We start from the raw sequence: 60,948 nt of genomic DNA on the forward strand, positions 1-60,948 counted from the left end.
TCCTGTGATAAATCAGAATGGAAAAGAATATGAAAAAGAACATATATATGCATAACTGAGTCACTTTACTGTACAGCAGATATTAACACAACATTGTAAAACAACTATACTTCAATTTAAAAAAAAACTAAAAAGAACCCCTGTAACTATACATCTCAATCCTAGTTATGTGTATACACATACCGGCAAATAAATGAGAAATACGCTAAATATTAACAATTGTTGTTTGGGGGCAGTAGAACTCTGGGTGACTTACCACGTGAGCTGGGGAGCCCCGGTCTTCTTTTCTGCTCAGAGTGAAACATGCCGAGAGAGGGTGGTTCACACAAGTTACCCACAGAGCGCACCTGTGACTCTCACGGCTGAATCCAAGTTTTCCGTTTCACCTTTCTGCCCACTTGGCTGGAGCCAGAGGGAAGGGAAGAGGAGGAACACAAGGCATGGTCTGTGCTCAACAGCTGATCCACATCCGCTGATCATGCCTCCTGCCAGCGCACAAACGTCCTCACAGTAAACTTCTGGCAACTGATGATATGTCTTTTCCAAATAAGCTCATTGTTCATGGAAGAGACAGGATTAAACTTGGGAACATTCTCATCTGTATAGCTCAGTATCATCTTTAACCCAAACTGAGAGCTTCTGTGTTGGAATACGCAATGGAACACAGGATACCGTCTCTGCTCTCATGGAATTCACAATTTCGCTGCACCGATGAGATATGTACATATGAAGAAACTACAGTATAGGAAGATTATAGATACTACTTTTGTTTTTTAATAGATCTTTATTGGACTATAATTGCTTCACAATACTGTGTTAGATTCTGTTGCACAACAAAGAGAATCAGCCATATGCATACACATGTCCCTATATCCCCTCCCTCTTGAGCCTCCCTCCCATCCTCCCTATCCCACCCCTCTAGGTCATTGCAAAGCACCAAGCAGATTTCCCTGTGCCATGCTGCCGCCTCCCACCAGCCAACTATTTTACGTTCGGTAGTGTATATATGTCGATTCTACTCTCGCTTTGCCCCAGCTTCGCCCTCCCACCCCATGTCCTCAAGTCCATTTTCTATGTCTACCTCTTTATTCCTGCCTTGCAGCTAGGTTCATCAGTACCATTTTTTTTTTTTTTTTTTAGATTCCATATATATGTGTTAGCATACGGTATTTCTTTTTCTCTTTCTGACTTACTTCACTCTGTATGACAGACTCTAAGTCCATCCACCTCACTACAAATAACTCAGTTTCGTTTCTTTTTATGGCTGAGTAATATTCCATTGTATATATGTGCCACATCTTCTTTATCCATTCATCTGTGGATGGACATTTAGGTTGGCTCCATGTCCTGGCTATTGTAAATAGTGCTGCAATGAGCATTGTGGTACATGTATCTTTTTGAATTATGGTTTTCTCAGGGTATATGCCCAGTAGTGGGATTGCTGGGTCATATGGTAGTCCTATCTTTAGTTTTTTAAGGAACCTCCAAACTGTTTTTCATAGTGGTTGTATCAATTTACATTCCCACCAACAGTGCAAGAGGGTTCCCTTTTCACCACACCCTTTCCAGCATTTATGGTTTCTAGATTTTTTGATAATGACCATTCTGACCGGCATGAGGTGTTACCTCATTGTAGTTTTGATTTTCATTTCTCTAATAATTAGTGATGTTGAGCATCTTTTCATGTGCCTCTTGGCCATCTGTATGTCTTCCTGTGTGAAATGTCTATTTAGGTCTTCTGCCCATTTTTTAACTGGATTGTTTGTTTTTTGATATTGAGATCCATAAGCTCTTTGTATATTTTGGAGATTAATCCTTTTCTGTTGTTTCATTTGCAAATATTTTCTCCCATTCTGAGGGTTGTCTTTTTGTCTTGTTTATGGTTTCCTTTGCTGGGCAAAGGCTTTTAAGTTTAATTAAGTCCCATTTGTTTATTTTTGTTTTTATTTCCATTACTCTAGGAGGTGGGTCAAGACAGATCTTGCTGTGGTTTATGTCAAAGAGTGTTTTTCCTATGTTTTCCTCTAAAAGTTTTATAGTGTCTGGTCTTACATTTAAGTCTTTAATCCATTTGGAGTTTATTTTTGTGTACGGTGTTAGGTAGTGTTCTAGTTTCATTCTTTTACATGTAGCTGTCCAGTTTTCCCAGCACCACTTATTGAAGAGGCTGTCTTTTCTCCATTGTATGTTCTTGCCTCCCTTGTCGTTAATTAGGTGCCCATATGTGCATGGGTTTATCTGAGCATTCTATCTTGTACCATTGATCTATATTTCTGTCTTTGTGCCAGTACCATAACTGTCTTTATTACTGTAGCTTTGTGGTATAGTTTGAAGTCAGGGAGCCTGATTCCTCCAACTCCGTTTTTCTTTCTCAAGATTGCTTTGGCTATTCAGGGTCTTTTGGGTTTCCAAACGAATTGTAAACTTTTTTGTTCTAATTCTGTGAAGAATGCCATTAGTAGTTTGATAGGGATTGCACTGAATGTGTAGATCGCTTTGGGTAGTGCAGACATTTTCACAATATTGATTCTTCCAATCCAAGAACATGGTATATTTCTCCATCTGTTTATGTCATCTCTGATTTCTTTCATCAGTGTTTTATAGTTTTCCGAGTACAAGTCTTTCTCCTCCTTAGGCAGGTTTATTCCTAGGTATTTTATTCTTTTTTGTTGCAATGGTAAATGGGAGTTTCCTTAATTTATCTGTCTGATTTTTCATTGTTGGTGTATAGGAATGCTAGAGATTGCATTAATTTTGTATCCTGCAACCTTACCAAATTCATTGATTAGTTCTAGTCTTTTGGTGGCATCTTTAGGATTTTCTATGTATAGTATCATGTCATTGGCAAACAGTGATAGTTTTACTTCTTTTCCAATTTGTAGTCCTTTTATTTCTTATTCTTCTCTGATTGCTGTGGCTAGGACTTCCAAACTATGTTGAATAAGAGTAGCGAGAGTGGACCTCCTTGTATTGTTTCTGATCTTAGTGGAAATGCTTTCAGTTTTTCACCATTGAGTATGATGCTTGCTGTGGGTTTGTCATATATGGCCTTTATTATGTTGAGGTAACTCCCTTCTATGCCCATTTTCTGGAGAGTTTTTATCATAAATGGGTGTTGGATTTTGTCAAAAGCTTTTTCTGCATCTATTGAGATGATCATACAGTTTTTATTTCTTAATTTGTTAATGTGGTGTATCACATTGATTTGTGCATATTGAAGAATCCTTGCATCCCTGGGATAAATCCCACTTGATCATGGTGTATGATCCTTTTAATGTGCTGATGGATTCTGTTTGCTAGTATTTTGTGCAGGATTTTTGCATTTATATTCATCAGTCATATTGGTCTATAATTTTCTTTTTTTGTGATATCTTTTTCTGGTTTTGGTATCAGGGTGATGGTGGCTTCATAGAATGAATTTGGGAGTGTTTCTCCCTCTGCAATTTTTTGGAAGAGTTTGAGAAGGATTGGTGTTAGCTCTTCTCTAAATGTTTGATAGAATTCGCCTGTGAAGCCATCCGGTCCTGGACTTTTGTTGGTTGGAAGATTTTAAATTATGGTTTCAATTTCATTACTTGTGATAGGTCTGTTTATATTTTCTAATTCTTCCTGGTTCAGTCTTGGAAAGTTGTATCTTTCCAAGAATTTGTCCATTTCTTCGTGGTTGTCCATTTTATTGGCATATAGCTGTTTGTAGTAGTCTCTTATAATCCTTTGTATTTCTGCACTGTCAGTTGTGATTTCTCCTTTTTCATTTCTAATTTTATTGATTTGCATCCTCTCCTTTTTTTTCTTGATGAGTCTGGCTAAGTAAGGTTTTATCAATTTTGTTTATCTTCTCAAAGAACCAGCTTTTTGTTTTATTTATCTTTGCTATTGTTTTATTCATTTCTATTTCATTTACTTCTGCTCTGATCTTTATGATTTCTTTCATTCTACTGACTTTGGGTTTTCTTTGTTCTTCTTTGTCTAGTTGTTTTTTTTTTTTTTTTTGCGGTATGCAGGCCTCTCACCGCTGTGGCCTCTCCCGTTGCGGAGCACAGGCTCCGGACGCGCAGGCCCAGCGGCCATGGCTCACGGGCCCGGCCGCTCCGCGGCACGTGGGATCTTCCCGGACCGGGGCACGAACCCACGTCCCCTGCATCGGCAGGCGGGCTCTCAACCACTGCGCCACCAGGGAAGCCCCCATGTCTAGTTGTTTTAAGTGTAGGGTTAGATTGTTTGAGATTCTTCTTGTTTCTTGAGGTGAGATTGAATTACTAAAAACTTCCCTCTGGGCTTCCCTGGTGGCACAGTGGTTGAGAGCCCGCCTGCCAATGCAGGGGACATGGGTTCGTGCCCCAGTCCGGGAAGATCCCACATGCCACGGAGCAGCTGGGCCCGTGAGTCATGGCCGCTGAGCCTGCGCGTCCGGAGCCTGTGCTCCACGGCGGGAGAGGCCACAACGGTGAGAGGCCCGCGTACCGAAAAAAAAAAAAAAAAAAAAAAAAACCTTCCCTCTTAGAACTGCTTTTGCTGCATCCCACAGGTTTTGGGTCGTCGTGTTTTCATTGTCATTTGTTTCTATGTATTTTTTAATTTCTTCTTTCATTTCTTTAGTGATCTCTTGGTTATTTAGTAGCACACTGTTTAGCCTCCATGTATTTGTGTTTTTTACAGTTTTTTTCCTGTAATTGATTTCCAATCTCATAGCGTTGTGGTCAGAAAAGATGCTTGATACGATTTCAATATTCTTAAATTTTCTGAGGCTTGATTTGTGACCCAAGATGTGATGTATCCTGGAGAATGTTCCATGTGCACTTGAGAAGAAAGTGTATTCTGCCACTTTTGGGTGGAATGTTCTATAAATATCAATTAGATCTATCGTGTCATTTAAAGCTTGTGTTTCCTTATTTATTTTCTGTTTGGATGATCTGTCCATTGGTGTAAGTGGGGTATTAAAGTCCCTTACTATTATTGTGTTACTGTCGATTTCTCCTTTCATTGTTGTTAGCATTTGCCTATATATTGAGGTGCTCCTATGTTGGGTGCATAAACATTTATAATTATTATATATTCTTCTTGGATTGATCCTTTGATCTTTATGTAGTGTCCCTCTTATCTCTTGTAACAGTCTTTATTTCTTTTTTTTTTTTCTTTTTTTTTTTTGTGGTACATGGGCCTCTCACTGTTGTGGCCTCTCCTGTTGCGGAGCACAGGCTCCAGACGCACAGGCTCAGCGGCCATGGCTTATGGGCCCAGCTGCTCCATGGCATGTGGGATCTTCCCGGACCAGGGCACGAACCCATGTCCCCTGCATTGGCAGGCAGATTCTCAACCACTGAGCCACCAGGGAAGCACAACCGTATTTATTTTAAAGTCTATTTTATCTGTATGAGTATTGCTACTCCAGCTTTCTGTTGATTTCCATTTGCATGGAATATCTTTTTCCATCCCTTCACTTTCAGTCTGTATGTGTCCCTAGATCTGAAGTGGGTCTCTTGTAGACAGCATATATATGGGTTTTGTTTTCGTATCCATCCAGCCAATCTGTGTCTTTTGATTGGGGCATTTAATCCATTTACATTCAAGGTTATTATCGATATGTATGTTCCTATTACCATTTTCTTAATTGTTTTGGGTTTGTTTTTGTGTTTCCCACCTAGAGAAATTTCTTCTCTTGTGTTTCACACCTAGAGAAATTTCTTTAGTATTTGTTGTAAAGCTGGTTCGGGTGCTGAATTCTCTTAGCTTTTGCTTGTGTCAAAAGCTTTTGACTTCTCCATCGAATCCGAATGAGATCCTTGCTGGGTAGAGTAATCTTGGTTGTAGTTTTTTCTCTTTCATCACTTTAAATATATCCTGCCACTCCCTTCAGGCCTGCAGAGTTTCCACTGAAAAATCAGCTGATAACCTTATGGAGATTCCTTTGTATGTTATTTTTTATTTTTCTCTTGCTGCTTTTAATATATTTTCTTTGAATTTAATTTTTGTTAGTTTGACTAATATGTGTCTTGTTGTGTTTTTCCTAGGGTTTATCCTGTATGGGACTCTCTGTGCTTCCTAGACTTGGGTGACTATTTCCTTTCCCATGTTAGGGAAGTTTTCAACTATAATCTCTTCAAATATTTTCTCAGACCCTTTCTTTTTCCCTTCTTCTTCTGGGACCCCTATAATTCTAATGTTGCATTTAGTGTTGTCCCAGAGGTCTCTGAGATTGTCTTCAATTCTTTTCATTCTTTTTTCTTTATTCTGCTCCTCGGTAGTTATTTCCAACATTTTGTCTTCCAGCTCACTTATTTGTTCTTCTGCCTCAGTTATTCTGTTATTGATTCCTTCTAGTGTATTCTTCATTTCAGTTATTGGGTTGTTCATCTCTGTGTGTTTGTTCTTTAGTTCTTCTAGATCTTTGTTAAATGTTTCTTGTATTTTCTCAATCTATGCCTCCATTCTATTTCTGAGATTCTGGATCATCTTTACTATCATTACTCTGAATTCTTTTTCAGGTAGATTGCCTATTTCGCCTTCATTTATTTGGTCTTGTAGGTTTTTACCTTGCTCCTTCATCTGTGATATATTTTTTTGCTGTCTCATTTTTGTTTGTTTGTTTTATGAGTGGGATTGTGTTCCTGTCTTACTGGTTGTTTGGCCTGAGGCTTCCAACACTGGGGTTTGTAGGCTATTGGGTAGAGCTGGGTCTTGGTGCTGAGATGAGGAACTCCGTGAGAACTCTGAGGAATATTCCCTGGGGTCTGAGGTTCTCCATTAGTCCAGTGGTTTGGACTTGGAGCTCCCACCACAGGAGCTCTGGCCCAACCCCGGACTCATGAACCAAGATCCCACAAGCTGCCTGAGGTGGCAAAAAAAAAAGTAAAAAATAAAATTAGATGATGAAACTAACAGATATGTTAGGAAGAATATAAAAACAAAAATATAGATGAATCAACAACTGTAAGGTACATCAGTACCACAATAGTAAAAAAGAGGAAGGGGAAAAAAAAAAAGGTTGGGGAAAGGCCTTGGCTGTGGAGGGCGGGGCCTAAGCAGGGGCAACGTTTGGGAGGTGGGCGGGGCCAATGGTCAGGACCCACAGGGCTGGAAAAGGCCCTGGGGGTTGTTTGGTGTGGGGCTTAGGCTCAAGACGCAGAAGGGACCCAGGCATGCTCCCCCACCCCTGGTCTCAGAGGGCAGGGGACCTCACCTGGGAGCCCAGCAGGCTTCCTGTCCTCTTGTGGGCAGGGCAACTGCCCTCCGCCTCTCTCCTGCTCCTCCTGGATGGCTCCTCCCACCTGCCTCTCCTGATCTCCCCAGCCTCCCTCCTATGTCCCCAGGACCTATGCGGCCTGGATGGGGCTTTGGAGGCGGGGTACTGGCCTGGGAGCTCAGCAGGCTTCCCAGCCCGAGTGGGCCAGGCTACTGCACTCCACTCCTCTTCCACTTTTCCCACCTGCCTCTCCTGATCTCCCCGGCCTCAGGGGCGCCGACCCTGTCCAGCCTCTACTTCTCCTTCCCCCTCAGTCCCCCTATGTCCTACCGGTTCACTCTGGGGTTCCTCCCGTGTCCTTGGGCATCAGAGTCCCCCACCAGTGGCTGGCACATGCCCTAGTTGTGGGGAGACTAACTGCGTGTCTTCCCATACCGCCATCTTGACTCCCATAGATACTACTTTTTACATAAAAGTAAACAATCTTCTATTGCTGGTTATCTTCCAAAATAAACTGCAAGCTTCTTGGGGGCTAGGATTGCCCTGCATTTCTTCACACACCCCACAGTCTCCACAATGCCTTGAATACAGTAACACTCTATATTTGGTAGATGTTTGGACTGGAAATTATATGTTGCCCCTAAATCTTTAGGCCTGTTGCCTACTTAGCCAGCAGGTGCCTCTATTCTAAGGAAGGGGAGGTGCTTCCTCTCTGAAGATAATACAGTCACACTGATCTCACTCTAACCTGGCTACTAGAGGACTAAGGGAGAAAAATAGATTTTCACTATTCTTTGGAAAACAAGAACTCAGACTCAGGAGAGACGTGATTGAAGGTAACAGGGTAGTGCATTCCAAAAGGCTCCTCTAACCTAAAATTTCTGGATTTCTTTTCCTTACAAAGGGATATTTTTTTTTAATGTGCCTTGAAATTCCTCAATAAAAAAGGCTACTGAACATTACTTAGGAAATAAGGAATCAAAAACATTGGGTGACTATGTAGAAAATAAACTGACTTAAATTCATAGAAGGGTACTGTTAGGTTGTGTATCAAACTGTTGATGGTAATTACTTCTGGGTGGAGAGCAGGTCAAGGACGTACATTTTTACTGTTTGAAGCCTGTACAACCAGAATGTATTCACGTATAACTTTTACCAGTTAAGAAGGATGAGTAGGAGAAGGGGAGGAGGCCATCGTCTCTGTAAGGAAAGTTGGGAAATGTATTATTTAACTGTGTGCATAGTCACGATTCAACAAAACAGGAGTTTTGTCACCCAAAACTTTTCTGCTCACAGTGTATCCCTATTGTTTAGCAAAGTGGCTGGCACGTGGCATATGCTCAAAAATTCTTTGTTGACTTCTTGATTAGCAGAGTACCTTTGGTACAAGGCAACAATACTTATTAAGCACCATTATTAAGTCTCCTGTTAGGTACCAGAGACACAAAAATAAAAACTGCACTCTAGGACCAGCAGCACAGATGAAAAACATGTGAGAAAGATGATGCTAGCATTCTCGTTTTAATTACATACTATTCTTTCTGCTTACATAGGGCTAAGCTTGTGCATCTGCTTCTCAGCTCCCTTCTGCCTGGACACATCGCACACTTTATTCACTTCGACTAAGGAATACAGGTATCATGTTGTATTTAATGTGGGGAAATTACCAAGATGCTAAATCTTGGGGAAGCCACATCTTACTTTTTGTCAAAATACATACTATCCCAGGGATTGCAACTCTAGGTACTCTGGCTTAGACAAACCTCAATTCAACACTATACCCCACCTCCCTCAATATATACACTCATTGGACAAAAATATTTATAGAGTACTCATAATAACGCCTGGGACACAGTAATGGTGATGAGAGAAGTGTGGGCCTTTAATCTATCCAGGGAGATAGGGAAGTAAACAGAGAAATACAACTTAATGCAGAGGTTACTTGATAAGAGCTCTAGCCAGGGTATTATGTTCCAAAACTACCAAAGAAATAAAAACCACACAGTGAACTTTGTGTTAGAGACATTCTTACCCAAGTTTAACACTCAAATGATGGGCTTGTTCTTTTTAACATGGGCATTACTGCATAAATCATACCTGAGGGAAAGATGCAGGGACTCACAGACTTGAAAGAGTTAAATTCTTAGTAAATATGTCAACCAAGTAGGAAAAAAGATTCCAGTTGTTGTTTTTTTTTTTTTTTCATTGCCTGCACACTGAATCTACCTTCCATTTTTGGAAAAAAAGAGAAATAGTACTGGTAAGCTTTTGAACTTACTTGCTAAGTTGCTTATTAAACTAACAATCAAAACCACCAAGTGGGGCTTCCCTGGTGGCGCAATGGCTGAGAGTCCGCCTGCCGATGCAGGGGTCGCGGGTTCGTGCCCCGGTCCGGGAAGATCCCACGTGCCGCGGAGCGGCTGGGCCCGTGAGCCATGGCCGCTGAGCCTGCGCGTCTGGAACCTGTGCTCCACAACGAGAGAGGCCACAACAGTGAGAGGTCTGCGTACTGCAAAAAAACCACAAACAAACAAACAAAAAATCCCACCAAGTGGCTATAATGTATCTACTTCAAACCCTGGGTCCTCTGGCATAGTATATTCCTCAAGTCCTCCTTTGAGAGTAACAGGCTCACTTCTTCTAGGAAGACAGCGTGGTGTTGTGGGAAAGAATGGGACTTGGCGTCAGAAGACCTGTGTTTGAGTCCTACTCTGTCACTCTTTGTGTGCCCGTGAACAAGTCATTTCACCATCTGAACCCATCTCCCCACCTGTAAAATGGAGAGCTATCATCTGCCCAATTCATCTCAGCGGTATGAAGTGAGTACCAAGTAAGACAGTAGATGCCAGATTATTTTCTAAACTATAAAGCGACGTATAAAGATTATTATTCATATCTGTATGCCAGCGCTTATCAAGTGCCCAGTATGAATGTACTAAAAAATATCTGTGAAATAAATTAGTATCTTAAACGCTCCTGGGGCACAGATCAATGAGAGCTCTAGCTGGCTGCAACTCAGAAGCCTCAATACTTAGAAAATTTATTTCAAATTATGTGGTAAGATTTACCTGTTTACATTTCTTTTAAAAGATTTTTTTTCTGTGGGCCATTTCTAAAGTCTTTATTGAGTTTGTTACAACACTGCTTCCGTTTTTTTATGTTTTGGTTTTTTTGGCCCCGAGGCACATGGGATCCTAGTTCCCCAACCAGGGATCGAACCCGCATCCCCTGCATTGGAAGGCAAAGTCTCAACCACTGGACCGCCAGGGGAGTCCCTACCTGTTGACATTAAAAAAAATACTTGTCTAGTAAAGATTTAAATTGATTTTTAAATTCATGGGTTATCAAAATGCCTTTTACGTCTTTTCTTTCCTGCTCTGCCTTTTAATCATTTTTCTGCCTATTGGCAATTCTATCAGATGGTGAACAGAAACGAGGGAGTCACGCAACTGCAGATCAGTCAATTTTGCACGTTTTTATTAGTGTCAGTAAAGACCAGTAAAGAGGTGGATGCTACTGGACAAAGGCTGTGTCCATTGTTTCTCTGTCTTCAATTTCTATAAAGATTGAGAGCTGCCAGCTTTAATATCTGGCCAAGAGAAGGTTATAAATTGTGGATGACAAATTAAAAGTTTAGGCATATGCTTGGGGAAAGGAAAAAGTAAAAGAATATAATTTCAGCAAAATACTACCTACTCCATTCTTCGCTTTTATAGATAAAATGGGCGCTTCAAGGGAGTGCTCCACCAAGGTCAAGCCACAGGTCCTATGCAGATTGCTCATCGAGTCTAAGGATGCTTCTCTTTTTGGTTTAACTGGGAACAAATTTCACTAAGCATCTCTGACAGCAGTGATTTATCATGATGATAAAGGAGGCTGACTGCAATGCCCTCTGGTGGCCTAAAGGTTTCGCCATATCTGCAGCTGCATAAAACAAAAACAAAAAAACAGCCATTTTCTATCAAATAGCTTACTTATAAATTAAAAAGTCAACAAAGATAAATTGTAAAAGTCTTCTTTGCTTTTCATAACGATCATAATCATAAAGCATTTTTACAGAGGCACTTGCCCAATGTGACCCCATGTTCATGGTGATTCAGAAAATGATTAATAGCAAGTGCCTGCCCTCTAGAATTTGTCATCTAACAAAGGCACAGGAGCAAGGATACAGACTTGGAACCAAGGCTCAAAGGGGAGAACCTTTGTAGAAGGATGAAATAAGATAATTTATGTAAAGCATCTAGTATGGCAACTGGCGCATGGTAGGTACTCAATAAATTATTATGTTTTAGTATGTGATATTCAATGATCCCAGCCATCTGCTGGAATAAATCTAATTTTCAGCAAATCTAAACTCCTATTATGATTACTTTTGATATACCTCATTTAACTTTGAATTTCACAGGACTGTTATGAGAATTAAATGAAAAAGCATGTAAAGCTCAGCCCCTGGCAAACGACAACTCTTCTTCCCTTTCATACTCAGAATGGAATTCTCCTGCAGCTTGCCAAAGTAGAGGTGAGGAGAGAAAGAAAGTGTTTCCAAAGTGACAAGGAACATAAAGGAATAGATAGGATGAAGTTTTAATTTTATAACATAATTCACAGGAGGCATACCTTTTGACCTGGTAACTGGATATTCCTGGAAATTTTTCTTAAAGAAGTGATCAGAAAATATAAAAGGAATCATATATTAGGGATTTTATCACATTCTTTGTAATAGCAAAAAATTGGAAACCACCTAGAAGTCCATCAATAGGAGTCTAAATAATGATACATTCATACAATGCAATTCTATGTAACAAATTATGACATATTTACTGACAGCAAATTATATTTGAGATGAAAAAGTTACAAAATTAGGCATAGTTTGATCTCATTTAAAAAACCCTATCTATAAATATATCTGTGAATGTATCTATTTAAATAAGTCTGAAGATAGATATAGTTAAATATTAGCAGTGATTTCTAGGCAGTAAGAATATAGGAAGATATATAAACATATATATACAGGAATATATCTTTACTCTCTTCATTCTTCTTTTCTGAAAATTTTTTAATGATTGTGTATTATTGTTGTTAAAAAAACCCAAAAAAGCTAAAAGAAAAACTTTAAACCAAAATGAAAACAGAGATACCTCCAAGCAGTACAAGACAGTGAAAGATTATTGGATAGAATATCAGGAGGTCTGAATTCATGTTTTTGACTCCCAATCCTTTGCTATGTGACCTGAGTCAGATCTGTGTCTCCATTTCCCCATCTATACAGTATAAAAGTAATTAAAGTAATTCTTACAATAGAGAGAATAAAGTGAGAATGAGTGCATTAGGAAAAGAATCTGTAAATGCCACACCTATAAACCAGTTGTAAATTAAAAGAGAAATAGAAAGGACTTTCTCAATTTTTAAATTCCCCTTCCCTTAAGTCTTCACTGCTTTTATAATTTTTAATACACAAACAAATGTGTATTAAAATTCCCCTTCCCTTAAGTCTTCACTGCTTTTATAATTTTTAATACATGAACAAATGCACGATAAAGTACTTAGGGTTTTATCCTCAACTAGGCTCAGAACTATTTTCTAAGTAAACATGTCCATATTGATCCAGATAAAGTGCAACTCCAGACCTTGACAGTCACAGCAATTCACGATACCCTAAACTACTCTTGCTGGCCCTTCTTCATAGAGGTAGAACAAAATGATTCGTGTTATGTCTAATTTTCAAAGTATGTTTAAAATTAGATTTTAAATTCATGGAGTACAGGGGAATGTATCTTCTTTGTTTAGATCCAAATCTAACCATAGATAAAACTGTTAAGAAGGATAAGGGTCCTGATCGCCTCTTCTTCCTTGTTGCAGGTTCTCAGTAGCCACCACCATTCCAACATGTGTTCAACTCAAGAGATCTAGGTTGGGAAGCTTCTGTATCCAATTCAAACCAATGTACAAATAATAAAGCATCACCCTCATTCTACTTTGCAAAACTACTTATTTCCTCCATCAGGAAGGTCCTCTAACTTCCCTGGTGGTCCAGTGGCTAAGATTCTGTGCTCCCAACGTAGGGAGCCCATATTTGATCCCTGGTCAGGGAACTACATCTCACATGCCGCAACTGAGAGTTCGTATGCCACAACTAGAGACCCCGTGCAGCCAAATAAATAAGTAAATATTTTTAAAAATAAATAAACAGTGGCCTAATTATCTTTAAAAAAAGGTCCTCTACCCATTACTTGGCGTGCTCTTTTTTAAATAAATTTATTTATTTATGGCTGTGTTGGGTCTTCGTTGCTGTGCGTGGGCTTTCTCTAGTTGTGGTGAGTGGGGGCTACTTTTCGTTGCTGTGCACGGGCTTCTCATTGCAGTGGCTTCTCTTGTTGCCAAGCATGGGCTCTAGGCACGTGGGCTTCAGTAATTGTGACACACAGGCTCAGTAGTCATGGCGCACGGGCTTAGTTGCTCCGTGGCATGTGGGATTTTCCCAGACCAGGGCTCAAACCTGTGTCCCCTGCTTTGGCAGGTGGATTCTTAACCACTGCACCACCAGGAAAGTCCTACTTGGTGTGTTCTTAATTCAAATGTTGCCTTCTGATTACACAGACCAAGACAGAGGTGGGCCCAGCCTCTCCATGCTCCCAAAGCAACTCCTGAACATATACATTACTTTTTTTTTTTTTTGGCAATGCCACTTGTCTTGTGGGATTTTAGTTCCCCAACCAGGGATTGAACCCAGGCCCTCGGCAATGAAAGTGCAGAGTCCTAACCACTGGACTACCAGGGAGTTCCCTACATTACATTTCTTATGAGCTCATTAGTGGTAGAATTCCAAGTTGTTTTTTGTCTGACCCCCATGCAAAACAATGAGCTACATAAGGGCAGAGACTAAGTATTATTCATCTGGGTAATCCCAGCAAACTGCCATAGTGCTTGGATATGGGAGGTAATCAAAAACGATTTCTTGAATAAATGAATAGAGTGTTATTCCTAGAATAGGAATTTGCAATTTAATAAGGTCCTACATACCACACCCACATAGGGGAATCACCTACATGGCTGCCAATCTACTCTGTCAATATGTTCTACAGAAACTAAAGCAAAACAAGAATGAAGTGCACATGGAAGAATTAGATAAGCAATACCACTACAGTTAGATAATTTTGGTGACTACGATTAAAGCAAAGAAATAATGGATCTTTAAAGCTTAAAAAAGCCAAATGACTAGCAAAATAAAGTATACTTCAAAAAAGTGTGAACTAATTAATCTAAGGAAAAGAAATATGAAAAACTGATAATCAACGACCGAGAAAATGCCACAGGACAAGAATTCTAAAATACGTAAACTCATAATTAACAGATGCACTTGACTGGAAAAAGATCAGCACTATCTTTAGCCAAAAACACTCGTGCGACAACCGAGTGCCTACCCTGAGTGACACTCCACTTGAAAGTCTCGTTTCCTGTGCTGGAAGAAGTTGGTATCTAGGGGAAGACAGAGATACTGCGATTCAAAACTCAATGGAGTAGGTCAATGATAGACATATGTACAAAATAGTAAAGGAGTACAAAAGTCTTTGGAGGTGGGTGAGTAGGAGGAAGTGAAGTTCCAGGAAGGCTTCCAGGAAGAGCTAATGCCTGATCCAGGCAGTTCACCAAGAATAGTAGGAAGAGATTCCTGCAACTATAAACACAGGCACTGAAGCAAGAAACAGCATGGATTTATGGAGCCACCCTTGGATACAAAGGCCACAGGCTTTCCTTGAGACTTGTAGCATCATCCTGGGGTTCAGATAGTTCATTACAGAATTACATATCTTCAATCATATGCCCCTCTAGGTTGTAAAAGGGAACCATGCCCAGGATTAGCTTACTTTTAAGCATATCTGAGGGATGTAGTGTGGCTATGCAGAAAGTCCTGGAGTCAGCCTAAATCTTAAATCCTGACCCTCAATCACTGAGTGACCATAGATAAGTTACTCTTGAAGCCTTAACTAGTTTATCTGTTAATGGGAATGAACCTCAGATATTTAGAGTTATTACAAAGATATCAAGATGTATGTAAGTTAATTGTGCCTGGCACTTACCAGGCACTAATGCATGGAAGTTCCATTACCCATTTTCACGGGTAGTTCCAAACCGAGTTTTCCTTCCCTTTCTCCAGATTGGACCTCATCTGCTGGGTTCCACAGTTCACTGCCCAGTCTATGAACATTTTTTGAGCATGTCTCCCCGAGTGCTGTGCTAGGCACTGGTGCTTTGTCCCTCCCTCCCCTGAACCTTCTATCCATCTCCTAATCTCTCCTTCACTCTGTCTTTACATAGTAATTTTCTTTCTTTTCTTCTCTCACCTAGCCCATGGATGAGTTATTTTCTTGTCTCTTATGTCCCAGTGAACATAGTTTTCAGGGGCTACCCGTATGCCCCATAAACATCAGCACTAACCCAAGGCCCTTTCATTTCTATAGTGGTAAAAACCCTGTGGGGGTCACATTAATTACATTCACTGCATATATAAATATCCTACAAGTGAATCTTCACATGTATTTGGTATTCTGGTGACAGTCAACACTGCCAGGTAAGTCATTTACCTGCCCAGAGGGAGGGCTCTCCAGAGATGTGTGGCATTTGGACCCATGAAGTCACAATTCTTTAGCTTTTCCCGAGAGCCAAGATGAGACGCTAGCTCAGCCAGTGAGTTTCTGCTGCTGAACCTCGTATTTTACCGATGAACTGATAAATGCTTGGGGGCCTTAATCTGAATACTGGATAAAACATTAACTTTTTAGATTTGGCTTCACTTTTGAGGAGGTACACAAAAGCCTCCCAGAAAAGAAATGTTCACAATTAAAACAAATGGAAACAGGAAACACTGCCCCAAAGTAAAACCTAGAAGGTTTTCTTGGTTCAAATAGCATTTATCTGATGGATGTTTTAGTGATAGATGTTTACTAGACTTACTGTGGTGATCATTTTGCAATATATATGTACATCAAATCACTATGTTGTACATCTGAAACAAATAAAATGTTATATGTTAATTACATCTGAATAGAAAACCCCGGCATTTATTAAGCACATTTATACATCATGTACTCTGCCAGATGCGTATATATATATATATGTATATCTACATCCTCATCTATATATATATATATATATATATATATATGCCAGATGCATATATATGTATACCTACATCATATATATATGTATATCTACATCCTATTCTAAAGATTAAAGAAAAATTTTAAAAAATATATAAAACAGCCTTGCGCGGTAATCATTTCTATTAGACAAAGAAACACATAAAGACTAAGAAAGGTGAGGAAATGACTTGTCTGTGGCCACAATGCTTTTAAGTGATAGAATGAAAATCTGAACCCAGATCTGGCTCAAAATCCAGTGTGCTTTCCGCTGAACCACAGTTGCATCTATTCAAACAGTCATATCCCTCATCAATAATAATCTTATAATAATAGTCATCACTAACATTTATCTAGCTTTTCTCATGTGGCAAGCCTTGTGCTAAGAAATTTTTGTATATGATCTCATTTAATCCTCACAATCACCCTATGAGGTAGGTTTATCAAGATCTCCACTTCAGGGTTGAGAAAACTGAGTTTTATACCAGTTCAGCAATTGCTTTGTTCCCACAGCTTGTAAAGAGCAGGATCAGAGTTGAACCTAGATCTGTCTAATTCCAGAACCTATTCTTATAATCATTACACTAGACTGCAGGAAACTCAACTTTAGTCCTGACTCCAACCAGGCAAGTCATTTGATAGTTCTGTCTCAATTTCCTTGTTAATTAAACGGGGATACCGTTACTCGTCCTCACCTATTTCACAGAGATATTGGGGTTATAAAATGAGAACGTGTACAAGCTTTAAGGGAAATTGCTATATAAATCTAGGGTTGTCACAAGTTTCACTCAGGTCTTCCCTCTCCCACGATCATAAAGGGAATTAGCTGGCATCATTAGCTCTCAAACATCCTCTGAAGTGGGTAGTGAGTATTATTATCTCCACTTATCAAAAAGCTGAAGCACAAGGAGATGTCGTAACTTGCTAGTCAGTGACAGAACTGGGAATAAAACCCAAGATTCTAACTCCCACTGCTTTCGTTCTTATGGTAAATCCTATTTCTGCATTTCAAACTTAATTGTAAAATAGACAAGGGTGGAAATATTAGTGTCCACTTAAAAACACAGATTAAATTTTCTACTGAGGTGACACTAACATAATCCCTAAGGCTCTTAATCCTCACATTCTAGAGAAACCTCAAAAAGAATCAAAAAGAAAAAAATTTTCCATTCCCTTAGTATAGACTTCGGCTCCTTAGTTTTCTCAAGTAACTTATTAATAATCACAGGTTACAAAACCGGGTGAGTCATTACCTAGTTTCAACTATGCAGTGAGTCTGTAAGCTTCCAAAGGGAATCTAAACCACATTATGAAATTGTTCCTTTATAAAATCAGAAAAGAAAGAAGCATCAAATACATTCTCACATCATAAACATCTAATATAACTATATAATCTGACTTGGAAATTATTTTAACATACCAACAATACACAATACCCTGAGCTCAAAATTCAAGTTCCAAAGTGAACATCAAAATTAAAATAGTAACAAAAGTACACATGGCACCTTTATGTTCCTTCTTCTCCCATGCTCCCCGCCCAAGCCTCGCCACAGACACATCACATACCTGAATATAAAATAAAAAGTAGTAATGGGGCCAATTCTCTGTCTTCAGTTCTCTAGCTTAAATAGGGGAGTGCTCAGTCTAACTCCCAGGTTATCAGTTCCTCTTTAGTTCTTGTTTTCTAGAACAGCACAGTGATCTTTCAATTATTACTAGTTTAATAATCACATATTTTGAAATTACCACAGGGACCAGAGGAGAAATAAGAGAAAGAAATTTCCACTCTCAAAATTGAATTTAAATACTGGAGTCCACAGACACTTGATTATTACTCTCTCTGACTCGGACTGAATTAGACTTATAAATGAAAAACCTGTCATTGTGTTATAGGGACAAAAACTAAGTCAAAAACTAAGTCAAACTAAGTAGAGCTAAGCTGTTGTTCTACTCATGTCGAGGGAGTTTGCTTCTTGAGTGCCTTGAGATGTCTAAATTCATTGCTGGCCACATAATAAAAGTCCTACGAACCTGCACATGTGCTACGAGGTGAAAGTAAATGATGACATAGGACTCCGAGTTTTTTCAGAGGTTGCTCTAATACATTAGTCTATCTTTGCTTTGAGAACAATCTTTGTCTTGGTTTCCATAATTGAAACTAACTGTATCTTCTGCGGGGTCAAGAGCCCTAAGGTCTCTTGAACTTTGATGTGAGTACAAATCACCTAGGTATCTTGTTAAAATGCAGAATATGATTCAGAAGATCTGGGACTGCATGTCCAATAAGCACCCACATGATGGTGATGCTATTGCTTGAGGCACCACTCTTTGAGTAGCAGGACTCTAAGGAATGTTTCCAAATAGAAATAACCTCAATCAAGTTTATTCTCAAAATATACAGTCTCTACCAAGAGTTTATAAAAGAAGATAATATTCCAGAGCCTAAACAAGGTATCTACTCCCTCCCCCTTTTCTGTGATTTTTACCAGCTGCTTGTAAACTCAGTGTTAATACTGTAAAGGGCAACTTTTAAGAATGACTTCTGTGCCGACAATTTATTGGGGCCTATATGGATGAACGTAAAACCTCAAGTTTGGTAATGAAAAGGTTGATTCAAAAGAAATATTTTAAAATTATGTCAAATACTAAATAAGTGACATTTACAAATAGTTTATAAGAGAATCATTTGGAATTAATAATTTTCATTTCCCCCACAAAATAAATAGCTCACACACTAAAGAAGATATCTTTCCTTAAGCAGGAGGAAAAAAAATGCCAAGAAAAATAAAGTCATGCTTATGGCATAGTCATAACATTTTTAGTGAAGAAAATACCAAGATGAAGACATACAAAAGTATATGAGGAGAATTAACATGGTAGCAAATTTGCCCTAGGACCTGGGGGAGGGTTCAAGGGAAAGGGACCATCTGGCAAATCTAAAAAATACTTTACCTGGAAAAGATTATACATGAGAGCAAGAGTCCATCCCCCTCAAAAAAGTCAATAAACCCCCATAAACTTTCATTTTTAGGTTTTCAATGATGTTTTCTTTTCATATGGCCATTGGCCCAAACTCCCCCACAAAATTCAACCAACCATCATAAAAACTAAGTTGGTAACAGGTCAAGCTGGCTATACTCCATGTGTAAACTTAGATGCATTTCAAGCCAGAGGGTAAAATTCTCAGTGGAAGGAGCAAGAAAAAGGGGAACCGCTTCTCTTCACAGAGAAGGATCCCCTGTCTTGAGCATCTCTGAGCGCCTGGCGGTGGAAGATGCCTCAGCGCTTCCGTGCGCTCTTCAGCCCCATGACCGTGAAGGTAGCAGCCGTCAGTTTCTCATAAACGAGGAACATGAGAGCAGCAGTGAGGACTGTCTGCAGCAGTTTGGCTTCAAGGCCTTTGTAGAGTCCCATTATTCCAAAACGCCTAAAAGGAAAGAGGTGAGAAAAAACAGAAGGTTTTCAAAGAAACAATACTATTTTGCAAAGGTTTATTCTTAGGATAAAAAGAAGCAATGGAAGTTTTAGATATAACGGACTTCTGTTGTTTAAGTACTTTTATTTATTTATTTATTTTTGCGGTACGCGGGCCTCTCACTGTTGTGGCCTCTCCCGTTGCGGAGCACAGGCTCCGGACGCGCAGGCTCAGCGGCCATGGCTCACGGGCCCAGCCGCTCCGCGGCACGTGGGATCTTCCCAGACCGGGGCACGAACCCACGTCCCCTGCATTGGCAGGCGGACTCTCAACCACTGCACCACCACGGAAGCTCTCATCTGTATTCTTTAATAAACTGGTAAACGTACGTGTTTCCCTTTCCCTGAGTTCTGTGAGCTGCTCTAGCAAACAATCATACCCAAGGGGGGAGGAGGTCATGGCAACCTCCAATTCGTAGCCAAGTCAGACAGAAGTTTTGTGTAACCTGGGGACCGACCACCTGTGACTGTCATCTGAAGTGAGGGTCAGCATCCTAGGACTGAGCCCTTCCTTAACCTGTGGGATCTAATGCTAGATCCCGGGTACGCAGCAGCAGAACGGAGTTAAATCACGGGACGCCTGGCTCCTATCACACAGAACTGCCTAGTGCGGGGAACCCCCCACGCAACGTCTGGTGACCGGAAGTGCCAGAAGTGAAGTGCTCTGTGTCAGTAGTAAAGGAAAGATACACAGTAGTGTCGATTTTCTTTACATCCACTCACATCAGAGTCACCAGGGTCTGTTTAGAAATGAAGATTGCCAGGCCCCCGCTCCAGAGGGGAGGCATGAATCTGTACTTTAGTAAGCACTTCAGGTGTTCTTAATCAATCAAAAGTTTGGAGAGGCCTGGCATGGTATACTGCACTGTCCGATATATGGTAGCTACTAGCCACACGTGATCATTGAAATTTAAATAAAATTTAAAATTCAGTTTCTCAATTGTACTGGCAGTATTTCAAGTGCTTAACAGCCACACGTGGTTGGTGGCAACCCTACTGAACAGAACAGGTATTTCCATCATTGTAGAACGTTCTAGTGGATGAACATACATTCAATGGTTCCTGAGCGCTTACTGAGCGTATGAGTTTGAACATCTGGCTCTGCCTGCATCTGTCTGGTGTTGGGCAAGTCACTTTCTCTAAACCTGCTTCCTGATCTGTAAAAATGGGAATATAGTCACCCTTCTACACGCACAGGCTGAGTGAGAACCAAACGAGATGAAAGATGTAAAAACATGCTGAATTTCAAAACTATATAACTCTAAAGATTTCCTGTTGACACTACCTTCTTAACTACATCTTTCTTAACTCTCAGAATGCTGGTAGAAATGGAGATGGGTATCATCTTTTTGGGTCAACATGGCAATCAATACCTATCAAAATTTTGTATGTTCAAACTTCTTAAGTAATTCCACTTCAAGGAATTTTCTCTACAATTATAATAACTGAGGTATATAAAGCTAAATTTATGGACTATTCATTTGTCAATGTTTGTACAGGCAAAAAACTGGAAACAAACTAAATATTTATCATAAGTGTATTGGTCAAAAAATTATGGCATATTATGTAACAAAAAACGCAGTCATTTAAAAAAACTAGATAAATGTACAGATATTGATGTGAAGGATTGTTTGTAACATTTTTACAAAAAGACAAGGTACAAAACAGTATTACCATATGATTCCATTTATATAAAAATGAATACCCAAAATATATGTTTTATACAGTATTCTGGAAATACATGCACTTTTTGTTAACAGTGACTAACTCTTGGTAAAGAGAGAGGAGAGAAAACACAGTAGGTGTGCACGTATTTGTAGCTTTATTGAAGTTTAAATGACTTCAAGTTGATGAGTTTTGACTGACGGCTACACCCATGAAACAATCACCACATTCAAGGTAGTGAACATATCCATGACCTGAAAACGTGGCCTCATATCCCTTTGCAGTCACTCTCCCTCCACCTACTCTGGCCCTAGGCAGCCACTAATATGTTTTCTGTCACTGTAGATTATTTGCATTTGCTAAGTTTTATGTAAGTGGAATCATACAGTATGAAATCTTTTTCATACTGACCTCTTCTACTCAGAAAAATTATTTTGAGATCCATCCACGTTTTTGCATGTATCAGTAATTATTTCTTTTTCCTTTCTGAATAGTATTCCACTGTCTAGGTATACCACAACTTGTATCTACTCATCTGATGATGGACATCTGGGGTGTTTCCAGTTTTTGACTCTCACAAAGAAAGCCGTTATTAACATTTATGCACAGGTCTTCGTGTAGATGCATTTCATTTGTCTTGGGTAAAGACCCTGAAGAGGAATGGCTGGGTCTATGGTAGGTGTACGTTTAGCTTTATCAGAAAATATGCCAAATTGCGTTCCAAAGTGGTTGTGCCATTCTAATTTCCCACCAGCATAGGAAAGTTCTGGTCACTTCACATTCTTGCCAACACTTGGTATGCTCAGCATTTATTTTTTACTTTGTACCAATTCTTTATCTTTGATTTTATTTTTTATCCCAAGTATATTCTATCTTTATAATAAATTTATTTAAAAATATCTTACATCTAGAAACAGTAATAAAGTTACAGCAGCTTTTGCTTCAAAGGTGCTGACCTATTTGACTTCCCTAGGGATCAGTTTCTTTAAATGAAATGGGGAAATGACGACAGTCTCTGCCTCATAGGGCCGTTGTTAGGAGTAAGTGAGATTAGCCAGGCAGGGCGTCTGGCTTAGCGTCTGCCACACAGCAAACACTCAACAGTGTCAGCTGCTCTCATCGTCATCACCGTTGTCATCATTATGATGATAAAACTGTTGAAACTCCTCCTACTCTTCCCTCCTTTTCCGGCTGTGACTGCTGCTCCCTAACAGCTGCTTATTTCTACCTATGAGAGGTCACAGGATATGTCATCGATGGAGGACTACTCAGCAGAGTGGTCTCTATATTAGATTACAGGAGGGCTCTCTCTTTATAAAAATTATATGTTTCAGGTATACCGCATTATAATTTGACATCTGTATACACTACACAGTGATCACCACCACAAGTCCAGTAACCATCCGTTACTGTACAGCTGACTCCTTTCACCCATTTTGCCCGCCCTTGAACCCTCTTCCTCTCTGGTAACCACTAGTCTGTTCTGTGCATCTGTGAGCTTGTTTGTTTGTTTTTAGATTCCACATATGAGTGAAATCACATGTTTGTCTTTCTCTGCCTGACTTACTTCATAATACCTTCAAGGTCCATCCATGTTGTTGCAAATGGCAGGATTTCATAGGAGGATTCCCTTTCTAAAGGAGTACTGAATCTTTGTAACTAACAAAGAATAAGGACCTAAACTTTTCCATAATTTCCCAAAATGCTGTCATATCTCACTTAGCCCCTAAAGTCAGAAATGTCTGAGCACAGCAGGCAAGGGAGAGGTTTCTAGGCTGCCACTGCCAAGGCAGAAGTGCAAGGTAAGCAAATCCAACCACTTCTTGGCAGAGACGGCTGTTAAAAGAGAGGACAGAGGGCTTCCCTGGTGGCGCAGTGGTTAAGAATCCGCCTGCCAAGGCAGGGGACACGGGTGCGAGCCCTGGTCCGGGAAGATCCCACATGGCGCGAAGCAAGTAAGCCCGTGCTCCACAACTACTCAGCCTGCACTCTGGAGCCTGTGAGCCACAACTACTGAGCCCGCGTGCCACAACCACTGAACTCTGCGTGCCTAGAGTCCGTGTTCCACAACAAGAGAAGCCACCACAATGAGAAGCCCGTGCACCATAACCAAGAGTAGCCCCTGCTCACCGCAACTAGAGAAAGCCCGCGCGCAGCAAAGAAGACCCAACACAGACTAAAATAAAATAATTTTTTTTTTTTTAAATAAAAGAGAGGACAGGATGTGAACCATCTACAAAGCTCACCTTACTCGTTGGTGGAGGAGATAGAGAATGTTCCGAAGACTCCCCAGCATTCTGTTTTCTGGGTTCAGTCTGTGATGTCCAAACTGGGGAAGAAGAAAAAAAGATAAATAATTACTGCTTGCTACCGCTTTCTTTATCTCAATTTCCGCTTGCAGAGGAAATTATGTTGGAGTAACATGTTACAGCATATGGTAATAAAAATATCCATTAGTATTTCGATTTTTTTTTTTTTTTTTTTTGCGGTACGCGGGCCTCTCACTGCTGGGGCCTCTCCCGTTGCCGAGCACAGGCTCCGGACACGCAGGCTCAGTGGCCATGGCTCACGGGCCCAGCCGCTCCGCGGCACGTGGGATCCTCCCGGACCGGGGCACAAACCCGTGTCCCCTGCATCGGCAGGCAGACTCCCAACCACTGCGCCACCAGGGAAGCCCAGTATTTAGATTTAATTAATCCTCTTATTTCACTGACATATATAAAATATTTCAATGAAATAAGTGAAAATAAGAAATATTTTTTCAATGAAGCAAGCATGAGAATTTTCATTTTACAGAGAATCATGGGGAAAATTCTACCTCAAAAGAAAAAGCCGGGCTTCCCTGGTGGCTCAGTGGTTGAGAGTCCGCCTGCTCATGCAGGGGACGCGGGTTCATGCCCCGGTCCGGGAAGATCCCACCTGCCGCGGAGCGGCTGGGCCCGTGAGCCATGGCCGCTGAGCCTGCGCGTCCGGAGCCTGTGCTCCGCAACGGGAGAGGCCACAACAGTGAGAGGCCCGCCTAGCACCAAAAAAAAAAAAAAAAAAAAAAAAAAAAAAAAAAAAAAAATTTCAGTGAATAAATAACTGAATGAATGAAAAGCTACAAATTTGAAAGTGCTTCAGAAAAGCTAAATCATTCATTCCTCCTAAATGAATCTCTGATTTTGTAAAGGATAATCCACCCTGGGCACCAAGCAAATCAACTTGAATGTGAAGGAAGCAAACTTATATTTTCCTGAGGTCTTTAAAGAACTTCTGGGACTTCCCTGGAGGCGCAGTGGTTAAGAATCTGCCTGCTAATGCAGGGGAAACAGGTACGAGCCCTAGTTGGGGAAGATCCCACATGCCGTGGAGCAACTAAGCCCGTGCGCCACAACTACTGAGCCTGCGCTCTAGAGCCCGCGAGACACAACTACTGAAGCCCACACGCCTAGTGCCCGTGCTCTGCCACGAGAAGCCACTGCAATGAGAAGCCCGCGCACCGCAACAACGAGTAGCCCCTGCTCACTGCAGCTAGACAAAGCCTGCAAGCAGCAACGAAGACCCAACGCAGCCATAAATAAATAAATAAAAAATAAGAATAAAGAACGTCTTCCATATTTGGGTTTTCTGAGACAGCATGTTACCAAAGAAACCACAAATGTAAACTTCGTTCCAAACCAAATAGGAAACCAACTGACAGCCAGCCTGGTTAGCAAAATATCAAATAATGGAAAAAATGGATGAGGAATGCTCCGGACTACTTTATTGCTTTATTAACATTGCTTCAAACAGGGAAACCACGTATTTTAGAATGTTCTTTGACTAAATGCAGGGAGAACCCTGGCACTCACCCTCAGAATTGACTGTACTGTCTGCAGAGGATAGGTGACCGTGGTGGCAATTGCTTTGGCTATTGCACCGATGATGAACACGTCCAAAGAAGAAAGCTGGAAAGCAAAGGAAGAACAAACTGCATCAATCTAAACAGCAAGAAGGTGTCAGGGATTGTCTGCTGCTTTCAGAATCAGGGCTTACCTTCATTCGTTTCTTTAAAAGCTGCCGTTTTAAACCTTCATAAAACATGAATTGGATGGCAGGATTGAAGACCAACAGCAAGGAGGGAAATGTGCCATTCCATAAAGCCAGGATTCCTTCATCGCGAATGATCTGGTGGAAAGCATCTGAGCAAGAAATCAAGGACCTTTGATGACAATCCCCTAACTAGAGAAGACAATGTACTCAGAACACAAACCTGATTCTATCAGTATTCTATGATACTGATTCTATCAAGATTTCCCTCTTGCAATGACAAGTTAATCAGTTAACTAATTTTGAATAATCATCAGATAGTGACCATCACCAAGTTATTGAGAGACCAATTTCACTCACAGGCAACCCTTCCTGACAAATCTGGGGTTAGCATGTCAAGTTTTCCCTAAGTAATCATCACCACCTCTGGGAACTCTGTACTACACAGAATTGTGAACTGATAGCCCACGTGTTTCACAACAAAGGTCAGTACAGAAAAAGATTAGAGGTGACTTCCCTGGTGGCGCAGTAATTGGGAATCTGCCTGCCAACGCAGCGGACATAGGTTCGAGCCCTAGTTCGGGAGGATCCCACATGCTGCGGCGCAACTAGGCCCGTGTACCACAGCTACTGAGCCTGCGCTCTGGAGCCCGCGTGCCACAGCTCTTGAAGCCCATGTGCCTGGAGCCCTGCTCCGCAACAAGAGAAGCCACCACAATGAGAAGCCCGCGTACCGCAACGAGCAGCCCCTGCTTGCCACAACTAGAGAAAGCCCATGCGCAGCAACGAAGACCCAATGCAGCCTAAATAAATAAATAAATAGATTTATAAAAAAAAGATGAGATAGTTCTCTGGAGTCCATTTTATAGGATTGCTTTATAAGAAAACCACTGTTCTCATTACAAAGATGAAAGCATGGGAAAGGAGAACCTGGCAATGTAATACTATTAAAAAGCAGAAGCTCAAAGATATCAGATGCTAATCTGGTATCTTCATCTAAAGAAAACACTAGGGAAAAAAAGCAGCAGATTGCTCTTCAGAAATTTTTTTTTTTTTTTTTTTTGTGGTCCGCAGGCCTCTCACTGTTGTGGCCTCTCCCGTTGCGGAGCACAGGCTCCGGACGCGCAGGCTCAGCGGCCACGGCACACAGGCCCAGCCACTCCGCGGCACGTGGGATCTTCCCGGACCGGGGCACGAACCCGTGTCCCCTGCATCGGCAGGTGGGCTCTCAACCACTGCGCCACCAGGGAAGCCCTCTTCAGAAATATTCATCCCCTCCCACCTATACTCCATGGGATATACTCCGTGGGTATATTTCTCTACCCCTTATCTTGGGGCTTGGCCACTGGTTGTGCTTAGGCCAAGAGGATGTTAGCAGACAAAATGCAAACAGGGGCTTGAAATGTGCTTGTATGATTGGGCATGTCCTCTTGTGTTTTTGCCATCACCAAGAGAAGAATATGCTCAGGTTGGTCCCAGGAAAAGGAAGAGAGACACATGGAGCTGAGACTTCTAGGCTGGAGTCAGCCTAGATGAGTCAAATCCCTGTCAATCCAGAGACACATAAGCTGAACAAATACTTACTGTTGGGCACTGAGATTTGAGGTTGTAGCATTATCATGGCGGTAAATTCCAGATACAAAGAGAAAAGAAAATCTTTAAAAAGGAACTCACCCAGGAGACACTCACCAATAACACCACTGTAGTTGGTGGGTAAAATGTCTTCATTCCTAAATTTTGCCCCTTGCAGCTTCAGTCGGGTGTTTACTACCCAGAGCGGAGTTGTTAGCAGCACATTCACCACTCCTTTAAAAAGAAAGGGAGAGAGACAAAGGGAAAGCAAAATGTAACCTTTTAAGCTTTGCTGTCTTAGGGTAAAGCTACACACCAATGTTCCAGTTATACTTCTGCCACTGACCTACTAGGAGACCTAAGGTAAGGTGTCCCTTTGTGCCAGGGTACAACACAAGCCACTACTGTTAGAAGCAGTTCAGAAGCCTTGCTGATAGCAGAATGGCTGGCAGCAGTACTTCTCCACATGAAGAGAGTACTGAGTTTCCTCAGTTGTATAATAGGAGGCAATCTGTTTGTCAATTTATATAACCACCAAAGTAGCAATTTTGATATAGTTTTAAGTACAGTTTTTAAAAACAGCTTTAAGACAGGGAAGTGACTTGTTGATCACATGCTAAATAAGTCCATGACAATACCACATCAAACACACAGTTTACAACTCTCATGTAAGTAGCCCACATGGTTTTAAGTGAGTATGGATCTACTACAATAAGTGAGAGAAAGTGTGACATTTGAAAGTGCTTCAACAGGGACTGGAGGCTCACAGAAGACTTCATCACTTGGGGAATTGGGATAGGCAGGCAGCAAGCAGCAGTTATGAATCATCATAAAAACACCTGAAACAGTTTCACAAGCATCATAATCCTTAAATCCTTACAAGTTTAAGGACGGGGATCTTGGCCGCCCAAGGTGGCCTCAGAGTGGAACAAAACAATAAGCCAGGTGCTTCTTTTTTGAAAATACATGATCCCAATTTAACACCACCTTGAGTTATTAAAATATTCCTCATCAGTCCTGAAATGATTAGAGAAAAATACCAGACAGACTCGTAACAAAGTGCCTGATACACAGTATATACTTTATAAAAGTTTGTTAAATAAATATTTAACAAGTAAACTAATGAGGAAACTCAGCAAACAATGGTATATCAAGCTATCTGGCTCTAGCCATACTCTGAAGAACCAAGAGGCACAATTATAAGGAAGAGAAATCTTCTTTTACTAAAAGCCATTTAAATACAACAGGATTAAGAACGTTTTGATTTAAGGAATCTCAAAACATACTATATATAGAAAACACCAAGGCTAAGCTTGGTGAAAACACCAGGAAATTCAAATTCTAAATATTCATTAGCTGAATGCAGTTGCAAAAGTAAGATATTTTGGCACCTCTCCTTAGAAACATTGTGAGAACACATTTCTCAAAATAAAAGGCATTATCAAATAATTTTATGAGTGGTATTTGTTATATTTTTTCACATAACACAAAGGAGTCATCTTTAGTTATGAATCAATATATTCATACATGGTCACTTGAGGCATTGAACATAATCTGAAAAAGTCTTAACTAGAGATTCTTGCTAGTCTCATTTTACAAAAGCACCAGTGCCCAAGAGGCCAAGATAGAAAACTATCAATACACTCCCATTTGCCCAGACTTTATAATGTATTCCTATTCAATATAATGTACACATCACTTTACCAAAAAAATCAACAGCCAGAAAAATCAGACTAGAAAGTGCTACTGAGCAGTCTACCGCTTATTTTTTTTTTTTAAGATGAAGACAGGAGAGCTCAGAACCAGAGATCACAAGCTGGATACTGTAGACAGGCACAGTATACATACCTTTCTAAACAAATAAAATAGGTTGCCCATTAAATAAATTCTTTGGAAATCAAAATTCCCTTCATGTTCTATTCAAGAGGTAGGCACACACAAAACATTTCAGAGGCAATGCAGCAAAGATTAAGATTTAGCCACTATTTAAAATTCTGCTTACATATCCCCATAATTAACACAGGCTGAAAGATGGAGAGGATTCTAAGGACACTGTCAAGTACAAAAATGCATCACATCATTTAAAGAAGAGAATATAAAGTCCTTGTAAGAACATTTTGTATTTCAAAGCTTTTTATCTGAGAAATTCTTTAATCCTCTAAGACAAAATAGATGGAGAGGTATTTTTTTTAACCACTGTCCTTTTATGAGTTCTGGGAAAATACCCGAGGATCCAAACTTTACTAAAAACTTGCAACCTATATAATCAAGCAAAGGACAACATTCCACGGAGGAAAAACAAGCTGCAAACGAACACGATGAGTGATTCCGACTCTGACTAAAGCACGATGGATATGGCTGCAGGATAGAGAAAGCTGTCTGCTTATTTATGTGTAGAAAATTCTTCTGCCAGTTCCAAGCCATGGTTGTTACTTCAGCTCTAAGATGGGAATATTAATACGTTACCTACTTAAGAACAGGAAATTGTTTTTCTTCCAATTCAAATGATTCTATTTTCTCTCTTCATAGAAAATCATTTATAAGAAAACAGAACCAAAATTAAAAGATGAAGAATAGTAACTGAGGGCTTCCCTGGTGGCGCAGTGGTTGGGGGTCCGCCTGCCGATGCAGGGGACACGGGTTCGTGCCCCGGTCCGGGAAGATCCCACGTGCCGCGGAGCGGCTGGGCCCGTGAGCCGTGGCCGCTGAGCCTGCGCGTCCGGAGCCTGTGCTCCGCAACGGGAGAGGCCACAACAGTGAGAGGCCCGCGTACCACACACACACAAAAAAAGTAACTGAACACAATCACTAAAATCACTCACTGATTCAAGGATAATTGAAACACAGCTATTTACTTCTGAAATATTAAAAACAAAGTTTTTTTAGTAGTGAGTCTCCTGAGTTAAGGACAGGAAACAAAAATGGAGAATGCTAACTGGGTGCACTTCTGGGGAACACGTGCAATGACCACTGAGATAAGAAAATGGCAGATCAGGGTCAGAAATCTAAGTGCTTGGCTCCTTACAAAGCAATGCAACTTGGCACACTACAGGAACAAACCTGCCTTACCAGATTTAAGGCCTAAGGACAGGAAATTAATTTCAACTGTCACAACAGTGATAACACCATTGGCATTCAAAAAGTTATTGATAAAAATTCCAATTTCATAAAAATGGCAAGTATCATCTTCATTTAAGTTATCTGTAAGGTTCTGCTCTCAAATTCTTCCCCAGGGTATTAAGCTATTTGGGCTTTCTTCTGTGAAAATAAAATAAATAGTAATAACTCTCTAAGTTCCTAGAAGAAGTGGAGTAACAATAATACTGCTCCTAGTTCTCCCCGGCGATAATGAAACTCATTCCTACAGTGACTGTAACACAATGACAGGGTTCAGAGCAGGAAGAGAAAAAGCTGTTTTAATTATTGTAAAAATGCGGTAAGCATTAAGATTTAAAAACATGTTATGAGGAGTTTAAAACTCACAAAAGTGATTTCCAAGGAATTCCCTACCTTCAGGAAAAGAGAGGACCTATAATCAGAGAATCACAGAATTATAAAGGACTATACAATTCATCTGATCAAGGGTCTCTCAACTGTGACCCTATTGACATTTGGGGCTGGATAATTATAAGTTTGGGGCGGGGCAGGGGTGCAACTGTGTAGGATGTTTAGCAGTATCCCTGGCCTTCTACCACTAGATGCCAGTAGCATCCTCCAGTTGTGACAACCAAAAATGTCTCCAGACATGGTCATATGTTCCCTGTGGATCCACTGATCTAATCCAACCACCAGGTGATTATTCACTTTATTTTTGAAAATCTCAAAAGATAGGAATTCATTCTCACCCCAATAGCCTTTTACAAGAGCTGTTAGAAAGTTTATTTTTACTGATATTAAATCTACCTTCTTAAAGCAACTGGAAACATATAAAACTAGCTAATAGGTGTTTTTTTATCTGAGGTATGAATCAGCAATTCTTAAATAACGTTACGTGTATCTTAGGAAAAGTAAATCTTTATGACCTGCAAGTCAGCCATCCGTGGCCTGCTCATCAAATACGTATTGTGTGTCTACTATGTGCTAAGTAGGTGCTGATGATACAGAAGTAAATAAAAAATGAAAATCCCTGTCCTTTTGAAGCTTATGTTCTAATGGTGTAAGACAGGATAAATGAGTAAAATATGTAGTATGTTAGAGGATAGGGTTAAGGAGAAAATTTAAGCAGAGAAGGGGGATAAAGTTTTGTGGGGTAGAAAGGGGCACCATTTTCAACAGTGTGGCCGTTTAGGGAAAGACCTTAAAGGAGGTGAGGGAGTGAACCTCGCAGTAACCAGGCAGAGGAAACAGCAGGCAGACAGGCCCCCAGGCAGAAGCATGCCAGGAGCATTCCTGGAGAAGAGGTAAGTGAGGCTTGCAGTGGGGTGAGTGAAGAGGATGGGCGGGCCAGGTGACACAGCGCTTTGTAGGACAAGGAAAGGACTCTGGCTTTTACTCTGAGTGAGAAGGGAAGCAATTGGAGTCCTTTGAACAGAGAAATAATACAATCTCACTTATGTTTTTAAAATTTATTTTATTTATTTATTTTTAGCTGCGTTGGGTCTTTGTTGCGGCGCGCAGGCTTTTTCTAGTTGCGGCGAACGGGGGCTACTCTTTGTTGCGGTGTGCGGGCTTCTCACTGCAGTGGCTTCTCTTGTTGTGGAGCACGGGCTCTAGGTGCATAGGCTTCAGTAGTTGTGGCACACGGGCTCAGTAGTTGTGGCTTGCAGACTCTGGAGCGCAGGCTCAGTAGTTGCGGCGCACGGGCTTAGTTGCTCCGCGGCATGTGGGATCTTCCCGGACCGGGACTCGAACCCATGTCCCCTGCATTGGCAGGCGGATTCTTAACTACTGCGCCACCAGGGAAGCCCTCACTTATGTTTTAACATGATCACACTGGCTGCTGTGTTGAATACATATTGAAGGGGACAAAGGAGGAAGCAGGACATCAGTTAGGAGGCTTTGAAGATAATCCTGGCAAGATTTAGTGGTGGTTTGGACACAGGTGGTAGTGGGGAAGGGGCTGAATTCTAGAAACCATATGAAGAAACAGGCAATAGGATTTGCTCACAGACTGGAGGCGGGGTCAAAGAGAAAGAGGATGAATTCAAGACTTTTGGTAGGGCAACTAGTAAAATGATGAAGATTACAGGAGGAGTGGTCCTTTAAATTGAATTCATTCATTCAACATTTAATCAGCACCTTCTGTGTATCAGGCACTGGGGATACAGAGATTTAAAAAAATGTAGTCTCTGCCCTTAAGGAGTTCATTGTCTAGTAAAAGATAAAGACAAATATGCAGACTATTGTTATCTAGCAGAGTAAGCACTGAGACAGAGGTATACACAGAGCTGGAGCACAGAGGGTAGGCACCTAACCCAGAATAAAACTTGGGGGTGGTGGACATGAGAAACAGGGAAGGCTTCCTGAAGAGGAGGTGGCTTCAGATGAGAATAAAAGGATGACTAGGAGTTAATAAGATAAAAAAAGCAGTAAGGCTGCTTCAGACTGACAACAGCAGCTGCAGAGGAATGAAGTTACTAAGGGCCCGGTCTATTCAAGGAATCACGGTTTGGCACAGGAGAACAGGAATAGGAAAGACCAAGAGAAGGAGGTAAGCAGTATCACAGCAGATCTCGTATGTTAGGCTCTTATCCTGCACGTGTACGAGGGGGGCCTTTTCTGCTGAGGGCGCCGCGACTCCATCCTACACGCAAGCGGCAGACACTGAAGGGTCTGAAGCTGGGCACAACATAATCAGATTCGGATATTAGAATAGCAGTTCTCAATCATTTCTCTGACAAGACAGGTAACAGACGATGTTCACAATCAACACAGACCCACGGGTTCTCCCTGAACGTCAAGCGTAATTCCATTCTTTTCTCACGCTCTCAAGAAAACATTTCAGAATGTAAGTGAATTAGAATGATATTAATACAGTGGGATCTCTTTTAAGCAGTTCCGTATAATGGACTCACCAGATAAACCTGTGCTCCTCTTTCCCTTTACAGGACCCACCGACAGATGCCACAGCGCGCTGACCCCTGCGGCCAGCAGGCTACTCCCTAGTGTACCCGTGCTCTTCTACTTCCATCCCACAGGGGTTGAGGCTTACCAGGAGTGATTTATGTCTTTTCTCAAACCTGCTTACGTCGGTCATATCTGTTACAGTAGGCAAAGCATTTACAGGTATGGGTTATACGAGAAAAAAAGTACAAAACTTCCATCAGTGAGTGGACATGCCTTGGCCATACAAAATATTGGAGAAGTATATATTCACATATCTTAGGTTAAAATAAAATGCTTAAGGCATGTAGGCTATTTATGATAGTCCCTACTTCCACTGACTTTTTAAAACTAACTGCCCTACCATACCAGTCTAGCTGTTTTAGGTATGGGAGGATCTATTGTAATTATAAACTGCATAAGAGTTAGAAAGAAAATGAGCAGAGCACAGTGAGAGAGAATAACAAGGGGTTGTGTGTACCTAGTAGATAATGGGATGCCAGATACAGCAAACAAACAACTTGGGACACCTAAAAAGGAGAAGATTTAATCATATATTTCATAAACTAGTAGTTTCATGGGAAGTTATATGAGTTAGTCTCTGACAGTGAGTCATACCCTTTTAAATGTAAATACATATGAACCACAGTTATCTAAAAAGTATTAAGGGACTTCCCTGGCGGTCCAGTGGATAAGACTCTGCACTCCCAATTCAGGGGACACGGGTTTGATCCCTTGTTGGGGAACTAAGATCCTGCATGCCACATGCCACACAGCGTGGGTTAAAAAAAAAAAAAAAAAAGTATTAAAATCAAGGTATTACCAATACTTGGTCTCAAGTATAAAAGATCATACCAGATTGCCATTTGTTGCAATTATGTAAAAAAGAAGATTCCTCCATCTACAGGTTGGATCTATTCTGATATTTTTTCAAGTGAACAGATCTCAAACTTGAGTTCTTTGAATTATGACACTGTTTGAAAACCATTCTTCTAGAAAGGCTACTTGAAGCGGAACTATGCAAAGTATGTTAATGAGAAAGACTTGAGAAGCAAAGAGATCAGAATAGAGCAATGGTCCAAGTGAGAGATGATGGCACTTGATTTTGGGAAATGGCTATGGACATGGAGACGAGGGAATGGATTCAAGAGATATTTAAGAGACAGACTGATGGTTCGTGAAGGCCAGACAGACATGGAGGGTTAGAGAGCACTCTCTATGAAGACTTCCAGACTTCTATCCTGAGTTACCTACCTATAAGCATTCATTTATTACCCCAGAAAATGAAACCCTGTGTGTTATACTCTTTATGTGAAAGTTGGTCTGGCGGGGGTTGGGGGTGAGGGTGGTCAAAAGGCACAAACTTCCAGTTATAAAATAAGTCAGTCATGGGGATGTGATGTACAGAAGGTGACTATACTTAATAATACAGAACGGAATATTTGAAAGTTGCTGAGAGTCTATCTTAAAAGTTCTCACCACAAGAAAAGAAAAAAAATTGTAAATATCTGTGATGATGGATGTTAACCAGACTTCTTGTGGTGATCATTTCACATTATACACAAATATTGAATCATTATGTCGTATACCTGAAACTAATAGAATATTATGTCAATTATATCGCAATTAAAAAAAAAGTTGGTCCAAGTGAAAGTTCATTATATCAAAATCAACTTGAGACTAAAATGAGTATTAAGCATAAGAAAGGCTCAGAGACCAAATAAAAAAACAGCAGTGGTCTCATATAGGTGAAGAGGAAAAATTGGGGGCCATGAATACTCCTGGCCTGGTAACTATTTTTCAATCAAATCATTTTCATTTCAAATGGACATTTACATTATTCAACTGTGTGGCTCCCACATCAGTAATTTTTCAAAGAATATATCAATAAGTGAGTCCACAAAATACTAACACTAAACATGCAACATTTAAATAAATTAATTTAGATACAGACTAGATAAACACAAAAAACCCAAAGGAAAGAGACCTACTTTTTTCCCATCTCTTTAATAAAACCCTGATTAATTCAACAAATATTTTGTTTATTTAGCAAATATTTATTGAGCTCCTACTACATGTTAGGAATTGTTCTTACTGAAAATTTAGCAAGGCAGGGGGGAACAGATATATATATATACATATGCCACAAAAGCAGGTATCATATGTATTCATTATCTTATATATGTATAGATATAACAATTACATATATAGAGATATATTTATAATTGCAATATATATTGTCTAGTAGATGTAATATATATCTTTAACTTTCTTTTTTTTTTTGGCCACATCACACGGCATGCGGGATCTTAGTTCCCTGACCAGGGATTGAACCTGTGACCCCTGCACTGGAAGCATGGAGTCTTAACCACTGGACCACCAAGGAAGCCCCTATATCTTATATATATAAAGTATATATAAGATACTGCTCTGCATCTTATATATATCTTTGATACACCATATATAGATAAAGATACCTGCTCTTACAGAGCTCATATTCCACTGCGTAGAGACAGACAGTAACTAAACATTCACAATATCAAGTTAATGGCTCCTTAGCGTTTCGGAAGTCTCAGATGACAAGGATCCAAAGCCTTCTAAACTTGGGCTCCTATTCAACTCTCCAACTTTATTGCTCATGTTCCTACACTCACTTCACTCACTCACAAAATTATAGAACTCACTGTTCTAAATGTGGTCCTGTATTCTCTCAGTTTGCTACCATTCTCTCCATACAGAAACCATCACCACTTATCTCCAGGTGTTACTAATTCTGCCAAGTCTCAGCTCAAGAGGAACTGCTTCCTATAAGGAGATACCTCCCAGCCAAAAGTGACCTTTCTCCTGTGAACCCCTAAGGTACTAACGACTATGGCGATACTGACTGCATGGGCTGTGCACTGAAAGCTCTTGGTCACACCTGACTAAATGCTTTCACACTCACGGTGGGCTTCATGAGTATGTAACCCGTCTTGTGCTTGGTTTAATGCTTCAGTGTCAACCATCTTGAAACACTTAATACATTGTGAACAAGGAATCCTGCATTTTCATTTTGTACTGGACCCTGAAAATTATGTAGCTAGTCCTGTTCATGTTAAACATTGCATGCAATCCTCAGTCCAAAAAAACAAAACAAACAAACAAACAAAAACCCCCAGAAAGTAAGCAGGAAAGGTACTGTAATCTTCATTTTTTTAAAAAAGAGACCTATGTCCATAAATTCTGGGTACAGGCTGCTAAACAGGGATAACTGACCTTCCTCTCTGGATTAAGAAGATAAAAATAAGCCAAGTCAGCTCAAAAATAAAACTTTGTGTATATGGTCAACTGATCTTCACAAGGGTGCCAAGACCATTCAAAGGGGGAAAGGACAGTCTAGTCACATCAACAAATGGTATTAGGAAAACTGGATTTCCACATAGAAAAGAATGAAGTTGGATCCTTATCTTACGTCACACACAGAAATTAACTCTAAATGGATTAAAGACCTAAAACTACACAACTCCTAGATGAAAACATAGGAGGAAAGCTTTCAGGGCATTAAACTCAGCATGATTTCTTGGACATGACACCAAAAGCACAGGCAAAAAAGGAAAAATATGCAAATGGCACAATATCAAACTTAAAAACTTTTGAGCATCAAAGGACATACCAACAGAGTGAAAGGCAACCTACAGAATAGGAGAAAATATGTGCAAATCATATATCTGATAAGGGGCTAATATCCAGAATGCATAAAGAATACTTACAGTGCAACAATAACAAAAAATCAAATAACTCAAAAAATGGGCAAAAGATTTGAATAGACATTTCTCCAAGGATGCTCAGCATCATAGGAAAAGATGCTCAACATCACTAATCATCAGAGAAATGCAAATCAAAACTACAGTGAACGATCACTTCGCCCTCATCAGGATGGCTACTATAGAAAAAATAGAAGATAACAAGTGTTGGTAAGGATGTGGAGAACCTGGAACCAACTGCTGGTGGGATTTTGAAATAGTGCAACCAGTGTGGTATATATACATACAATAGAATATTATTCACCCTTAAAAAACCAGGAAATCCTATTACATCCTACAATATGAATGAACCTTGAGGTACATATTATGTCGAACGAAATAAACCAGTCACAAAAAGACAAATACTGCATGATTCCCCTTATACGAGACATCTAAAGTAGTCACATTCATAGAAACAGAAAGTAGAATTGTGGTTACCAGGAGCTGGTGGGGAGGGTGGAAAGGGGAGTTGTTATTTAGTGGGTACAGAACTTCTCATTTATAAAATGAAAATGTTCTGGAGATCTGTTTCACAATAATGTATGTAAACCTACTACTGAAATGTACACTTAAAAATTGTTAAGATGGTAAATTTTATGTTATGCATTTTTACTGCACACACACACAACACACACAGAGTCAAGTCAGAAAACTAATTACATTCTTTGTAGCATTACTTTGTGTTAAAAATAACCTCTCAGGGTATATGGACCACAATATAAACAACAAAATATAAAAATATCTTATATTCAGAAAAGTTAGTTACCTGCAACAAATCCAACTACCAGATCTTTTCCAGTAGTAGAATGTTGACCTTTGACCCAGACTGCTTTGAGGCTATTAAAAGTGTAGAAATAGACAAAATTGGAGCAGCAGAGACTGGAGATAACTGGAAACCACCCTCGATATGGTGCCAGGCTAGGGGAAGAACATAATAAGCAAAGTAAAAATGCTGAACAAAAGGCCCCAGAGATGAGAGTCCTAGAAAAGGCAGATCATCATTCACATATTCTCCAAGTTCACTCCTGCACTACAATGTACTCCAAAGTGTACACATATTCTACATTCTGAGGATGCCCAAACCAAGAAATCTTTTCTAGCATTAATGACACCAACAAAACAACATACATTCTATGACTGATTTACTGATTTCCCCCCTCGATTTCCTTTAGTAAGTTCCTACGTAAAATTAAAGACAATTTCCTCATGGCTGTTAGTTAATATAGCATCATTCACATTTTATTACAGGGCAAAAACATTTAAAATGAAGTAAATACAGAAGTGCAAAAAAAACAACAGTGATGGGGGCATGTTATAAGGGCACAGGAACCAGACTGAAGGAGTTCACACTGGCCACACCTGGGACAATTTGAGCACCAAAATAATTAAGTAATTAATTGTAAACCATTGAATTTCTGAGTCTTTATGATACTAAATTAAGTATTTCCTCATAGACTGCTTATAGTTGCAAAAGAGGAAAAATAAAATTATTCAGTGCTAACTTGAATCTAAGAAATCATAATTAACCAATGAAGGGCAAGTGGACAATATGTGACTCCATGTGACATCCTGAGGAGGACACAATTTCACCTATACATTATTCTGGCCAAGAATGCATAGACTCGATCTAATCATGAAGAAACATGAGGCAAACTTAAAGTGAGAAAAATTTTATTTAAGGAAAAATAAGGGGAGAAGGTCCACATCTTTGAAAATGTCAGTCATAGGGGTAAGGGGCTTTGATGTATGGTATGTAACTTACTCTCAAGTTAGTTCTGAAAAAATCTGTGTGTGGTGCGTGTACGTGTCTGCGTAGTAAAGAAAGGAGGGAGTGGGGAAGGGAGGGAGAAAGCATGAGCACAAACGGAAGAGTGTTAACAACAGGCCAATCTGGTTAAAACACATACTGGTATTCTTTGTACTATTTGAGTTTTGCAACTTTTTGTAAATTTGAAATTATCTCCAAATAAAAAGTTTTTTAAAAGGTACACAGGTCTGAATGCATCTGATAGGAATGAGCTAAACAGCTATTACCTTCTTCAGTTTATTGTTCATTGGTTTCATGTAAGACTCCACCATGGAGAATCAAAATGGTCAACGACAGAACTTTAAGGAAATGAAAACTATGTATTTACTTACAAGTCAGGCAATTACACATTCACAGCACTGTGAGGCTTTGAGAATGGATAGGGAGTGAGTGTAGGTATGACGGACGCCCAGGAATCTCCTAGTGAGCTGCTCCACCTAACAAAGATGAACAGGTAGTACTCACAGGCCTTCTTCTTTAATGATCTCCAGGAGCACCATGTGTGTCGTTTTGGACTTTCTTTTCTCATCAACTACAAGACCAAAGAGTACATGTTTAAACTAAATCCTCTGAGAATTGTTATCTTCAGCATCAGCAAGTTTCACTGAAATGCCATTTACCTCACCCCAGCAGCTCTCACCCTATTCTTGGAGCTCCCTAGTTTGCCTCAGAACTCAATGATCCTCCTGTGTCCCCATGTGCGAAATGTCCTACTATTGATTCCATGGTTTCATCTGTTATTCATTAACCATAAAGCGTTTTAATTCAATACCTAATTTCCAAAGTAAAAGATGTAACAGGAGAAATTTATTTTTTTATTTTTTTATTTTTTTATTTATTTATTTATTTTTTTTTTGCGGTATGCGGGCCTCTCACTGTTGTGGCCTCTCCCGTTGCGGAGCACAGGCTCCGGATGCACAGGCTCAGCGGCTATGGCTCACGGGCTTAGTTGCTCCGCGGCATGTGGGATCTTCCCGGACCAGGGCACGAACCCGTGTCTCCTGCATCAGCAGGCGGATTCTCAACCACTGCGCCACCAGGGAAGCCCGAGAAATTTATTTCTTATATTTCATAGGGCTCTCTAGGTTTTTTTTTCAAAGTTATATATTCTCCTTTTTATCTTAATATCTTATAAAGTAGAGAGGAAATAAATTACCATTTCCCTTTCAGAGAAGAGGTTACAGACACCAAGCTGTGAAGGGCACATGTAGTTGGCAGCAGAGCCGGGATTAAAATTCAAGTTTGCAAAATTTTAACCTTGTGCTCTGTTCCCTAATCTAAAAAAATAAAAGGCCTCGAAAAGATGGGAACTCTGCTTTTCTTGGCATTCTAAATGAAAACAAAACCTACCTTAATTAACTTCAAATTTCCTACCCACATCTAAAGACTATTTTGAAAACATAAAAATAGGAAAACGAACCGATTTCTTAAGAATTAAAATTGGTACCTGTATGGCTCATGGGGGGGGGGATGGCAAATTAGGAAACCCCTGTACAAGGCAATCTAACAATAACTATCAAAATTACAAACATTTGCCCTTTGATCAAACAATCCCACTTCTGGGAATTTATCTCATAGAACTTACAGAAACAAATTAGCATATGGGGACTTCCCTGGTGGCACAGTGGTTAAGAATCCACCTGCCAATGCAGGGGACACAGGTTTGAGCCCTGGTCCAGAAGACCCCACATGATGTGGAGCAACTAAGCCCGTGAGCCACAACTATTGAGCCTGTGCTCTAGAGCCCACGAGCCTCAACTACTGAGCCTGCGTGCCACAACCACTGAAGCCTGCGCGCCTAGCACCAGTGCTCTGCAATGAGAAGCCACCGCAATGAGAAGCCCACGCACTGCAATGAAGAGTAGCCCCCATTTCCCACAACTAGAGAAAGCCTGCACGCAGCAACGAAGACCCAATGCAGACAAAAATAAAACGAAGACCCAATGCAGACAAAAATAAATAAATAAATTAATTTATTTTTTAAAAAATCTAGAAACAATAAATGCTGGAGAGGGTGTGGAGAAAAGTCACTGCACTGTTGGTGGGAATGTAAATTGATACAGCCACTATGGAGAACAGTATGGAGGTTCCTTAAAAAACTAAAAATAGGGCTTCCCTGGTGGTGCAGTGGTTGAGAATCCGCCTGCCGATGCAGGGGACGTGGGTTCGTGCCCCGGTCCGGGAAGATCCCACATGCTGCGGAGCTGCTGGGCCCGTGAGCCATGGCCGCTGAGCCTGCGCGTCCGGAGGCCTGTGCTCCGCAACGGGAGAGGTCACAACAGTGAGAGGCCCGCGTACCACAAAAAAAAAAAAAAAACCTAAAAATAGAACTGCCATATGACCCAGCAATTCCACTACTGGGCATATACCCTGAGAAAACCATAATTCAAAAAGATACATGTACCACAATATTCACTGCAGCACTATTTACAGTAGCCAGGACATGGAAACAACCTAAATGTCCATTGACAGATGATAAAGAAAGTGTGGCACGTATATACAACAGAATATTACTCAGCCATAAAAAGGAATGAAATAGAGTTATTTGTAATGAGGTGGATGGACCTAGAGTCTGTTATACAGAGTGAAGTAAGTCAGAAAGAGAAAACAAATACCATATGCTAACACACATATATGGAATCTAAAAAAATGGTACTGATGAACCTAGTGGCAGGGCAGGAATAAAGACGCAGACGTAGAGAACGGACTTTAGGACACGGGAAGGAAGGGGAAGCTGGGAGGAAGGGGAAGCTGGGACGAAGTGAGAGAGTAGCATTGACATATATCCACTACCAAATGCAAAATGGACGGCTAGTGGGAAGCTGCCGCATAGCACAGGGAGATCAGCTTGATGCTTTGTGATGACCTAGAGGGGTGGGAGAAGGAGGGTAGGAGGGAGTCTCAAGAGGGAGGGGATATGGGGATATATGTATACATATAGCTGATTCACTTTGTTATACAGCAGAAACTAACAAACATTGTAAAGCAATTATACTCCAATAAAGATATTTTACAAATGCTGTTAAGTGAAAAATGCAAGATATGGAACAGTGTGAAAAGTACACTTTTTGAGTAATAAAGAGAGGAAATGAGAATATATATGATTTGCTTGTTTTTCTACATAAAGAAACTCTCAAGGCTCTTTGAGAGACATTATCTACAGGAGACAGTCTAGAGTGAGATTTTTCACTGTACTGCCTATCTTTTTATGTTTTTTTTTTTTTTTTTTTGCAGTACGTGGGCCTCTCACTGTTGTGGCCTCTCCTGTTGCGGAGCACAGGCTCCGGACACGCAGGCTCAGCGGCCATGGCTCACGGGCCCAGCCGCTCCACGGCATGTGGGATCTTCCCGGATTGGAGCACGAACCTGTGTCCCCTGCATCGGCAGGCGGACTCTCAACCACTGCGCCACCAGGGAAGCCCTGTATTTTGGTTTTTGAGTCATATAAAATCATTACCTTTCCAAAATCTCTAAAATTAATTAAAAATAGTAGTCATGAAGGATTTTAATATAGGAATTAGTTTATTCAAAGCTAATCTTACTCTTATCTCTTCATCTAAGTTCTGGCATAGGTTTATAATTTCAAGTTGAAAAATACTGAGGAAAGAACAAGCAGGAGTTACAGAAAGTTGCATGGCCCTATAAAGTGAAAGAAGGAGACTAGGACTGCGTGCCTACGTGAGCAGTGACAATGGTATTTGGCTCCACCATGTTTCCTATTCTGTTCTCTTTCCAGAAAATCTACCCCCAGTAAAAAAAAAATCTCTACATTGTGCCTTTCAAAAGTCATATTGTTTATTAGAATGAACTGTAATGATTCAAAATTACTAATGCAAACCCACTCAGGTCTCTCAGATTAGAAAATGGCTGACGCTATGACTCATTCACAAACATCAAAAGTAAAAGTATTTAAAGTTAGTGAAAATGGACAACAGAATTCTAATGAAACGGGAAATACTATGTTAACTTAGAACTTAGCAGAGAAGCATGTTTGCTTCCTGATACCAAATGAATAGAAATATGATGACGATGAGATACTTACCTTGAAGTCGAAGTCGAGCTGTATCCAAGGGAAAAAATACTGTCATTGCTGTCATGCTTCCCTGAAAAGTTTGAAAAGCCTTTAGCCATTACAGTATCACAAAAATAATGAGCCACAACTTTTAAATGAACAAAAGTTCATTATTATCAATGGGTCAGATCAAATTTTCAGTGAACAAATATACAGAATATTTTTATCTATTGGAATCATTAGTGTTCAAACTTCTTTAGTTACATACTTGAACAGACATATTTAATTTTCCAGAAGAAATATCTTTCTCTCTGATATTGAAAAAGAAAATGTAGTGGGTCCCTGAAGATGACAAACTTAGGGACTTACAACCTAGGACACATGTCAAAGACAGCAGGTAAATGGATTTTTAACCTTTTACTGGTCAGTTACTGCTCCTATGCTCTCCTCTGATACCCCCAGAAACCAAAAAATCTAGTGATCAAACACATATGTATTTCTATACTCTCTGCTTAATCAATATATTCACCACAAAGTAAAAGGGGTTTAAGAATCACATTGTTCTTTAAAATAGTTCTGTTTGCTTGTGTTTTTAAAAAAAGGGACAATATCTTTGCTAAAAATTCTATAAATAATTTATCCAAGATAACACAACAAAAATTATCACTGGAAAAAAAAAAGAAGCCAACAACCAGTCTTTTCATTCATAAAGCTCTATGACAGATAAAAACCACAAGTATATAGTCAGGGATAAAATTATATGCATGATATGTCCAGGTGGGTTTATGGTTCTCAACCTAGATGCAGACCCAGTGGTATATATTCTCAGGCATAAGGTCAAGTTTTAAGCTACTGACAGAATAACAGTAACATACATATTTTTATCATGATAGCAATGGGAAACTAGGTCAACTTCATAGATAAGAACAAAAATGTGCTAGGTCTCTTATCTATTTAAATAGATCAGCCTGTTTGACAAGGGAGAACACTGTATTGTCCTATTAGTTACTCTCCGAAACTCAGATTAAATGTTACCACCCCTACACATCAGGTTCCTCTGTGTTCCCACAGCACTTGTTTTTTTTTTTTTTTAACATCTTTATTTGAGTATAACTGTTTTACAATAGTGTGTTAGTTTCTCTTTTACAACAAAGTGAATCAGTTATACAGTTTATATGTCTCTTAGAGCACTCATATTGCAGTGAAACCTAACTCTTCCACCGGATTGTAAGAATATCCATTTATCTCTTGGTATACCATAGATTCTTAAATAAATGTTTATTAAATTCAGTCTATTTTCAGTTATTTATACACTTTAGATGGCTCCCACATAAATGATCTTTCCTAGTAAGAACTAGATAATACTTAATATTTCAAGAAACACTGGATGTAAAGGTTTAAAGTCTACAAATCTATTCTGGCATCCTTGCTCACCTTACAGGCAATTTCCAAGAAAAATGGGGGTTGGAAAGCTGGAGAACACTTATCAAGGTTATTAAGGCCTTTACTTCCTATCATGTGGTACTAGCACATCTATGCAGAAAAGTCCTGCCTGGAAACTACTTTTTCAAACAACTGGATCACCTCCATCCCTCTTCCCTGTCAGCTTTAAACAGACACCTGAAGTTTCCTAACTTAGAAGACCCTGCTCTACCTACCTTGAAATCTTACAGCACATTTTACACCAAGATAAAGAGAACAGTCTGTCCAAAGAGCTCAAAGGTCTATTACCTCCTCAAGGACTAGCATAAAAAACTCAAATCTGTAAAAATAAAAAACACTTAAAAATGTATTAGTACTGGAAAGACTGGATCCAGATGGTGAACTGAAAACCTACCATTGCCTCCTCCCCATTCCAATCACTAATAGTGAGAGAGAAGATTTATATATAAAAGTGTTGTGCAGAAAAACAAAAGGGGTCTGAATGGTGGCCCAGAAATTAAAAGGATAGCAGAGTGAGGCTGTTCTGAAAGAAATCACAGACCGAAATGCACAGATAGCTATGGCAGACAGAATAACGGTCCCCTAAAAGAAGAACACATTCTAACCCACAGTACTTGAGAACATGTTACATTACACGGCAGGCTGCTAATTGGCTGATCCTAAAATAGGGAGTTAGTCTGGATTTTCTGAGCGGGCCCAACGTAGTCATAAGGGTCCTTAAAAGTGGAAGAGTAGGGCTTCCCTGGTGGCGCAGTGGTTAAGAATCTGCCTGCCAATGCAGGGGACACGGGTTCGAGCCCTGGTCTGGGAAGATCCCACACGCCGCGGAGCATCTAAGCCCGTGCGCCACAACTACGGAACCTGTGCTCTAGAGCCCGCGAGCCACAATTACTGAGCCCACGCACCTAGAGCCCGTGCCCTGCAACGAGAAGCCACCACAAGGAGAAGCCCGCGCACCGCAATGAAGAGTAGCCCCCGCTCTCTGCAACTAGAGAAAGCCCGTGTGCAGCAACGAAGACCCAATGCAGCCAAAAATAAAATAAAATTTTTTTAAAAAAAGAAGAAGAGGATATACACATACACACACGTATTCTAGGTTTTGGCAAAAAACCTAAGTTTAAATGTGAGAGTTAAAGATGTAAGGGTGAAATGGGGGTTTCCACTGCCAGCAATATGCTGGCATAGAGACCACACACTACAAAATACCTAGAAATGCCAACTAAAATATAAAATATTAAAATTTAAAAATAAAATATAACACGTACCCTTTAAATGATTAGCTGAACCTCCTTGGGGCCACAAAGAGGAGTAGAAACCCACAGGGTTAAGCAGCCTCCTTGGTGTGCATTGTGAGGATTTTTTTTTGCAAGTCTAAGTGATCAAGGGGCTTTGTTTTATTTTTTTTAATTGAAGTGGAATTCCCATAACACAAAATCGACCACTTGAAAGTATACCATTCAGTGACATTTAGTACATTCATAATATGGTGTAACCACCACTTGTATCACGTTCCAGAATATTTTCATCGCCCTGAAGACATGCCCCACTTCCCCTCCGCTCAGCGCTGACAACACTAAAATCTGCTTTCTGTCTCTGTAGATGTACATGTTCTGGACATTTCACATAAAAACAATCGTGCAAGATGTGACCTCTTGTGTCTGGCTTCTTTCGCTCAGCACAGTGTTTTCAAAGTTTATCCACTTTGCAGTATGTATCAGTTCTTTCTTTTTTATGGCCGAGTAAAATTCCCTTGTATGTATAATATGACATTTTGTTTATCAATTCGAAATGCTTTGTAATAAGATAGAGGTAATGGTTGCACAACATTGTGAATAGACTAAATACCACTGAACTGTACAATTTAAAATGGTTAATTTTGTTATGTGAGTTACATCTCAATTTAAAAAAAATATTTAATCCTCACAACAACCATATGAGGTAAGTACTATTATTCTCTCCATTTTATAGATGAGGAAAAAGATACTAAGAGGTTTTGCAACTTTTCTCAAGTCATACGCTTTGCAGGTGGCAGAATCAGTATTTGAACGTAGTCCGTCTGGCTCCAGAGTCCATACACTTAACCAGTGTTGTAATTGAAACTTAAAAATTTACTAATATAGAACTAAAAATTAGCTTTAAAATAAAGGCAATATAGTAATATGGGGCCTACTTAATATGTCAAAAAAAAAATATTTTTTATGGACTAGTCTGGAAACCCAGCAGAGAGCCTGGCATAGCATAAGCCCTGAACTTGTTAATAAATGTATGACTGTAACCACCTACAAATAAACTTAATATCTACGAGAAAATGTACTGCAAATGCTAAAGGTAAATTTAGAACATAGCTATTCTGTACATTGGGGATGTGCTATATTTGTCTCCTGACCAAGCAAACACACAGAGAGATGACTGTTTTCATTAGCAGCTGTTACCTGAAGGAAAATATTTATTATAAATTTGCAAGTCTTATGCTAAGCTATACAATCATATGATTTTTCAGAATTTGAACTAAATTCCTCTTTTCATAAATACTCGGTGTTGTTGTTTTCTCTAGGACTGCCTGTTCACTTATATAAAATTAGAAGGCAAAAAATACTGAGAAGGTAACGACAGGTACAATACTGTTGTGCCAGAGAGGCATACAAATCCACCATTTTGAGTCCCACAGAATTCGAACCACCTGAGCGGGAGTTCTATTGTTGACAACAATTACAATTTAAAAGACTCTTGGGCTTCCCTGGTGGCGCAGTGGTTGGGAGTCCGCCTGCCGATGCAGGGGACACGGGTTCGTGCCCTGGTCTGGGAAGATCCCACGTGCCGCGGAGCGGCTGGGCCCGTGGGCCATGGCCGCTGAGCCTGCGCGTTCGGAGCCTGCGCTCCGCAGCGGGAGAGGCCACGGCGGTGAGAGGCCCGCGTACCACACAAAAAAATAAATAAATAAAAAAATAAAAGACTCTTATTTCCAGAGAAACAACCTTCTTGTATCTCACCAAAACCAAACATTTTTAGTCACAACATTCTACCATCCCCTTCTGGCATTTAACCATTTGGTGTTGGGAAAGCAAATGAATTCCTACACCGCACTGGCACCGGGAGCTGGAAAAGCCTTCAGAGATCACCTAGCGGTGCAGACCCTTCCCCTGTAAACTGAGAAGTCTTGGCCAGGGTTGTTAAGAGGTCTGCCTAAAGCCAGAGTGGCAGAGGTGGAGTTAGAACCTAGCTCTCTTCAACTCCCAGTTCTACTGTTCAATGCTCTACCTAAGTTCTCAACCTTTTTGCAATCAAGATATGTGACTTTTCATTTTTCTCTTCTAATTGTAAAAGTATACACAATACAAACACACACACACACAAAATCCGGGAATTTCGTAACAGGGACTATACAAGGAGAGGAAGGAATTAAAGGTGGCTTCCATTTCTCTTGTGATGCATCTCTGTATAATTATTATTTGTAAACAATAAGTACGTGTTACTTTTAGCTTTGAAATGACGAAAAAGCAAATATTTTTTTCAAAAAGACATCAGGGGAATTCCCTGGTGGTCCAGTGGTTAAGACTCTGCACTTTCACTGCTGAGGGCACGGGTTCGATCCTTAGTCGGGGAACTAAGATCCCACAAGTCATGCGGTGCAGTGCGGCAAAAAAAAAAAAAAAAAAAAAAAAAAATCTGAAAAAAAGACATCAGAGTACAAGAGAATAATATAGTGTAGGGATTCTCAAGGTCTGGGGATCCTTGAAAGTCCCCAAACCCTTTCCAGCAGTCTGCAGGATCAAAGCTATTTTCATAAAAATACTACAACATAATTCCTACGTTTTTTGCCTTTTTCATTCTTATTTTCTCACAGTGTGTAGTGAAGTTTTCCAGAGGCTCCGTGATGTATGACACTGTAACAGACTGAATGCAGAAGCAGATAAAAGGCTCCAGCTACCTTCTACTAAGTCTAACATTACAGAGGTTTGCAAAAATACAAAACACTGCCACTCTTCTTACTATTGGGGGAAAAATACAGTTTTAAAAAATGTTATGTTAACATTTAACAGGTTTAATATTTTTAGCAAATAAATATCTTAATTTCTCAGTTTTAATTTCGAATACAATAAATATCAATAGTTATTACCACATAAGCAAAAGCTCTTCAGAGTCTGCAATAATTTTTAACAGTATAAAGATATTATGAGGGAAGCCCCCTTGTGCATTTTTTAATTGGGCTATTTGCCTTTCTATTATTGAGCTGTAAGCAGTCTTTACATATTCTGGATATCAGACGCTGTATCAGATAAATGACTTACAAATATATTCTCCATTCTGTTGTCTTCACTTTCTTGATAGTACCTGAAGCACAAAAAGTTTTAATTTTGATCAAGTCCAATTTACATATTTTTTTCTTTTATTACTTGTGCTTTTGGCATTATATCTAAGAAACCACTACCTAATCCAAGGTCATAAAGATTTATGCCAATGTTTTCATCTAAGAGTTTTGTAGTTTTAGTTCTTACATTTAGGGCTGTGGTTCATTTTGAGTAACTTTTTGTGTATGGTGTGAAGTAGAGGTCCAACTTCATTTTGTTGCATGTGGATGTCCAGTTGTCCCTGCAAAATTTTTTGGAAACTGTTCTTTCCCCATTGATGTTCCTTGGCATCCTTGAACACAAATTTGTAGGTTTATTTTTTGGACTCTCAATTGTGTTGTTGATCTACCTGTCTATCCTTATGCCAGTACCAGTCTCTTGATTACTGCAGCTCTGTACTAAGTTTTGAAATTGGGAAATATGAGTCCTCCAACTTTTTTTTTTTTTTCAAGATTCTTTTGGCTATTCTGGATCCCTTGAATTTTCATATATACTTTAGGATCATCTTATCAATTTCTGCAAAAAAGCAAATTGGAATTGATAGGGAGTACACTGAATCTGTATATCCTTTTAGGGAGTATTGCCATCTTAACAATACTGGCCTCCAATCCACTTATTGAGAGGATGCCTTCCCACTTACTTAGGTATTTTAATTTTTTTCAATGATGACTTATTTTCAGTATAGCTACAAGTTTTAGTATGCACCATCTGTGCTATCACTCAGTTTAAAATGCATTTTTATTTCCATTATGATTTCTTCTTCTTTAACCCATAGTTCAGTAATGTGTTTAATGCCCAAATATATGTTTTTATATATATATATATATATATATATATATATATATATATTTATATTTTAAAGTTACCTTTTTGTTACTGGTTGCTAGCTTAATTGCACTGTGCTTCAAGCATTCTGTACTATTTCAAAACTTTTTCAAAATTTAAGTTTTACTTTTCAGCCCAGTAAATGGTCAGTTTTCAAGCTTTTCCATGTTTGGCTTGAAAATAATGTGTATTTTGCAGTTGTTGGGTACAATGTTCTTTATGTATCTATTACGTCAAGTTTGTTAAATACATGTTCAATCTTCTATATCTTTTCCCTCCTTTCTTGTTCTATCAATTACTGAAAGATATATTAAAATCTACCACTTCGATAATGGGTTGGATATTTCCTCTTAAAGTTTTATTAATTTTTGCTTTAAACATATTGAGACTATATTATTAGATGAACACAAACTTAAAACTGCTTTATTTTCCTGACATACTGAGCCTTTTTTTCTATGATGTCATTCTCTTGATCTCTAGTAATGACATTACTGTAAAGTCTATTTTGTCTGATGTTAACAGTTTTGGGTTAGTATCTGTCTAGCATGTCTTTTCTCACATTTTTACTTTCAAACTTTCTGTATCCTTTCTTTTAGACATATCTTTTATAAATAGCATTTTTCTCTTTTTAAAACCAATCTAGTACAATCTCTCTCAACTGAAGCACTTACTTCATTAACATTTATTTGGATTTATAGCTGTCATCTTTTTTTTAGCCATGCCATGCGGCTTGTGGGAACTTAGTTCCCCAACCAGGGATCAAACCCAGGCCACAGCAGTGAAAGCCTGGTGTCCTAACCACAGGCCTACCAGGGAATTCCCAGGTGTCATCTTATTTTGTGCTATGTGTCATAAATGCTCTATGTTGCTTTTTCTGCCCTTTATTGCTTTCTTATTTGATTAGAGTTTCCAATAAATTTTAAGTTATAAATATAGTTTCTAATTCTTTTACAAGCTATCTAGTAATGACAACATATATTCCTAACTTATCAATTCTAAAAATATTCATTAGGTTTAGATTTCTCCAAGTGAGGATCTTGCTAGTGGCAAACTGCTTTTGATGATCTGAAAATGTCTCTATTTCGCGTATGTTTTCAAACTTTTCACTGGAGCATTCAACACACGTGGTGTTGAACTGAAGTACTCAACACCACAAAGTCAGAAGGAAACAGTAGGGTAAACTTGGTCAAGGCCTGGTTCTGCAAGCGTGTGAAATCTTATGGGAATAACAGACAGGGACACACATAAATATAGAAGCAGAGTATCACGCCCTCTAAGTACGAACAATGATGGCCTACTAACCAAATTCAGCCATTCCCAAAATGCTACTTCACCCTTGAAGGATGAAAAATAATCCAAAAAAATGCAATGCTAGTTCCAAAGTCAATTTCCAGAGGAGTCCAGAAATGGTGGTTGAGTCACAGGAGCACAACTGAAATCAGTGTATAGCATCTCCTGATGGAGTTTATGGCATTACTGGACAGAAGATTATTTTTAAAAGAAATCAACTAAAATACACTGTCAGTGGTAGATCTGGAGCTAATGAAATTCCAAAGATGAAAGCCACTTATTGTGGCTTTCACATTCAAAAATGTTATTCACCTAATCAGAGTTAATGTAAGTCTTCCCCCTGATACAACAAACAACCTAAATCTCATACCCATTCAAAGATACACAAGTTAAACAAAAGGCTTAATAGATAACACACCTGAGTGCCCAACGGAAAAAGCATGGGCTCTGGAATAAAATAAACTGGGGTTCTGGTCCCAGCTACAGTACATACTGTACAATAACTTACTTCAAATCTCTATGCCTCAATCTCCCCATTTGTAATTTGGGGACCAATAAAAAATGTGGAGATTGCTGTGAGAAGTGAGAATTAACTTATGGAAAGACCCAGCATCATTCCAAGTACACAGCTGGCATTCAACAAATGTTGCTTCCTATATATTCTTTTTACAGCATTTTTTAGCAGTGGGGCTCAATATTAATCAGGGTCCTAAAATTAGCAACGGTTACTTACACTCCTTCCAAAAGAGCAATTGGCATTTAGTAAAAAATAAAGGGACTTCCCCGGTGGTACAGTGGTTAAGAATCCACCTGCCAGGGCTTCCCTGGTGGCGCAGTGGTTGAGAATCTGCCTGCCAATGCAGGGGACACGGGTTCGAGCCCTAGTCTGGGAAGATCCCACATGCCACGGAGCAACTAGGCCCGTGAGCCACAACTACTGAGCCTGCACATCTGGAGCCTGTGCTCTGCAACGAGAGGCCGCAATAGTGAAGGCTCGCGCACCGTGATGAAGAGTGGCCCCTGCTGGCCGCAACTAGAGAAGGCCCTCGCACAGAAACGAAGGCCCAATACAGCCAAAAATAAATTAATTAAAAAAAAAAAAGAATCCGCCTGCCAATGCACGGGACACGGGTTCAAGCCCTGGTCCGGGTAGATTCCCACATGCCGCGGAGCAACTAAGCCCATGTGCCACAACTAATGAGCCTGCGCTCTAGAGCCTACAAGCCACAACTACTGAGCCTGCGCTCTAGAGCCTGCAAGCCACAACTACTGAGCATGTGCACCACAACTACTGAAGCCCACGCACCTAGAGCCCGTGCTCCACAACAAGAGAAGCCACCACAGTGAGAAGCCCACACACCGCAACAAAGAGTAGCCCCCACTCGCCACAACTGGAGAAAGCCCACGTGCAGCAACGAAGACTCAATGCAGCCAAAAATAAAGAATAACTGCTCTTTCAGAAGGAGCTTCAAGAAGGTAGGAGGGTCAACAGTGTAAAATACTACAAAGAAGTCGAATCAAATAAGAATGGGAAAAGAGTCAGTAGACTAAGCCATCAGAAAGTCAGTGGTGACCTATGGAAGAGCAGTTCCAGCAATCAGAGTAGGATGAGGAGGAGAGGCAGGAAGTAACAAATAGTCATTAAATAAACTTAGCATAAAGGGAAGGAGAATGAGCAGCACTAAGAAGGGGTGTGTAGACCTGATCGGTATGGTTTTATTATAGGACAGGGATGAAGGGAAAAACAATGGAAAAAGATTAAAGCTATAGGAAAGAAGTGAAAATGAATGGAGCAAAGTCCCAAAAGATAACTGTGGGTGGTGTAAGTTGGGCGGGGTTGGGGGTGTGGAGGGAGGGGGGGTGGAATCAAGATAGCAGAGACACATCTGTTTTTCCTGAGATCACACAATGTAGGAAATACTGGGTACAATGGCAGTTGATTCTGTAATAGAAAAAACAGAAACGTTAGAAAGCTCATCCCAGGTAGCCTCTATTTTATCTAGAGCAAAAGCCGAGATCATCTGTTACAAGTGAATGGATACAGTTGACCATACAAGATGAGAGAAAATTTCAATTCCATTGAATTTCTAAAATTGGGTACAAATACTGTATTTTCAAGAATATCTCTGAAAAAGAAACGAATGATTATGGCCTTACTGCACTATTACAGGTATTGTAATAGGTACTCCACAAGTGTTACCACATTTGCTTCTCAGGAGAACCCAGTAAGTAAAGTGTTATTGTTTTCATTTTATAGCTCAGAAAACTCAGGTTCAGAAAGAAAACATAAATGACCCAAGATGACAGGGATAGTTATGACTTACTCCAAATCCCTTTTTCAGCTATTCTACCATATTTCTTCCTTTAAAAAGATTAAGTCATATAGATACCATATGATAGCTCTTATATGTGGAATCTAAAATATGGCACAAATGAACTTATCTACAAAACAGAAACAGACTCACAAACACAGAGAACAGATTTGTGGTTGCCAAGGGGGAGCAGGGAAGGGAGAGGGATGGGCTGGGAATTTGGGGTTGGTAGGTGCAAACTATTACATTTAGAATGGATAAACTACAAGGTCCTACTGTATAGCATAGCAAACTATATGCAGTCTCCTGGGATAGACCATACTGGAAAAGAATATTTAAAAAAGAACGTCTCCATGTGTATAACTGAGTCACTCTGCTGTACAGCAGAGATTGGCACAGCATTCTAAACCAACTCTACGTCAATAAAAAAAATTAAGTCATAGACTACTCAGGCATAAAGAAGCAAATTAAAGTTAGAAAAATAATTCCAATCAAGACTACCTAAGAACCTTTAAGATTAAGAGAAATGAACTGAAATGACCCTATTAGCTAAAAAGTTTATTGGGGTGAGGGGGGGAGATCAACAAGCAGACCACAGAGGATTTTTAGGGCAGTGAAAATAGTCCATATAATAATGTAATTGTGGATACATACATTTCTCCATTTATCCAAACCCACAGAATGTACAATACCAAGAATGAATCCTAATATAAACTATGGACTTTGGGTGATTATGATGTTCCAATGTAGGTTCATCATTTGTAACAAACGTACCACTCTGGTGGGGGATGTTGATAATGAGGGAGGCTATGCATTGGCCGGAGCGGGGGGCTGGGGGGGGCCCAGAGGATACATGGGAAATCTCTGTACCTTCCTCTCAATTTTGCGGTCAACCTAAAATTGCTCTAAAAAAACTAAGTCTTGAAAAAAAGTTTATCAAGACATCAAGATATATTTTGGATGATAAGTAGTGAGGCAAAGAAGTCCTAAAGATTAAAAGCTACATAATAATTCAATCATAATTTAGTGGAAGTCTAAATGAAATAAAACAGCAAGGAAGTAAAGACAATGAAGACTTTTTCTAATTACCTCCTTTTAAGGTTTCTAAACCAAAGTAATACAACGCCCTCAGATGTATACTAACCTAAGTTAATTCTCTGAGAATCTGATTAGATTCAAACTATGGGTCTGGATGAGCCAGCTGTGGAAAAGAAAACCCTTCCAAAAAGAACTGAACATTTAAATTGTTAGGTATGTGGTTTAAAGTACTCCTGATGAACAATTAATGTCCAAATGCCTCCAGTTTGATTATACATGTGTATATGTAATATTTAATGTCACTTTTTTTCTGAAAATATAGATATTCAGGGGCTAGTTTTGAATTAAACAAAGTGATGGGGAAAAGAGACAAGTATGAAGGAACAGGCAGCTAGGCATAGCAACAGAAGAGTAGCAGAGAAGGGAGACCTGGGTCCTTGCCCCAGGCCTATAACCAAATAACTTACTGGTAACCTTGGCAAAAACACTTAATATACCTGTTTCCATTTTCCTGTCTCTATATGAGAATAAAGATACTTGTCTAAGAGCCTCGGAAACAACCCTATGAAGTGAGTACTATTATCTTCCCGTTTATAGATGAGGAAACTGAGGCAAGAGAGACTGAGAGACATGCCCAAGGTCACACATGTGATAAGTGGTAAAGCTGGGATTTGAACTCAGGCAGTCTGGTTTCAGAGGCCATACTTTTAACCACTTGTTATATTGCCTACCTATCAAAGTTGTTAACAGATGTGAGAAGATAGGGAATTCTATAAGTACTAAATATTATTATTATTATTTTTTGCGGTACCCGGACCTCTCACTGTTGTGGCCTCTCACGTTGCAGAGCACAGGCTCCGGACGCGCAGGCTCAGCGGCCACGGCTCACGGGCCCAGCCGCTCCACGGCATGTGGGATCTTCCCAGACAGGGCCACGAACCTGTGTCTCCTGCATCGGCAGGCAGACTCTCAACCATTGCACCACCAGCAAAGCCCTAAATATTATTATTAAATCTAATATTAAATTAACTAACTCAAACAAATTAGGATGCATAGAAAATTAGAAAACATAGTTGTGGACAAAATGATTAATGGTTTTCACTTATTGGGCCCCTATTATGTGTCAGATAGTATAAAAGCTGTTTTAATTAAAGTTATTTTATTAATATTCACAGAACCCTGTGAGGTTGTTGGCATTTAACAAATTAGAATCAGAGTTAACTAAACTGAATCTGAAAATTTAGGTTTTTGTTTCTAATCTATTAATCAATGAGTGACATTAGGAAAGTCACTTAACCAAGCAATCCCATAGTTTCTTCATAACGGGGTGCTGGGAGGTCACATTAACATTTATACTAAATATTTACCACAGTGAAAAGCTAGAAGCAATGCAAATGTCCATAAATTATGGGATACCCATATGATAGAATATTTTATACTAAAAAGCCAGTGATTGTTGAAGTCTTTTAACAACATGACATAGTGGATATCTGATGCTTGGGGCCACACAGCAACACTCCTTTTTCCTACGGGTGGGCTGATTTTCTTTACCCCTTCCCACTGTGCACAGTCTTGGTGTTATGTCAACCGTGGGGGCTTCTCATTATCTTCACAGGGGCAGCCCACCACTTCTTCCTAGGTACTACCAGGGGTCTTATCCACACCACCACTATACACCTAAGAAGAGCTTCCTGAGGACAGGGACTTTTCCACTGATGACGTTTATATCCAGAAGGCCTTGTACAGAAAATCAACAAGTTCTACTTGGTTTCTACTTCTAAAAGGCAGGTAGTGAGTCTATATGGTAAAAAGTCCACTGTAATGTTAAGTGTATGAGCTAAAGAGTCAGATAGTTGGGCCTAATTTTCTCTTTTGATACCAACTGGAGAAAAGTGCTCTGAATAAGCCTTCTTACACAGTTCTAAGGAGAGGTACGTCTGGGATTTGAGTCACAGCACAATAATAGGTAGAGTGGAAGGAGAAAGGAGAACTCTTTCATATTTCTGTATGACTTGAATTTTTTAATGGTCAGCATTTATTCAGTGAAATGTAATTCTTTTAAAACAAATTATGCAATTAAAAATTTTAAAAATATTTTAATAAACAATAGGGAAAAAAGAAGACCCCTAAAAGTTACTGATTAATAATTATCATTACAATTCCAAAGTCTATTTTGGCATCTAAACCCCCTAGACAATTCCAATCAGTCTCACTTTTCAAATTCTAGACTAATAAAATCTCTTTTAATTACAAATGTACACTTCTACAAATAAAATCTATCTTTGGAAGCTAAACTGAGAACCAAAAATATAAAATTATAAACCTAATTATACTCAAAATTTTGAGAAGTATTGACATGCGAGGCCATTAGTTGTACCAGACAATAGTCATCAACTGGAGATAAAGCCTTCTCCTGAAACAGCACAATTCTGATTTTCAAATACTTGAGATTATCTGCACTTATACCAAAGCGAAGCATAAAACACTCCAAATCACTAATCTGTTTATTTTAATTTTTAAAGTGTGTGTGTGTTTGTGTGTGTGTGTGTGTGTGTGTGTGCACGTGCGCACATAACACCACACTTGGGATGAGAAAGTGTAGAACCTGGAAAGAAGTGAATAAGCAAACATGAAACATGTCAACTCAAAAAGGTTGTAAATCAACATCTTAAACAATGACTCAACAATCTTTTGGGGAGAAGCCACAACTAATTACTCCAGGCAGCTCTGGAGTTTATACCAAATCCTGAAGTTTATGCCAGGATTCCAACCCAGGCTGCCTAGCTCAAGTCAGGCATTCAAATGCTCTTAACCACTATGCTCTCCTGGATCATCTCAAAGCTTTGGTTGAACATCATGGCCAAGGCATTTAATTAAACATGAGCCATTCATTACCACAGTACTATACCATTAAAAGCAATGCCCACTTTGTTGTAAAGCAGAAACACTTTGTTGTAAAGCAGAAACTAACATACCACTGTAAAGCAATTACACTCCAATAAAGATGTTACCAAAAAAAAAAAAGCAATGCCATTTTTCTCATCAAACGTCTCATCAAATGTAGTGACACTCTGTGGTGAAATTGTTTTCCTTTGGTAGCAACCAGAAGAAAGCAGGGTCCATGTTGTGTGGTTTATCCTTAACTAAAAAATTTGCAGAAAGAGTTTGAGAACCACTCTTTGGCATGAAAGTTCAAAAGAATAACAAAACACAGTGCAATTTCTCATTTAGACATGTGCCAGGAACAGTACTGCCCCGAGGGAAGCAAGAGAAAAAAAAAATATTTTTACAAAAGTATATCTATTAGATAATCTAACATAGCTTATGGGAGAAAGAAAAACCACTGCAAATTCAAGGTGCATAATTTCATGCAGAACTTTTAACAAGAGAAAAATAGGCAACAAGGAGAGAAAAAAAAATAGAAATCTCTTCGCAGGTTAAATAGAGATAGTATCACCTCTACCCCCAATTGCTGTCTACAGCAGGACTCAGAAAACTAAGACCAAGGGCCAATTTGATCCACTGACTGGTTTCATAAATAAGATTTTATTGGAACACAGTTCTGCCCATTCATTTACTTATTGTCAATGGCTGCTTTCAAACTATCATGGCAGGGTTGAGCAGTTTCACCAGAGACGATACACCTATATATTTACCATCTGCCTCCTTAAAGAAAAAGTTTGCCAACACTTAATTTTATTTCTTTCATAAAACTTACAGCTATCTAAAATTATTTATTTTTTGATTTACTCAATTATTGTCTGACTTCCCCATTGGAATGCAAACTTCATGAAGAAAAAGACTTTGTTCTCCACTATATTTCTAGCACCTAGAACAGTGCATGGCATGTAAAAAGCACTCAGTAAAGATGTTGAATGAATGGCATTTATTGAGAGAAAGGAGAACAAACATTTCCCATCTTCCCATTCTCTCTTTGTTGCACTATTCTCCCCCCTAATCCACCAAAACAAGTCCTCCCAGTTAACCACTGGATTTATCATGTTGATAAATCCAATGGTTAATTCTCAGACCTCATCTTATCTGACTCACCAGCAGCACCTGACCCAGTTGGTCTACACCCTCCTCCATGCAACTCTCAGAACATCACATTCTCTTAGTTTTCATCCTACCCTAGTGGCCCTTCCTTAGTCTTCTTTGCTGGTGCTCTCATTTCCCCAACCTCTTAATGTTGGCATGTTTCAAGGATAAGTCTTTAAGACTTTTCTCTCAGTCCACACTCATTTCTTTGTTAGCTCATCTAGTCTCATGACTACTCTTAGGCATTTCAAACTTAACTGTCAAAATCCAAAACCATTCTCATCTTTCCCCCCAAAGCTGCTCCTTTACAGTCTTCACCATCTCAGTAAATGGGAATATCATCCTTCCAGTTGCTCAAGCCCCAAACTCCTGGGAGTCAACCAACTCTCATCATGTTACACCCAACATCCAATCTACCATCAAACCCTGGTGGCTCTATCTCAAAATATATTCCAGGTTCATGATCACTTCTCACCACCTCCACTGCTACCATCTTAGTCTCTTGACAGTTTCCCTGCTTCCACCCTTGCTCCTGTACAGTCTACTCTCAACAGAGCAGCCAGGGTGATCATGTTTAAAATGTAAATCTGCAAGTTGCTGCATGCTCAAAATACCTTGCTCTAATAGCCAGTTAGCTGTCTTTCACACTCAGAGTTAAAATTCTTACACAATTTGGTCTCCTGAAACCATTTTGCCTCTTTGTTCCCTCCACGCCAGACAAACAGGCCTCCATGCCTATCCTAGAACACATCAAGCAAGCTTCCATTTCAGCGCCTTTACACTGGCTGAAAGCTTGGGCTAACTGAATGAACCAGGACTCCTGAATCAGGCACTTCCATGAACTATTCTGTCATCTAATTCACGTAACAACTCTGTGAGGTAGATGTCAATACCCCCACTTTACAGATTAGGAAAGTGAGGCTTACAGGCCACCTATCTAACAAGTGATGGAGTTGGGGTTCAACTCCCATTAGCCTACACAGAACATGAGCTCTCAGTGCAGTTTGGGGGGCCCAGGAGAAGAGGACTCAGTCAGTGATAGTCCTCTGAAGTCCCAGTGACTCCACGTGCGTGTTGCCAGCTAGAGAAGGATGTGAGAAAGGGCAAGCAGAGAGACAGGATGAGAACCAGAGAGGAAGTTACTCAAACCAAGAGTGGAAAGTTTCAAGCAAAAGGGAGTGGTGTCAAATGGAAGTGAGAAATCCAGAAGCCCAAGAACCAAGCACATTCCTCATAGTAAACCACGTCTGTGGTAGACAGCGACTCTGATCTTAATTAAAAAAAAAAAAAAAAGTATCTTCTCCTGCCAATGATATTGGCCAGAGATATCCCTGCTAGGTAGGTACTGCCACTTGTCTGCAGCAAGTGTGTGAAAATAGGCTGTAGTTAATAATGTGATTCAGTAACACAGCTTCACACCTAGGTTTTCCTCTGGCCCAGTCAGACAAAGTTTGTGCTTGCGGTGGGGTGGGTTTAGGGGAACGACTGCCCTTTAAATTTCAGAAGGCAAAGAAAACAGCAATTGTCTTCTTCCTGACTCCCTGTGGCGGTGTGGGACCACCGCAGCCTACATCCCAGATATTCTGTAAGAGGTCAAAGCGGTAGACAGGGGCGGAGGATGAGTGTCGGGCCTCGCCCCAAATTCTTCCAGCAACATTTCGCCTGTGCTCCATTCCTCTACGTCCCAGTCACGATACAATCTGCTTCTTATCCCCATCCCCCAGCCATATCCCGGTCTGGCCCCAGAAAAGCCCCACACCCCGCAGTGGCCCAGGCATAAAGACCCCGCCTCACCACGGCTCCCGCCACAGCGTGGACCAGGCTTTCGTAAGACAGCACGGAAGCCATAGGTGCGGTTCCCGCAGACCTGCCCAGTTTTCTCGCAGGAGCCGCAAACAGCCGAACGAGGTAACAAGCGCCGGAGCCCTGGGCGGCAACGTCACCAGCTCCAATCCCTCAGGCCCACCTCCTCCAGAACTACTTCCGGGTCGCAGGGCGCCCGCCCAGTCTCCCGGCCGGAGGCAGCGAGGGAGGGAAGAGAGAAAGACGGGACTGGGAACGCACCTTGGCTCTGATTGGTACCCGGGCCTTGCGCGGGGCGGAGCAGCACGGTGCTGCTCCTACCACGTGGAGCGGTGGGTCGGGCCGAAATTCAGTACGGGATGGGTCAGCTCCGACTTCCGCTACGTTCTCGGGACCTGGCAGGTCGTACTTCACACACCTACTGCAACACGGGAGACTTCAGAAAGCCTGGACAGCCTCCTTTTTCTCCACTTCTCTCCATAAGACAAGATGGAAACAAGCAAGATGGGGGACTCATCTTCCTGTTTCTCTTTTGAGACTTTACTCGTATTTTCTCTCGCTAGCATTTTTAGTCACATTTTGTCAAGAGGAAATAAATGTTCATTGGGCAAGGTTTTTCCCTCTGAAAAACCCTGGTGGGAAGAGAACTTGAGCTTCAGGAAATCAAAATGATCAGATGGATGTGAGAACAAACTAGTAGGCACCCAGGAAAGTCATCTGACCTCTTGGTTTTCTCCTTTGTGGAATGACAAGTGTTAATACCGTGAGGATTAGAAAAGTTAATTTACGTAGACGTACTTTATAAAATACCGAAGAGGGCTTCCCTGGTGGTGCAGTGGTTGAGAATCTACCTGCGGATGCAGGGGACACGGGTTCGTGCCCCGGTCCGGGAAGATCCCACATGCCGTGCAGCGGCTGGGCCCGTGAGCCATGGCCGCTGAGCCTGTGCGTCCGGAGCCCGTGCTCCGCAACGGGAGAAGCCACAACAGTGAGATGCCCGCGTACCAAAATAAAATAAAAAAATAAAATACCGAAGAAAAAAATTTTCCATGTTACAAAGCGAAAACTCAAACTACACATTACTAGAAAAATCACATTCTACCCCTCACCCACAAAATACTGAGACACCAGGTTTCAGGACTTCAATTACTCGAGCACCATAGCT

The 60,948-nt window shown here is 40.1% G+C and overlaps 1 protein-coding gene across 1 annotated transcript; it reads right to left on the reverse strand.

The window, feature by feature from the left end:
• Nucleotides 1-18,687: 18,687 nt before the first annotated feature.
• Nucleotides 18,688-59,992, reverse strand: SLC25A17 (solute carrier family 25 member 17). The gene is made up of 9 exons (XM_059081103.2): nucleotides 59,775-59,992; nucleotides 42,716-42,776; nucleotides 39,139-39,205; nucleotides 37,633-37,784; nucleotides 27,160-27,276; nucleotides 25,477-25,622; nucleotides 25,293-25,388; nucleotides 23,706-23,788; nucleotides 18,688-19,747 (listed from the first exon to the last, which is right to left on the reverse strand). The coding sequence occupies exons 1-9, from the start codon at nucleotides 59,826-59,828 to the stop codon at nucleotides 19,600-19,602; spliced, it is 924 nt and encodes a 307-aa protein (XP_058937086.1). The 5' UTR covers nucleotides 59,829-59,992; the 3' UTR covers nucleotides 18,688-19,599.
• Nucleotides 59,993-60,948: the final 956 nt, after the last annotated feature.

This window comes from Kogia breviceps, chromosome 12 (genome assembly GCF_026419965.1).
Source record: "Kogia breviceps isolate mKogBre1 chromosome 12, mKogBre1 haplotype 1, whole genome shotgun sequence".
Classification (NCBI taxonomy): domain Eukaryota; kingdom Metazoa; phylum Chordata; class Mammalia; order Artiodactyla; family Physeteridae; genus Kogia; species Kogia breviceps.

Excerpts from the sequence above, each read along its gene's own strand:
- SLC25A17 (XM_059081103.2), bottom strand. The coding sequence starts at position 59,828 with ATGGCTTCCGTGCTGTCTTACGAAAGCCTGGTCCACGCTGTGGCGGGA. Across the intron at positions 39,206-42,715 it reads AGCTCGACTTCGACTTCAAG|TTGATGAGAAAAGAAAGTCC; the intron begins GTAAGTATCTCA and ends TTGGTCTTGTAG. Across the intron at positions 23,789-25,292 it reads CAGTACAGTCAATTCTGAGG|TTTGGACATCACAGACTGAA; the intron begins GTGAGTGCCAGG and ends CTTCTTCCCCAG.